The sequence below is a fragment of the Gossypium raimondii genome, chromosome 2 (assembly GCF_025698545.1).
Source record: "Gossypium raimondii isolate GPD5lz chromosome 2, ASM2569854v1, whole genome shotgun sequence".
Classification (NCBI taxonomy): Eukaryota; Viridiplantae; Streptophyta; class Magnoliopsida; order Malvales; family Malvaceae; genus Gossypium; species Gossypium raimondii.
In genome coordinates, this window is record NC_068566.1 from 3,271,258 (window position 1) to 3,343,346 (window position 72,089).

Sequence of the window (72,089 nt, forward strand, 5' to 3'; positions counted from 1 at the left end):
GAATTTATTGATACTTATGTACTTATGAACTTACCTCGGATAACGACAGATGAAATCGACTACTCGACTACTTTCAACTTCTCCCGATCTAATTCTGTTTTCTTTCATTCTTGATCTAAATAAATTCAAATTTAACTAATTTAATCACACATTCATTCAATTTAATCCACAAACACATAATTAGGCCTTTTTACAAATTATCCCTTATAATTTCACACATTTACATTTTAGTCCTTATTTTACAAAACACAAAATATTCAAAATTTAACCACACTATAGCTTGGCCGAATATTCCTATAATTCATCTAAGTCCACAGATTTTTTTATTTCACATTTTAGTCCCTCAAAATATTATTTTCACAATTTAGCGTAAAACAATCAAACTCCTCAAAAATTCAAAGATAAAACATTTTAATCTTTCACATATCTTTAATATTTCATCATCAAACAACAAAAACCACAAGCTATCATCAATGGAAAAACACAAAATAATCATCAAATTCAAAAATTAAAACATGGGCTTTATAGTACTCGAAGCAACGATCACAAAAACGTAGAAATTATTAAAAATCGAAACAAAAACATACCTTGATTGAGCTTAGCAATGATCGAATGCTTCAAAACTCTTAAACCCTTTTTATTTTCTAAGTTTTGGTGGTGGATGAACACAAATGACAATTAATTTGTCTTTATTTTAACTAATTTATCTTTTATTTGACAAATTACCACATTAGCCTTTTTATTTTCATTTAAAATCCACTATCTTAAGGCATTTTTGTCCACCCAATATTCACATGGTTAAATAACAATATAAGGACTCCATATAATAAAAGCCATAGCAACTAAATACCTTTACATATAGCATGCTAGTTTTGCATTTTACGTGATTAAATCCTTTTATCAAATAAGCATACAAACAGTAAAATTAAATCACGAAATTTTCACACATATTGATTCACAAATTATAAACACAAAAAATAATATTTAAATATGACTCAAATTTATGGTCCCAAAACCACTGTTCCGATTACGGTCGAAATCGAACTGTTACACCGATGGTCAATCTGAAAGGGTGATTTAGATACTGGAATATATGCTCCGGAGCTGTGTGATTGATTTTCGAGATAGTTGAAGGATTTTTTGTCATTAGCTTAGTTCGCCTACAACAATAGTTTCCAGTCTAGCATCTAGATGGCACCTTATGAAGCTTTGTATGGTTGTAAGTGTCATACTCTGCTATGTTGGACTGAGTTGGGTGAGCGACGGGTATTAGGTCCTGAGTTGGTTTTTGAGACTAAAAATAAGGTTAGACTGATTTGTGATCACCTGAAGGCGGCTTCTGATACACATAAGTCTTATACAAATATGAAAAGGAGAGATATCAATTACTTTGTGGGAGTCTTCGTTTTTTTTAAGGTATCTCCGTGAAAGAAAGTTCTGCAGTTCAATCGCAACGGCAAGTTGAGCCTTAGGTTCATTAGGCCGTATCGGATTCTAAAGAGTGTGGGACCATTTGCGTATCATTTAGAGCCTCTTCCGGAGGTAGACCGTATCCATGATGTGTTTCACGTCTCGATGTTGAGGCGATATCGGTCTGATCCATCTCACATTGTCTCTGTTGAGGAGATCGAGGTTAGATCGAACTTTACATTTGAAGAGGAGTCGATTCAGACTCTGGATTGAGATATTAAGGTTCTGATAAGGAAGTTCAAACCATTGGTAAAGATTTTGTGGCGGAATAATAGCATTGAGGAAGCCAAGTGGGAACCTGAGGACTTGATGCGTCAGCAGTATCCTCATCTGTTCGGATCAGGTAAATTTCGAGGCCGAAATTACTTTTAAAGGGGTAGAGTTGCAACTCCCCAATTAACTTATTTCTTTGTTTCTGTAAATCTTAACACAAGTGTGTATTTACTTCAATGGTTAAGTGATTTGAGGGTGTGTTTGAGGTCTTGGGTTCAAATCCCACTTTTAGCAATGTTGTTATTTTTTATCCTATTATTATCCCTACTGGGTAGGCTTATATAATATTCTTTGCAAACTCATATTAGAATGAGCTTGTTAGTTCGAGTGGTAAGGAGTTATGTAATACCCCGAAAATTACTACAGTAAGAAACAAAATAGTATCCTTTATATAGTAAAATAAAGAAATAAAGTAACAATAAGGAAATTTTGAGTTATGTCAACATTTGGAAATATATTATGATATATTAATTCAAGAAAGGACTAAATTGTAAAAGTGAGAAAAGTTTTGTTGCTCAAGAATAAATACTCAAAATTTAAGAGGTTAAAATGTAAATATGAAAAGTTGAAGGACTAATAGTGCAAATATTTTAAGGGTGGAATGATCTATAAATTAAGAAAAATGGATGAATTAAGACCAAATTGAATAGGTGAAGAATTATAAGGGATCAAATAGCAATTTTCCCAAATTAAGTGATGATTGAAGGATGGAATTTTAAAAGATCATAAAGGGCAAAATGGTCAATTAAAGAGAGAGAAATCTAGAAGATAATGATAATGTTAGAGATATTTTAGATTAATTAAATAAATATTAGTTTATTAATATTTTAATTTAATTTTAAATGATATTTTATTATTGTTATTATTATTATAAATTAAAGAAAGACAAGTGTATGGTGATAATAGTATACAAATCTAATAATATATATGTATACATTTGTAATAAAAATATTTATTTAAGTAATAGATATTTGCTAAAAAATGAATTATAATGTATAATTATAAATACGTAAATTAAGATAAAGGAAATGAAAAAAGAAAGAAACAAAACAAACACTACACCAAAAGAGGCCTTTAGCGGCGCATATAGCGGCGTTTTAAAGCAAAACGCCACAAAAAACCGAGCAATAGCGGCGAGTGTTAAAAAACGCCGTAATTAAAAGCAACAGCGGCGATTACCCAAAAGCGCCGCAAATGAGTTAGGTAAACGGTACCGTTTTCATGGTCAGATTCAAAGACATTAGTGGCGCTTTAAAGAAAACGCCGCAAAAGAGAAACATTAGCGGCGCTTTCTACAAAAGCGCCGCAAAAGTGATTAACAGACGACGCCGTATTGATTTACGTTTGATGACATTAGTGGCGTTTATAAGCAAACGCCGCAAAAGATCATGTATTCGCGGCGCGTTCACAAAAGCGACGCAGACCAGATTAACATACGACGACTTGTTTGATTTAGTTTGATGACATTAGTGGCGTTTTCGTGAAGCGTCACAAAGTTTTTCACCGAACGACACCGTTTTCTTGTTAAATTTTAGACAGAAATAGTGGCGTTTTAAATAAAGCGTCGCTGAAGCCAATCATTAGCGGCGTAAAAACGGAAGCGCCGAAAAATGTTTCAAGCATACGCCGTCTTAGAGACAATAGTAGCGGCGCTTTACTGGAACGCCACAAAAGATTTTACCGAACAAACGTCGTTTTCGTGTTGAGTTTTATACACTATGGTGGCCCTTTAAAAAAAATCGCCGCTGAAGTCAATCATTAGCGGCGCTTCCAGTTAAGCGCCGCAATAAGTTTTAAGCATACGCCGTCGTTTTCTGTTATGCTTAGGAACATTAGTGGCGGTTTGCTAAAAACGCCGCAAATGTCAAGCATTAGCGGTAATAGTTTTAGCCAAACGACAACGGTTTTTTTTCAGATTTTAGAGATATTAGTGGCGCTTAGCTGAAAACGCCGCAATGTTCCATAAATTTAATTAAAGCGATGTCGTTTTGTTGTATAGGTTTAGGTACATTAGCGGTGCAACTTTTAAAAACGCTGCATAAGTTAAGCATTAGCGGCGCTTTGTTGTAAGCGCCGCAAAAAGATTTAAGCAAACGGTGTCGTTTTCTGGTGGAGGTTTAGAGACATTAGTGGCGCGTTTTGGGGAAGCGCCGCAAATTGTTAAGCAAAACAATATTTTTTTGTTGAGCTTTCAATGATTTGGCGGTTTAGGGATTATGGATTTAGGCCTTACGGTTTATTGTTTATTGTTTAAGGGTTGAGGTTTAAGGTTTAGGGTTTATAGTTTATATATGTTTTATGATTTAGGGTTTAAGATTTAGGGTTTATATGTTCTATGATTCAGGGTTTAAGGAATATGGCTGAGTTAGGGGTTTAGGGATTATGGTGCAATGGTTGGGGTCTAAGGTTTAAGTGTTTAAGGTTAAAGGTTAGGGGTTAGGGGTTTATAGTTAATGTTTTATGATTGAAGGTTTAGGGGATATGGTTAAGGGTTATGTATTATGGTTTGTGGTTTATCATTTGAGGCTGCGGCTTAGGGTGTAGGTGTTAAAGGGTTAAGGGTCATGGTTTATGATTTATAGGTTTAAGATTTAGGGTTGAAGAGATAAGAGGGTCTAGGTCAATTTATGGTTAAGGGTTAAGGGTTTAGTGTTAAGGGTTAATGGTTTAGGGTTTAAGGTTTAAGGAATAGAGTTTACGGTTTAGGGTTTAGGGGATAGGGGTTGTGGTTTAGGGTCTAGTTTATTTAGTATTTTTGAAAATTACAACTTGACTTCACCGAATTTAATTTTTAAATTGATGTTTGAGAAAAATAGAAACACTATCTACGGATTAAGTTCCTACCTTAAATTTTAATAAAAAACCATCACTAAAAATCAAATTTCCCATTTAATAGAATTAAAAATAATATTGTCATATTGTTGTATGATATTTTATTTTTTTTAAAATTATTAAATATTTGGAAATTATTTACGCTAGTGGCGTTTCGGCCAGAAACGCCGCAAAAATGTGTTTAAAATTGCGTAAAACGGCTCCGTTTGGCTACAGGAATTTGAATTTTAGTGGCGTTTTTCATAAAAACGCGACTGAAGGTATGCTATAGTGGCGTTTTATATTGAAACTCCACAAATCCATAAATGTTTGTTTGTACGAAAACGGCGTTGTTTTCTTAAATGATTTGAACTCCTTACTGGCGTTTTTATTTAAAAGCATAAAGCTATGATCTTTAGCGTTCGTTATGGAAGCATACAAATGTGTATTACAAAATGTTCAGAATGTCACTGTTTCGTTACATGAATTTGAATTTTAGTGGCGTTTTTATGAAAAAAGCCACAGAAGGTATACAGTAGTGGCATTTTTATAGAAACGCCACAAATCCATATATGTTTTTGTGAACGAAAACGGCGTCGTTTTCTTAAATGATTTGAACTCGTTAGTGGCGTTTGTATTTAAAACGCTGCAACTGTAAGCTTTAGCGGTGTTTAGTATGAAAACGCCGCAAATGTGTATTACAAAATATTCAGAACGGCGTCGTTTCGGTTGAGGAACAGTTCTGTTATTCAGAACGTCGTCGTTCTGCTTGGCGTCACATATTTTTCCCCTTTTGAACCCTAAAACCAGTACCCAGCCCCTAAACTCAGCTTCCTTCCCCTTCCTCTTCCAAATCCCTAATTTCCTTTCGAAATCTCCTCCACTCCCCTAATTCCAGACATTGACGGAGTCGTTTAGTTTATTCGGTTCTTCATTTCGTCGGTATAGTGCGTTCAATTCTTCACAGCATTTAGAGGAAGACGAACAGTGGAATAGTTTTTGGGGTAAGCACGAACCAGATTGATTTCCCTCTTTTTTTTTCGGGTTTAGGGTTCAATATCGTTAACAATCCATTTCGTCCATGGATTTAGGGTTGCCAAACACATAAAACAGTGTCATTTTTTAGTACGGTGGAATCACATCCGGCCCGATTTACTTTCTCTCCGTCTTCGTTTAGGTATGAAATTCACTCTCTTAAATCTAGCTTTACTGGATTTATTTTGTTTAGGGTTTTAAGCGATGAATCGTCTTACATTTTGACAGAGGAATGGTATGCTTTCTAATGCCTAAGTAATTTTTGTATGTATATATTTTTTAATTTGTTTGTGGTTAAAGTTAATTGATTAATTAAAAACGATTTTGCAGCATATTGTAAACCTTGTTTTGTATTTCTAATTGTTTTTGTTTAAAGGAGTCAGGACGTTTGTGAAGTCTTTCTATTTAGGTTTAATCAAGATAAAATTTAAGAAAATTTTATATATAAAATACGCTATTATAATATTTTGATTTAGATAATTTGATGATTGATTTTTCACTTAAGTTCATGTAAATTTGTTTTAGTTATGAAGTTGAACAAGTTTAGTTTTTCCTTAGTTAATTTTTTCTTTCCTTTGGTTGCAGTATTTTAATTTTGGCAATCTAGTCTGCAAATTTGGTACCTCTCACTGGTTTGAAGCAATACATAGAAAGGGTAGATAACCAGAAGGTAAGTTGATCCTTTATTTTATTTGTTTTTTCGTTTTATAAATTGACATGTGATTTTGGACTGTTTTTATAATTGGTATATTTTTAGTTGGGACTGTTATAACTTGGTATTTGGTTAATGTGGCTGCAAGTTCTTTTTTGCTGGAAGTTCTGCTGAATGTTGCTGATTAATGTTAGGGATTAAAATCAATTCAGTTCTTTTTTTGCTGCACGTTGTGGTTAATGCTGCTGCTTATTGTATTTATTTCTGGTTATTGTTCTGGTCTTGAAGATGTTTTTTGCTCCATCTTTCTACTAAGTGTTTGAATTAATTTCTGTTATTGAACATAATTGCAACTATTATACAGTATTCCCATGGTTTGTAAAGATCCAAATTGAAATCAAATATAATTGCAATTGTGAACTGAATCGATTTAAAGTTTTTAGTTCATGTAAATTTGTTTCAGGTTCAGATTTGATTTGGGTTCGTTGTAATTATATATTTCAAATGATTAAATAATGCATAAGTTTACAAAACATTATTTAGGTTTTGTAATTTAAATGGTTTTGGATTTAGGATATAAAGGATTTTAATTGGCTTTTGCAGCTAATTAGATTGTACCTTCTCATCTGTTTTTGCTGCTAAGATGGTACATTTTATTGTTTTTTGCTGCTAAATCAACCATCTACGGATACCGAATTTAGACTTTGCTTAAATCTGAAATTGTACTACTTGTTGAGGTTCGGTTTTCTTTGCTGAAAATAGTTTCCTTTACTTGAATTTGAATCATGTACGCAACCTTTCGTGCAAAAAACGCAATCAATTTTGGACATAAATATTACTCATATATTATAAGACAAAATATTTTTAATATATAACATATATTAATATGGACATATAACCTATATTCCAATTTTATTAATAATAAAATTTATAATTTATCGAATAAATGTAAATTGGATATATAACCTATATTTCAAATTTATTAGTAAACAATTTTTAAGTTATATAACTTACATAAATTATATAACTTACATAACTTATAAATATTTATATACATTTTAATATATATTTTAAAATCTATATTTTTTCAAAATTTATCAATCATAGCACAACTTACATAACTCAAATTTATCAATCATATCATAACTTATATATAAACTCACATAATACATAACTTAAATAACATACTATACATAAACTTATATATAAACTTGCATAACTTATATAAATTACATAACTTACATAAATTAAATAACTTACATAACTTACATAACTTACATAAATTAAATAACTTACATAACTTACATAAATTAAATAGCTTACATAACTTACATAACTTAAATAACTTACATAACTTACATAACTTAAATAACACATAACACATAACTTAAATAACTTACATAATACATAACTTTCCTAACTTACATTATTTACATAATACATAACTAAGTACATAACTTACATAATTTTTCTAAATTGCTTACATAAATTAAATAACTTACATAACTTAAATAACTTACATAACTTACATATCTTACATAACTTACATAAATTAAATAACTTACATAACTTACATAAATTATATAACTTACATAACACATACCTTACATAAATTAAATAACTTACATAACTTACATAAATTAAATAACTTAAATAACTTACATAATACATAACCTTCCTAACTTAAATTATTTATTTACATAATACATAACTTACATAATTTTTCTAAATTGCTTACATAAATTATATAACTTACATATCTTACATAACTTACATAAATTAAATAACTTACATAACTTACATAACTTACATAACTTACATAAATTACATAACTTACATAATACATAACCTTCCTAACTTACATTATTGTTTAATACATAACTTAGTACATAACTTACATAACTCATTTATAGTTATAACTGGCGTTTCGACTAACCCGTACAAATTATTGTCAACGTCAGACTTCAAGAATTAAGAAATGGACCAGTCTTGGATGAATTCACACAGGACAACAACTGATAGATGAGCCATATGTATTCTCATCTCAAGTCAAACAAGTTTTTTACTCAAAAGATCCAACTGATGAGGGTTGGTACGTTGTACTCCGTAACATCCCTAGAGACTTGTTTGACATGGGCAGTGGAAGTAGAGATAACATCAACGACAGATCAGAAGCTTTGCCTTTTCCAGAACAAAAACTTAAATGATAATATCCCTAGTACTAGTGCACAATTTCAATGGGTTCGTCAGGATACGGATGAAGATATTTACGAATAATGATGTAGTAAGATTTTACGATTGTTTAATTATATGTAATATCATAATTTAAATCTTGGTCTTATTATACATTTCAACTATTTTATATGTGCTGTTATTGTTGTAATTAGTTATTAAGTTTACTTACATTTTATGTGTATTGCAGATAAAAAGCCTAGAAGAAAAATTCTAAGGGAAAGCATTGTTCAAAACGATCCAAACTCGACAGAAACAAATAGTACTGAACAACAGACAGCAATTGGATCTTTGAATGTTCCGATTACACCTGAGGATCCTACGGAAGTTCAAAGTAATTTTACATTTAATTTACATACGTGTTGACTTATAATTGATTTATTTTTCAAATTCTTATATTATAATACACCATTTTTAGCTGAAAATGGTGGGACGCGCAGAGGTCGAGGACGTACGCTACTTAGAGAGTTATACGAGTTAAATCCAGTCGAGCGTGTCAAGGTATGCAGAAATAGTTTTGGTCAGCCTGTTGGATCAGAAGCTCGACTTTTAGCAGGATACATGGGCATTTTAGCACGAAATGCGAATATGTTGCCTATCAACTACGAGTCATGGCGTCAAATGCCCGATAGCAATAAAAACCAAGCCCTCGATAATATTAAGGTAACAAAATGTTAATGTCATCTGTAATGCTTGAGAAATAGTTTCATTTATATTTACTTTATTAACTTGTGTTTTTTGTAGGCGAGGTTTACTTTACAGGTCTCGGATGCTTATGTAAAGAAGGCATTGGGAAAAAGATGGAGAGACAATAAAAGTACTTTGAAGAAAAATTATTATAAGACAAAAACAACCCTCGATGAGAAATTGCAAAATGTCCCGCCGGGTATGTTGAAGTACCAATGGGAAGATGCGGTTCGATTTTGGTATTCGAAGAAAGGCGATGTACGACGTACTTCCAAACTATTGTAATTATTTTGGTTTATAGTATTTACTATTTACGTACTAAAAATTTTATAATGTAGGATCGTGAACGAGTTGGAAAAAGTAGCCGTGACAACAAAATTCACTCACACAATTTGGGTCGAGAAGTTTTGCATGTGTAGGAGGCGGAGGTATTTTAATTTTTAATATTCTCAAATATGTATAACTTTCTATTAAATAATATTTTTACTACTATATTGTACAACGTTAAATCCGGTCAAAAATTTGGGCGCTTTCAACTTTTGAAATTACACATAAGAAAAAGATGGATCTGCTATGACTCAAAGTGGTGAAATTATGGTACATTTACTTAATCTGATTTGACTTGTTTTAGTTATTTACGATGTTTATTTTCTAATGGTTTAATTTATTGCTTGTAATGCGACTATTGTTATATTGCATTTGTTTTTTTTAATATATATTGCGTTCCTAACTATGTGATTTATTTATTAGGAAAAACTAAAGGATAAAAAGACGGAGTACGAAGCGATTGCTTCTAGTGATAGTTCTGTTCATCTTGAAGACATTGATAACCGGATTATTACTGAAGTTTTGGGTCCTGAAAGGTATGGTCGGGTTCGATTTCAAGGATCTTTTATCAGCCCAACCCAATATTTTGGATCCAGCTCGCACCAATACATGGCTTCGGGGAGTCATTCTCAAGCTGAAGTTCAGAGGTTAAAAGACCAGATGGCTCAGATGGAAGCGACCACATTTGAGGTTCAAAGGAAATATGAAGAACTTCAGCAACAACTTAAAACAGAGGCGGCAGCGAGGGAAGCAGAGGCTACAGCGAGAGAAGCAAAAGCCACAACGAGAGAAGCAGCGAGAGAAGCAGAGGTTCAAAAGAAATATGAACAACTACAGCTACGACTTCAAGCGGATCAGGCATCGAGAGAAGCGAGCGAGCAAAAATACGACGAACTTCAACAAAGACTTGATTATGATGAAGATGTTTCAAAGATCATAACTTCCGCCATCATAGTGTATATTGCATAAATATTTTATCATTTTAACTTTTAACATTTTGTAAAGAAAAGTATGAATTCACTTTTATTTATTGATATTAATATTATTTTAGTCATTTAATTTGAAATATTATATAAATTTATTGTTTTTGGTTAGTTTAGATTTGGTTGCTTTTGATTTGTTGTTGCGGAGGGTGAAAAAATAGAAAATTTTATTTTAAAAATCCCAAAATTAGTGGCGTTTTTTAAAAAGCTAAAAGTCATATCATATAGTGGCGTTTGTGAAATAAGCGCAGCGAAAGAACACTACTTTTCGCGGCGTTTGTAAATGAAGCGCCGCTAAAAAACATTACTTTTAGCGGCGTTTTTTACCAAGCGCCGCTATAGAACATTACTTTTAGCGGCGTTTTTTCCCAAGCACCGCTAAAGAACATGATCATTAGCGGCGTTTTTTTCCTAAGTGCTGCTAAAGAACATAACCTTTAGCGGCGTTTTTTTCTGTAAGCGCCACAAAAGTTAGCGACATTATCCTTAGCGGCGTTTTTTGTGGCGCTTCTCAAGCGCCGCAAATGCCTTTAGTGGCGTTAAAAAGTGCCGCTAAAGGCCTAAAAAAACGCCGCTAAAAACCTGTTCTGGTATAGTGAAAAAGAAACAGAGAGCAAATGAAAATAGGAAGGAAAGAAAAAAGAAAGAAGGATAAAGGGAACATTAGAGATTTCAATCTTGAAATTTAATTGGTAAGTTAAATTAAGTCGTTTTCTTGTAATTTTTGAGGTTTTTGAAATCCTAGAGATAAATACTACTTGATTTATGTTGAAATTTTGAAAGCTAGTAGATTATTAGATGTAAGATTTCAATATAATTTTTTAAGTTTGATATTATTGAAAAAGCATGAAAATGATATTATAGTAGAGTTTTCTTATATAAGGTTTTATTTTCTTGATATATTAGTGAAGAGAAATAAGAGAAAGTGATGGGAAATATTATAAAAAAGGGAATAAGGAGATATAAACTTGGTAATCAACATCTTGCACTAAAATAGTTTTTGAATTGCAGTAGTAGGTTAACTTTGAAAAATCACCTTAAATTGTGAAAATCGAATTAGATGATGAAAAAATGCAATTAAAGCTTATTGAGTCTAGTTTCTCATATAAGAAACAATGTAAGCTATGGAATTGTAAAATTATGAGATATAATAAATTTGGTGAGACAAGGTCAGAATGATTTTGTTTTAAATTGTATAAAAATATTTGGGGGTTTAAATTTGTATGCTTAAGTTATTAATGAGTCTATTTTCAAGAGAAATAAACGAGAACATCATCCGAATTTCGAACTAAGAGATAAATAATTTTTAGTAAGGAAATGTCGAAGTTGTCGAATAACAGAACGGGGATAAATTTGAAGATTTTACTGTACTTATTGGCTAAATTATAAATTATAAAATTTTTATGGTAGAAAGATATTTGAGTCTAGTTTCTAAAACATTAACCAGATATAATATATATCTTAAGTGACTATGACTCAAGTGAACAGCTTGTTATGAGTATACAAGTAAATAGTTGTATTATGTATATATCTTCAGGATGGGGAATGGAGTGGAGGGGGAGGAAAATATATGAGATTATTCAGCTAGTATGAGTTTATTTTAAAAATGGCTACTTTACATGTTTTAGGCTCAGGGACTGAATTGAATAAAAATAAAACTTTAGGGGTAATTTTGTAAAATATCAAAAACTATCAAATTGAATGAAATGAATTATTTTAATATTTAAATTGATAAATTGAATTAAATATTAATTTAGATCAATATCGGGTGGAAAATTGAGGGAAATAAAAAATTACCAAAATGCTCATGTATCTTGGTATTCTGCAATTTAGCCTGGTAAGTTCGTGTAACCTGAATTATATTCTTAAATGCTTGAAATGCATGTTATTGATGTGAATATGGTTTAAATTTTCATTGTATGAAAATTGATTAGACATTGATATATTTGATAAAAAGGGGAAGAAATCTCAGTTGAATGAAAGGAAAATTCGATGGATCTTTAAAAAGGAATTGATAGTAAAAAGGATCTACCCCAGACGGGTGATCCTATCCTGATATAGCCCTCCCTAAGAATATGTGTAAAATTGATTTAGCCCGGACAGGTAATCCGAATTAGGGTCTGAATTTAACCTGGACTGGTAATTCAGATCCAAGCTCATTAGAGTAAATTATCATTGCGAGATTTAGCTTTGGACCGTAATCCCGACAATACTCTATGAGTTTATATTACGAAAGATTTAGCTCGATGGAAATCCATTGTAAGGATGAGGTTCGCGGGAGTGTGCTCTCTGAAATGGAAATGTGTTCACATGAATATGAATTGACGGTCCCAAAAATGTATGCTAATAGTGTACCTCTGAAAATCTATCAAAATTCTAAAAAATTCAACAAGATAAATATGGGAAATAATAAGGGTAATAGAAAACATGGAATTGAATTATTATTGGAAATATATTATCGAATTTAATACTCAGTTTGGATTGAACGCGGAATTGAGTACAATCGTTCTGTGCCAAAGGATGAATTGATGGATAAGACCATAACTGGGTTATGGCACTATGAACGTAAGACCATGGTTGGACCATGATAGTGTTTATGTGTAAGACCATAGCTGGGCTATGGCATTCTAATGATAAGACCATAACTGGGTTATGGCACTACGAATGTAAAGGATGAGTTGACGGCAAATTACCCAAGTAAATCGAGGTTCAGCATTTGTTGCGGACTTTCGTGTTTACTATCTATTTAGCTCTCATGAGCTTCTGTTCAGCCTTTGGGCTTCTGAAAACGATGTACTCATATCCATAAGTCGTTCTTCGAAAGGTAAAATATCGAGAGCTGTCTTGAATGATATATATGAATATGAAGAAATTGTAAGAGAATGATATGTATTATGATATGTATTTAAATCAATATCTTGATATGTTGATATATGGAAATTATGTAAGTGGAGAAGAGTAAATAACTCAAGTGTGACATGTCAAGAAAATAAGTTTATCAAAGTTGAAATTATATGTAATATGTGCAAGTATGCTAACTACTGTTGTTGTTTGATGCTTAGGCAAGTGTCAAGCTATTGGTTGAATTCATAAGTATTTAAGTGAAAATATGCTAGTGCTCATGAAAAAGTGGTAAGGTTTAAATTAAGCAATTTCTTATGAAATGACTTATCATGTGATCAGTTCAGGAAAGGCTTTGGTTAAATGCACTAGCTTGTGACCATAGTTGAATGATATGTTTATGACTTGTGTGACATGCATATGGAATAAGCGTGGAAAGTAAATAAATGCAAATGAAAATAATAAAAAATTATGAAGAGTTAAAGTTATATAAAATCCTACTAAGCTTGGGATAATATGTTTAAGTGATACTATGGATTTATTCACTTTGTGAGTTGAAGACTATAGCTTCATGAGTATTGTGGTATCAATGTTGGGTTATCCTTGATATGTATAGATTTCATATTTTAAAATAACTAATATGATTAAAGACTACACGAGCTTACTAAGCATTTATTGCTTACGTATTTGTTTTTATTTACCTTATAGATTATCGGAAGCTCGATTGGATTAGAAGCTTGTCAGAGATATATCACACTATCTATTGGTTCTATCGGTAATTTTGAATGATTTGATTCTAGTTATAATGGCATGTATAAGTTAATTTGGCCAACATTGGCTCATTAATGTTTTAATTTTGATTTTGTTTCAAATATGAATGCTAGATGAAATGAAATGTCTAATAATAAATTTGTAAACTCCGGTAATGCTCCGTAACCTTGTTCCGGCGACGGATTCAGGTTAAGAGTGTTACAAGTTAGCTTGCTGAAGGTTCTGTGTTTGAATCCCTACGTGAGCGAAGGTGATAATTTTTGTTTCGGTTGGCTGAGAGAGTTTGCATGGACTTGAAATTCTGAGTTGGTTGGGTTGTTTGTGGATGTAGTGGATTATGTTCAAATTAATCAATTTTATTTTTATCTTATTTTTATTTTATTCTTCTCTCTCTTCTCCCAAATACTTTTTGACGTTTTTTCTCCAAACTCCTCTTCCAAAATTTTTCTTTTTATTTCTTCTTTCTTTGATTTCTATTCGCTATACTATTATTCAATCACTGTGTTTCGGGTTCCGTAATCCCTGCTCGGACTGTGGTAGGTAATTCTTAAAGTTTTGAGCAATTGGAAATCGTTTTCGGGTGTGTTATTGTGGCGAATTCTTGTGTAGGTGTTAGTCAAGGGGATCAAAATTCATCTTCTATCGTGCACTGTGCTTGGGCTATCGTACCTATTTTGGTAAGTGACCGAGCCTTTTGATTGAGTAAAATTTTCAAGTATGTCGAGTGGGGTTTTGATAGATTGGTGTTTCGATACTTGGAATTGATTGATTGAATCGTGTTCTTTAGGTTTGAAGGGATCGGGATAGCTTACGCGTCAAAATCAAACCAGGTGTGTACTCCTCACGCGAGGAAACGAGGTTCGACAAAAGTCAAAAACTGGGTCTATCGATGACACACGAGCTTGTGACCGATTCTGTGGCTGGCCGTGTGTGAGACACGGCCGTATGACTGTCGTAAGTGTGGCCGTTTGTGAGACACGATCATGTGACTGTCATAGGTATGGCCGTGCACGACACACGACCGTATGACGGTAAATGTGTGGCTGTGCTAGCCACACGGGCTAGGTTGGATTATGCGTTTGGGCCTACACAGGTGTGTGGGTTTTGGTCCAGGCTGTGCGGGCCACACGAGCAAGGCCAATTTGGGTGTGTGGGAGACACGGGCATGTGGGCCTAAAATTCTAAAATTTTTCCCTAGGGTAGCACGGGTCGTTCTGATCGATTGTGGACCTACCGTAGGGTCGATAAGGGCTAACCAAACCTTATTTGATTTGATTTGATATTCTGATAACCTAATCTAAGTATGATACTGATATGTATGTTTGACTTTACTACTTAAGTATGTATTTATCTGTATACAATCATGTTAAGTATGCTTATTCTGATACTTTTGCATCTGTATTCTGTATCTTTGTTTGGGGTAAGATTGTTATATGTGGAGAAAGTGATCTGTACGATGACTTTTCACCTATATTTTGGCAACTTAACTGCATATTATCTTATAAGTGTTGCATCGACACCATCTGGTGTGTAGGGATGGGTGGGTGTTTTTAACTCCACATAGTGTGATGGGATGGACGGAGATGGTGTGTAGTGGATTGGGTAGGATTTTGTATGTCTGATATGTTTACCTGATATCTATTTCTGTTAATGACTTTGGCCCGAATCTGTATTTGATTACATATGAAATCCGGTGTGTATGTGTGTGCATGACTGTCTCTGTTGGGTTACGCACTGAGTTTACAAAAACTCATATATGTTTGTCGTGAGATTGCACGGTGTTCTTATGTCGATAATCTCTGATTGAGATCGGCGGTTCACTTTGAGATTTTGGAAACAGTTGCAGGAATCCCTTGGTACGCGACTTAATTTTAGCACAGCTTTTCACCCGCAAACTGATGGACAATCTAAGTGTGTTATTCAGGTTTTGGAAGACATGATTCGTACTTGTGTTATTGATTTTGAATTGGAATTGGAGCGTTACTTACCTTTGGCCAAGTTTGTATATAATAATAGCTTTTAATCGAGTACTCAAATGGTTCCGTGTGAAGCCTTATACGATCGTAGGTGTTGAACACCTATTTGTTGGATGGAATTGAGTAAAAGAAGAATGATCGGGCGAAACTTAATTCAAGAACCGGATGATATGTTATGAAAATTCAAGATATATTGAAGACAGCTTTTGATAAATGAAAATCATACTCAGATTTGAAATTTTGAGATATTGAATATTCTGTTGACGGTAAAGTATTTCTTAAAGTTTCGCCTTGGAAGAAAATTTTGAGGTTTGGTTGAAAAAAAAAGTTGAGTCCTCGTTTTATTGAACCGTATGAGATCATAGAAAGAGTGGGACTAGTTGCGTATCGTTTAGCTCTGCCTGCAGAACTACAAAAAATTTGTGACTTTAATTTTTCACGTTTCAATGCTTAGAAGATATCGATCAGATCCATCTCACGTTATTTCGATGAAAGATATTGAGATTCAACATGATTTTGGCACATGAGGTGAAAGAGTTGCATAATAAGCGAGTTCCGTTAGTGAAAGTGCTATGGCGTAGTCATAATGTTGAGAAAGAGACTTGGGAACCAGAAGAGACAATGAGATCTTAGTACCCCCACCTCTTTTAAAGTAAATTTCGAGGACGAAATTTAATTAGGGGGAGAATTGTAACGATCTGATAGTCAGGGATGTCAAAAATTGCATTCCCAAGACTCCGTTCCTGTAAATCGGACTCGTAAATATTAATAAATATTTACGAAGCTAGTTGTGTAGTTAATTAGGTTTCGATTAAGTGAATTTACTTGAATTAGAAGTAATTAGGTATAAGGACTAAATTGCATATAGGGTGAAAGTTGAATTATAGATTAAAGAATAATTAAAGAGACTAAAGAAGTAATTTTACCATTGTTCTTTAAGTGGGACGGTTAGTGATATATATTATATGTAAATTTATTTTATATTTTATATTATAATATGAAATCTTAATTGTTAAGTATATATATTATATAATTATAATGAAACAAATAAGTAAAAGAAAAAGTAATAAAAGACTTACAAATTAGAAAGAAAGAAAGGGAGAAGGAAGAAACGCACAGCCAAGGGCTCTCAATTTTCAAAGTTTAATTGGTTAGTCAATTTAGTCCCTTTTTCTTGTAATTTGTATGTTTTTGGAATCCCGGTACCTAAGGTTAACTGACCCATGTTGAAATTTTAACATTGATTGAGTTTTTAAAGTTTGTTAATATTGATTAATTGTAGTATTAGGGGTTAAATTGATAGATTCTTAAGCTAAAAATGAAAAAGGATTAAATTGTAGAATAAATTATAATTTTTGAATAATAGGGACTAAATTGTGAAAATTCAAAATTTAAGGGTTTAAGTGAAAATCTAGAGTTAAATTTAGTTTAAAGTGGAATTTGTATGAAAATATAGAATAAAATCAAGAATAAAAATTAGTCTCGGTTTAGCGACTAAATTGAAATTTAGGCAAATATTGAGTAAAAATTTAAATATTCAAATGAAATTGAATTGTGTTGCATTAATGAATTTTAATTGTTTTAATTCCGTAGCTAACGTTGTACCGAAATCCTCGACTAAAAAGGGGAAAGATAAAATGACATGGAATAGCTCGGAATTCACGGTTTGTATTTCTATAATCCGAACCTAGTTACTAATTGTTGTATTTTGATTTAATGCATATGGTAAGTGGTTGAGGTGAGTATTTGGCACTTTAATATTGAATTGAATTAAAGTTGATTGAAATGGATTGAATTGGTATATATATTATGAATGTATTGATTATTTGAATTGAAATGAATATTCATGTGTATATGTGATTATATGAAATTTTTATATTGGATATTGGTTGTTTTTGAAATGTGAAATTAAACCCTATTAATTGTATCAGGCTGAGTCAAATATAGATGGCATGACATAGGATAGGAAGAGTCTAGGGAATTCTTCAACTTCGAGTTGATGAGGCACTAGATGCCAATTTACTTCGATTTAACCGATGAGACACTGGGTGTCAAATTTATATAGCGCTGGGCGCATATTACTTTGGATTATCAGATGAGGCACTGGGTGCCAAATTGGTGTGTTGGTTGGATCCGTGTATCCGTCTAAATTTGAGTCGTGTTAATAGGGGTAATTAAATAATACGGTACTATGATTGATATTGGATGATATTGTATGTGAATTGAAAATGGGATAGTTATTTGAAACATGAAAATGAGATACATGAGTTATGTACTCATGAATTGGATATGGAATGGATAAAGTTATTGTTTAAATTATATGTGGATCAAATTGTGAAAAGCTATTATATAGCAAGTGATGAGAATTGAGTATGGTATGAAATGATGTATTCATGAGTTGAGTGTTGAATGGCTAATGCCATTGTACAAACAAATGCGGTTTGATATGTGAATAACTATTTATATAACAATTGTGTGAATTGAGACATTGTTTAACAAATGAAATATGATAGTATATGATAGTCATGATACTAGACATTAATATGTGCTTATAATTTAATTGTGCATATGATATTATCTTGTCTTTAATATTCGGATTATAGAAATACCACTGAGTTTTACTCAGCGTACGGTTTTATTTTTCATGCGCAGGTTAGGTACTTAACTTTTGATCGCCGATTCAACATCCAACAACGATCTCGAACTCAAATGTTCTAATGTTTATCTTTTGTGTCGGCATATACGTGGGATGTCTAAATGATAATTATTTTGTGAATGGGTTGTAAATAAGGTTGTAAGTATAATGTTGGTTTGGTATATACATATACACATGTGTTTGTGTTTGAAGCCATATTATGGCATGGTAAGTTGAATCAAATCTAAATAGATGCATGTGAATTTAAGTTGATGTTTAAGTACTCATGAACTAGGCAAAATGGATTGAATTTGGTATGTTTATAATTTGGATTTGAGTGATGCTTTGATTATATGAATTGAGGATATAAATGTGGTACCAATGAAGGTACATTGGTTAGGCATCTAGGATGATTGTTTTGACATGTTTTGATAGTATCTGATCGTTTTTTGAACTAGTTAAACGGATGTTTTTTGAATTGTTTAATGTCCAAGCTTACAGGGAATGGTAAATTATTGTTTAAGGCACCTTTTAGGTCCACACGGCTAGACATACGGGCGTCTGACTTGGCCGTGTGAGACACACAGCTAGCACACGAGCCTGTGAGGCCATTTCAAAGGGTACACGGCCTGGCACACGGGCATATAGCTTGGCCGTGTGACTCAAGTCAGAGAGTTACACAGGATAGGACACGACCGTGTGTCCCTGATTCGAATGCCCACACTGCTACACACATGGGCGTGTGACTTGGCCGTGTGAACCTGTAACTAATATTTTTTCCAACTTTTTCTAAAAATTTTCAAATGTTCCCGATTTAGTCTAAAATAGTTTCTAAACTGTTTTCAAACCCTCAAAGACTTAATATGGGATTCTATGCATGTTAATGATGAATCATTTTATGATTTTTGAAATGTTTGAAATTAATGATTAGATTACGATTCGGTAATGTCCTGAAATCCTATTTTGACGACGGATACGGGTTGGGAGTGCTATAGTTCAAACCCCATAAAATATATCTTTAATGGGAGTAATAAAGTGTGTAAATCCCACAATATGTATATTTTTACTCTCTTTTTTTAAAATTAAAAAGATTAAAGTACCATCAAAAAATATAACTTATTTTATATACAAAAAATCATTTTTATAATTTCCTAATCGAATTAATACCTGATTAACTAATAACATTAACCTGCTGCTTTTTCTTATTTCTTTGTATTTCTATAATAATAATAACAATAATAAAGTTAACATCTCACATCTTATGTTAAATATTATAAAATCATTTTATCCAAATAAAATGGGTTAACAACTTAACATCTTTTGTGTCTGGGCTCTTTCTTAATATATACTTTTTGTTTATTTATTCTATATCTTAAACTCCTGATTTAATTTATACTACATGTTAATTGGACATTAATTTAGGTAAAAATTTTTATAAAAATATTATTTTTCTATTACGAAAAGAGTATTTTTGAGGTCTTTATACTCATTATGCCTAGCATTGAATATACCAGGTATTCACCCTATTAAAATTTCAAATCAATGATGGAGTTGATTCGGATCTTGCCTAAACGGCACCCAAATCGAACCGAACCATTTGTCAGGCTATTTTTCCTTCAAAGTTATAGAGTAAGACATCGATTTCTTAAAAAGATCAATTCTTTTGATTGCATGATAAACTTCCCTGAAAAACATTGGCACACGTGTAAACGAGATGCTCTACCAACTCAGCTATAACCCTTGTGTTTATGATACATATTTTATCATATTATGTAGATAATTTCTTGTCAGGATGAATATTACATGATCCAACATCATAATCATACCCTTTTGGTCGGTTTGATTGGTATAAAACAAGTTATATTATTTAAAGGTACTTTAGTCTTGTTATTTAAAAACAATAAAAATATTGTTACGATTGCATCAAGAAAACCTTTAAATTATCACTCAATCACAACTTTATTTTATTTTTATACATTTTAATTTTATTATGCAAACTTTATTACATCTATCAATTGTATATCTATACAATTATTTAAACTCACCTCTATGTTTTAAATATGTGGTTTCTGCATGCGTGATAAAATTTTAATATATATAAAGTAACTTTTAACTTAAATTTAAAAAGAAATCATTGCTAGTTTTGACAATTTTAATAAAATGAAAGCTTTAAATTTTAATATTTAAATTTCATTTGTGTGTTTTCGGTCTCACTTTCTGGTTTCTCTCCCGTTTATCTGACACGTATATTTTATTATACTGTTTTATAAGTCTCCATTGTATAAAAAAATAAAATTACTTTTACCAATTTTTAAGGTCAATGTATTATTATTGGTAATTAATCTTATGTTTGTAAGCTCAATGAGATTAAATCTCATTTGTAAAAATGAATAAGGTCAATATATTATTATTCCCACATATATTTGTATTTTTAATAAAATTTTGAATTTTTTAAATCAGTAACAATAAATAATAATATATGATAATTTTTATCTTATTTATTTAATTTTATACATGAAATTTTTAATCAATTCGGATGTGACCTCGTTAATTATCAATAAGACTAGTTTCCAATTATGATTTGAGAAAACTATAATCCTTTTAACTAAGAATTATATTTATAAAGAAAAGCAACCCATTTTTGTATTTCTCCTAAATTAGGAATATACATAAAACCAAATTATCCAAAAAAGAAAAAAGAAAAAAGCTAAACCCCCCAATATAGTAAACTACATATAGCCAAGGGGAAAATTGTACCACTAAAATGTAGGTCCAAAACATCATTGACCTACTAATTGGACACACCTTTGGTCCTTAAGCAATTCAACAACCTTTCTCATTGAAGGTCTATTAATAGGAAATGCTGATGTACACTTAAGTGCCACATTCAAAACCCTTTCAATTTCCTTCATTTCATATGTTGATGGCATCATCCTTGGATCAACAATCTCAGCTACTTTTTTGCCAAAATACCCTCCGCCGTCGTTCCCGCCTTGGGCAGATGCCGATGGTGGCAGTGATGATAGAACAACCTCGGTGACCCACTTCACTAAATCCTCGTTCTCGCCGAATGAAGAGTCGTTAGGACGTTTGCCGGTGATTAGTTCTAGCAAGACAACTCCGAAACTATATACGTCACTCTTTTCCGTCACCTTTAGTGTGTAACCATATTCTGCAAATGGATAGTAAACACGGTTAAGATAACGGTCCATCATATAACGCGGAACCGTTATCATTATTAGTTGTTGATAAAGTGATGAAATGGATTCTTTTTACTGTTACTTGATCATATTATTAACGACTACGTGGAATTCTAGACTAACTTTTAACTAATAATAAATGTTCTAACCTGGGGCAATATATCCATGGGTTCCGGCAATGCGAGACATGGCTCCGCCGTTAGAACCGTCATCCCCGGCTTCAATTTGCAACGTTTTAGCCAACCCAAAATCCGCCACTCGTGGCCGCATCTCCTCATCTAGCAATATGTTGTTACTCTTCACATCACGGTGAACTATAGGAGGCAGACAATCATGGTGCAAATAAGCCAGCCCCTGAGCGGCGCCGACCGCAATCGCGAACCGCTTCGGCCAATCTGCTAAACCACCCCACTTGTCGCCATGTAACACATCGCCTAAGCTACCGTTTTCCATGTACTCGTAAACTAAAACCCTGAACTCATCCCCACTACAACACATCAATAGTTTCACGATGTTGCCGTGTCGGATCCGACCTAACGTCTCGGTTTCAGACCTGAAAACCTCTTCTGCCTCACGTTTAACACCCCATAGCCTCTTAACCGCCACGGTTTGACCTGTTTTGAGTTTCACCTTATAAACCCGACCCGACCCGCCTGTTCCAATGATACAATCGTCTTTCATGAACGGGAATATTTCATCTTCGTTGAACTCAACCCGTTGAAACAAGGTGACTTTGTACGGCCGTCGGGTTTTGCTACCAAATTTGGATCGCGTTCTGAAAAACCAAATGACCGACCCGATAAGTAGTATAAGACAGACTGTTAAAATACCCACAACGTAGAAGGTACCAGGTTTGATTCTTGGGCATGGAGGAAGCGGGTTCAAATTCGGGCTACAAAGATCAGGATTACCTAATAGACCCGAAATGAAGAACTCATTATTGAAACCCGATGGTACTTTACCGTTCAACAAATTACCCGAAAGGTTAAACCGGTTCAACCTCAGCTTCGTTAAATCTTCTGGAATTTTACCGATCAGTAAATTACCGGACAAATCGAGGTAAATTAATGCCGGTAGGTTACCGAGGGTGGGTGGGATTTCGCCGGTGAATCGATTTCTGGCAAGGTTCAACTCAGTCAACTCAGTCCATGAACCCACTGAACCTGGTAGATTCCCTGTTAACTCATTATCTTCTAACTCAAGCGTTTGTAACTTCAAATCAGTGATACATAACGGCAGTCCACCGGAAAATCGATTTTGGCTAAGATTAATTTGTGTCAAATTATGTAATTTACACATACCTTCTGGAATGACGCCAGAGAAATTATTACCGGAAATTCGAAGAATTGTCAGCTTTTGAAGTGCTGAGATTGAAGGAGAAATTGAACCCTCGAAATGATTGTTTTGTAATTCAAAAAGCTGCATTAAAGGCAGACCCCAGAATTTTTCCGGCACGTTACCGGAAAATGCGTTATCACCCATTCGAATATAATTCAAGGACTCACATTCGCCGTAGGATTCCGGTATGCTCCCCGAGAACCGATTCGTAAAAATGACTACGCGCTGAAGCTTCCTTTTGTGACAAAGAAACGGCGGTAACTCGCCGGAGAAATTGTTAGTCGAAACATCGAAGTCTTCTAAAGGAGAAAACTTACCGAGGTCGGACGGTAACTTTCCGGTGAAGCTGTTGTTGAAGAGCTTTAGCTGTGAGAGATATTGATTCGAAGCTAAAACTTCAGGGATTTCACCGGTGAAAAAGTTGTCATTGAGATTCAAAGACTCGAGAGGCATTGCAGCGATTTTCTCCGGTAATTTTCCGGTGAGGCTGTTCTGTGAGACATCGAGTCGAAGTAGACTTGTCAACTCAGCTAAACTCTCAGGTAACTCACCGGTTAACTGGTTTTGATAAAGCTCGATTTGCTCCAGTTTCTTTAACTTCGATAAGCTTTCTGGGATTTTACCAATCAGGAAATTACATGTTAAATCCAGACTCTTTAACGAAATGAGATTCCCAATTGAAAACGGAATTTCGCCGACGAGATTCGCGTTCGTCAACCATAAATATTCGAGCTTCGACAAGTTTCCGATCTCGTCCGGCAATGGACTCGGTTTGAAAGGATTGTACCCGAGTGCGAAGTCAGTTAACTCAGTAAGATTACCCAGAAAAGAAGGTACCTTTCCGTTGAGTAGGTTCCCACCAAGTGAAAGAACTTTGAGAGATTTCATCCGTCCGAAACTCACTGGAATATCGCCGGTGAAATTATTGTTAGAAAGCTCAAGAACTTCCAAATGCTCCGACAAGAAATCCGGTAACTCGCCGACGAATATGTTACCCGAAAGATCAATCTCCCGTAGACGAAAACACGGAGAAATAGCCTGAGAAGACAGTGAACCGTTGAGGTTATTATCGGCGAGATAAAGAGTTCGAAGGGTCCGAATCCGACAAAACTCAAACGGAAACCCACCAGAGATTCCAAACCCAGAAAGATCAATCGAAGCAACAGTACGGTTACGAGATTCACACCTAACACCGGTCCAATTACACGGACTTTGATCAGGCGTCAAAATAACCCAATCGCGTAACCGTCCATTCGGATCATCAAGCTGAGAATCCTTGACGCGAATCAGTATTTGCGAATCTCCATTGAAAGAAACCACGAAAGTGAAAACACAAACAACCCAAAAAAGGAAACAAATCAAAGCTTTCAAATCTGGGTTTCTCATTTTCAATCCAAAAACAAGAACACCACTCGAAAAATCATGGCTTTTTTGCTTTTGTGGGGGTGGTTTTGTTTTTAAGTGAAAAAACAGTGACGGTTACTGCATGAAGACGATGAAGATTAAAGATTTAAACTTTGTTTTTTTTCAAGTTCACATGAAAATAGCGATTCAAAAATGGAAACTTCTACTACTTTTTTCCACAGTTTATTTTATAATTATGGGGTGTGTCGCCAAATGACATCGAATTGAAGCATTGGAATTGAAGTGAATTTGTGGTTTACAGTGGTGGGGGGGGGGGAGGTAACTTAGAAAACGTGATTTGGTGTTTCGTTTAGGCAGTTTATTAAGGAAAGAGGAAGTGACAAAAAGCAGATGCTTTTATTGGGTTTGCCAAAACAGAGAATTGATGCAAGATTAATGTGATTTATTATCATAATTTTCCTTTTCTTGGATTTTGATAACTGACTTTCAAATATGAAAATTTTGTTGTATTAGATTTAATTTGAGAGCAACGGGGGTGTTTGAAAATGAAAGTTAAAAAGGGAAAACTAGGAGTAAGATTATGTATTAGATTTAGGGTGGGTTTGGATGGATAATCGGGCGTGATGTTGTGCGTTTAGTTAATTTTTGTCTCACGTTACTGTATTATTACAATATCTAATCTCATCGCCACCACTGTTTTTATATTATCCACAGATAAACGCACCTCCATTCAAACTCATTCTTAATTAAAAAAAAGGAGTATGAAATTTCGTTTTAATTAGATAATTGGAGGTGCCAAATATCATAGGCAAATTGAAGAATAATTGAGGGAATTTGGAAGGGTTTGGTTTCAGTCAATTCATTCATGTGCATTGTAAGATAGCCTAAAATTGGTAAAAAGGGAGGGTTTTAATTAAAATAGTATAGTAGATTCTTTCCTCTAAAAAAATAAGATCATGCATTATCCATTTTATAAAATTTTATTACTTAAATAATTCTTCAACCAAAATGTTATATCAGTTTAAGGATATGTATTGAGTTAATTGATTTCCAAATCGATATAGATTTATTGAATCAAGTTAAAAATGGGTTGAATCGGTTTTCTCCTTTTTTAATAATAATTTATTGGTTTAATATTAATCTAATTATAAGTTTTTATCATATTTGTTTTTTTATACAATGCTTAACTATCTGTAACCCTTCCCCAACCCTTAAATAGGAAGATAATACGTTTTAACGCACTACAACCAATGTCCTCCTACATTTACAATAATGTTAATACCAATCAAACTATTTTAAAATCACGATACGACGGGAAAAAAGTTAATGTATTGGGAGGGACTAGGGAGAAATTTTTTTTTATTTTGCAGTGTTCCAATTTAGGGGCATTAAACACAATTAGAATGTGATTTGTGGTCAAATTGGACCTTGAAATGTGAGCTTTGAGGATGAAAATAAAGTAATTAAAAAGATGGGGTGGGAAGTGGCAGCATCCCCCGGGCTCTTCGTCGCCGTGATGACTCGGTTGTTTCGATACCCGAGGTCGAGACCCTGTCTTAATTACCCAAATTACCACAACATTATTCATTCGTGCCTATATTTATTATTATTTAATTCACATTTGAGTTTGGTTTAATCCTAGAAAATAATATGTTAATTATATATGAGTTAAATATTTATATTGTTGATATAAAATATGTCGATTAGGTTTTAATTTAATTGATATCTATATTATTATCAGTGTAGAAGAATATGAGTTTAAGTGTACTGAAGCGTATTATTTTATTATTTAAGAATTAAAGAGAGATTATAACGAGATTCATAGTAAAAAAAATTAATTTTATACTTATAATAAGTATAGATAATGTTTTTTTTTTTGAACTCTCACATACAAGAGTCACATTTTTCTCTCGTGACTCACACACACAAATACATATTTATAGATCCGAAGGCAAAAACTTGGTTGAGCTAACACATCTGGTTCTCAATTATAATAATCTATAAAGAAAAAGAAACAAAAGTTAATGATGCTGGTTATAAGTGCTTTAATCCATAGTAAGTAGAGATTATGTCAACATCGACTAGTGATTAACAGAGATATCTCCAGCTTTATTTAGATTTACTTTTATTAATTAATTATTAGTTAACAAATTCAAAACTCACTTTGGGTGTCAACCTACCATAAGACTTGAGAATTCCAAAAAAAAAACAAAATTAGAATCTAACAGCTTGGATTTTCGATATTCATGAGTTGAGTTGAACTAAATTAAAATCTAAATTTAAAAATATTTTTAAGCAAAAGCCGATTTTTAGGGTTGACGTTTTTAGGTAAGCTCGATTTGCTCAAAAATTTTATTTTACTACTTAAAAAATAATAAATTATGGTTTTAATTGATATTTTATATAATTTTATAGTTAATTTTAAATTGAATTTAGGACCAGACGAAACCGATATGAGAAAATTTTTATTCAAAATTGACCTTAGTTGAATCAAATTTACCGAATTGAGTCAAGTACCCTACGTTTGAACAGTTCTATTAGCAAGAGTAAGTCAAAAAGTCTATGGGTCTAGTGGGGTATTTCTTTTATGCATCTTTTTCAACATTCCATTGGCTGTAATGGCAGCCTCTGTTGACTGCTTTAGAAGAACTGTAGGGTTACCTGAACCCCCAAAATTCTAGAACACTGGGTAGACACAATTGAAAGATTATTGGACTGGTAGATTTATTTTGGGTTAAATCAAGTTTTACGATTTTTTAATATTTTTATTTATATAATTTGAGATTATTTTAGGTTTGATCAATTCAAGCTCATATTTGTTCGAATCATTTCGAATTAAAATAGATTAAATTGTAAAGAGCTCAAGTTTGAATAAGAATTAACTCGAAAATTAAGTACCCAAGCCTTTAAATAAATCTATTTAGCCATTGGTCCTGGTGGGTGCTGTTCTAACTTGCTTGGGGGGATAGATAAAAGTAATGTCAATTGGGGTTTCTAAGTTTGGATTATTGATAGTTGCTTCACTTAGAAGATGATGAATGAGGAAGCCAATCCTTTACTAAGTAACTGGGCAAATATTAAACTTGAACTTCAAGCTAAGCTTATATATATATATATGATCTTTTCCATATTTTAAGGCAGTGCATCTTCCACTTTGATAATATGAATGCCATTTTTTCAAGTGATGAACATAAAGCCAAAACAGGTCACAATCCTTCACAGTCTAATATATTAGAGAATTTTCTTCATTTTTTTCAATACAACGAATAAAAATGCAATTTATCATACTCTTAATTTCGATGACAAGGACTCAAATTTTGGAAATTATTTCTTTTTAAAAATTTTTAGATGTTATTTATTTTTACCATATGATTGAATTAGTGTCGTGAGTTAACTTGATATTAATTTAGTTGAGAAATGATTAAAATAATAAAGATGTAATGATAAATTAACTCCTAAAGTTTATTCCTTTTATTACTTTGGTCTTAATTCTTCCTTTTTATGGTAGGGGGACTACACTAGTATTCCTTAACGTTCAAATTTTGGTCAAATTATTTTTGTTTTTGAATTGTTAAAATTTTAACAGCATTGATGTGTATGTGTACTTCATTCTTGATGTGGATTTTTTAAAGAAAAATTAAATATTTTTATGTATTTTTAATTTTATAAAGTACACATAAATCACTATGTGAATTGTCATGTCGATTCTGTTAAAATTTTAACAAATCAAGTCACTTTTCCTTAAATTACTTTAAACTTAATGATTAAGGACTAAAATGATAACAAAACTAACCATTAAAATTAAATTACCAATAATAAATATTACTATAAAATAGTTTTATTTTTATTAAATATTTTATATAAAATTTATAAAGATCAATTTTATCATTCCAATCAAAACTTTATTTTTCTTTTACATAAAAAATGTCATCCAAATAAATCATAATGTAGTGTATAATAAAGACATTGATGTTAGATTGTAATTATATTAGCATAGTAACTTGGTTTTTGGGGAAATATTATAAAGTACTTCAAAAGTTTCACATGCCTAAAATTCTTTTTGGTCTTGTTTATGTGTATTTTGGAAGCAAATTAGGTTTCATAATATAATTATTATTATTTTTTAAATAATTTTATTATAGGTTCTGATCATATTTGTTTTTTTTAACATAATACCTAAAATTATCTATAGCCCATCCTTAACCGATAAATAGGAGGATAATGCATTTCAGCGCACTCAAACCACGTCCTTCTGTCACGGGCCGCAGTTCAAAGCCCGTGACCAGCACACCAAATGCATCCAATGGAGGTCTGTTCTCAGATGGGGATCATTTGGCCCACAAGAATTAGTCCGATTCAAAGAGATATTGGACAAGCCTGTCAAATTGAAGCCTGGTTGGCTCGATAATGAAGAGATGACAACTTAGGCTAATATGGTAACTGATCTTAGAAGATAGAGGGAATCTTATCTTGTAAAGATTAGATTAGATTTGATAAGGCTTATCTTGTAAATCCCTAAAATTAAGGGATATGGTTAAATCTCATCCGTCGATGTAAATGTATCTTGACCGTCGGTTTTGGGGGAGCTCAACTATAAATAGAGAGCCTCCCTCTCATTTGTACTCACTCCTAAATTGTTTCATTATTCTTTGTGAATAAGAATTGAGAGCATTTACTCAAACACTTTGCGAGCGCTCTTTCTGTTGTTCTTTTGTAGCTTCTTTTGGCACAATCGCTTCCGCTATACAAATTGGTGCCTTAGAGGAGTTCTAAGAAATCCTTATTTTTGGGCGTAAAGGCTGACTTAGGTGAGTTTGGAGCAAACGGATCACCTAAGGCCGCACGGTTTGCGAGACGAAAGGTCTAGCCCCGTGACAAGTGGTATCAGAGCCAAGTTTTGAGCCAAGTGTTATTCGAGTTGGTTCAAAGGCACCGTTGGGATGTCAAAAGAAGAGTTCGAACAAAGGTGGGCGAGGAAGTCTTTGAGGGAGACATTATCAGTAGTAGAGGAACGTGTGGGAAAACTCGAGGGATCCGTGGAGGATGTAAAGGAGGCACTCGATGGGGTCGAGGATCGCATAGCAAACTGGAAGGAGCAGTCCAGAGACTATGTAAAGATGTCTCTTGGTTCCACCATGGATAAGGTAAACGAGTTGTTTAATTCACATAAGGATAAGCTGTCGGACAGGAATGATGCTCTCGAGGCCATGATGATGGCTTTGAAGGAGGAAACAATGGCCACGACGAGGGCTTTGAGCACAAGAATAGAGGAGCTCGAGGGAGAGCTGGCCTTGTGTCAAGCAGCCGTGGGGAAAGAAGTGGCAAATGCAGCACTCAGTAACGAGGATGTCCCAAAGCCGAAAGAGTTTGTGGGGACAAGGTCTGCATGTGATGTGGACAATTTCTTGTGGAGGATGGAAAACTACTTCCGTGCCAAAGGCATCATGGAGGATGCGGTTAAGGTAAACACTGCTTCAATGTTTCTTACTGACATTGCGCTTTTATGGTGGCGAGGTAGGACCACAGATAAAAGGCAATGTGAGATTGGGACGTGGCAAGAGTTCCAATGAGAGTTGAAGGGACAGTTTTACCCAGAGTATGCCGAGGAAGAAGCTCGGGCAAAGTTGCAAGGGATAATGCAACGGGGCACAGTGGGGGAGTATGTTCAAGAGTTCAAGGAACTCATGCTCTAAGTTTCATATGTGACCGATGAAGAAGCATTGCTTGCTTTTCAAAAGGGATTGAAGCCGTGGGTCAGACAGGAGGTGGAACAAAGAGGTGTCCAAAAGCTGTCGGAAGCCGTGACGGTAGTTGAGTCCATGGTCAAGCTTGGTCTAGGGAAAGACAAGCTTGGGTCTTCCAAGTCCGAGGAAAGGGGCGTAGGTGAAATGGATCACAAGGAAGATAGTGTTAATGGCAATGACAACGGCGACAATGGTGGTAATGGGAAACCACGAGTTAGGAAGAAGAAACCCAATAGGAAAAGGGACAAGCTGAAATGCTTTCTTTGCGATGGTCCACACGTGTTAAAGAAATGTCCGAAGAAATCCGCGCTTAAGGAGAAGCCGTTGGGTAAGGCCTTGGTACTTGGTTCGAGCGCAAGGGGTGTCGAAGCCAAGGAGGCCGGAAGCGAGAAGAAGCCAGTGGAGTGCTTCTTGTGTCATGGTCCGTATAGGTTACGGAAGTGTCCGAGAAAGTCTGTCATCGAGGGGAACGATGGAGCAGACAAGGAGCCCAAGAAGCTTGGTTTGAGTAAGGGAAAAGTCGAAGCCAAGAGGAGCAAAAAGAAGCGAGTAAAGTGCTTCTTGTACCGTGGTCCGCATGAGTTGCGGAGCTGTCCAAAGCAAGCCGGAGTCAAAAGAAAGGCAACGTCTGAGCTTGGTGAGTAATCGGAGGGGCTTCCACCCAAGGAAGAGGTGAGTTTGTCATCGAACTTAGAGGAAAGAGTTGCGATGAAAACAGTGAAGCTGAGACCAATGAGGCTCAAGTTGAGTGAAGCGTCGGAGTTGGCCGAGTCATCGACAAGGCTTCCACCTATGGGAGAGGTGGGTGGTGCATCAGACTTCAAAGGAAAAGAAGCGATGCATGTGGGACAGTTGACCAGAGTAAATGCGACGAGTAGGACAGCTCGAGTTAAGAAGCGATGGAAGCCGAGGCAAAAATCCCAAAGAAAGGGAAAAGCTAAGGCGACGAGACAAGATCGAGGTGAATCAAGTCAGTGCCATTCAGAAGTCGCAACGAGGGCGTTGCGAGAATGGGTGGGGGAGAATGTCACGGGCCGCAGTTCAAAACCCGTGACCAGCACACCAAATGCATCCAATGGAGGTCTGTTGCTCAGATGGGGATCATTTGGCCCACAAGAACTGGCCCGATTCAAAGAGATATTGGACAAGCCTGTCAGATTGAAGCCTGGTTGGCCCGATAATGAAGAGATGACAACTTAGGCTAATATGGTAACTAGGGGTGAGCAAAATTCGATTCGATTCGAAAAAATCGAAAAAAATTCGAATTTCGAATTATTCGAATCGAGTTAATCGAATCAATTCGAATTTTTTTTTGAATTTCGAGTTCGAATCGAGTTGAATTTTCGAATTCGAATAACTCGAATAATTCGAATATAAACTATATTTTTTATTTTTAAAATATACCACATATTTTTTTTATTTTTTAAAAAACAGTAAAACACTACATTTAAAAATCAAAAGTTAAAACAAAATCCCTAACTAAAGCCCGTGCCCTCCCTAGTCCCTCCGCCCTTTTTTCCCCAATTCGAAACTTCACCTCCGGTCCACCCTCCGGCCTCCTCCACCGATCCACCTCTGGTCCTCCACGGCTGACGGCTCCACCCAATTCCAAAATCAGAGGTATGTTACAACTTACAAGAATCATTAAGCCTTTGTATCTTCTAAAAAACCCTTCTTTCGTGTAAGGTTTTTCTTTAGAAATTTTCTCTTCGCAGTTCGCAGAGAGTAATTCTTTCCTTCTTCTTTTTTTCTCTCTTTATTTTCCCATTTTCAATCTGGGGTTTTTTCCCAAAATGAGTTAAAAATCCAATCTTTACACTAGATGTGAACCCTAATCCCATTTACTTTATCTGGGTTTTGAATAAAATCTGCACTTATTGTATACTTATGAAATAAAGGAACCATTTTTAATGCTTTGTTTCTTAACAAGAGTGCAGAAATAAAAAGCTTGTTTTTTTGCTTCTTTTAAAACAAAGAAACCAAGGATTAAGCAGTGGCCAGACAACCGTAGCGAACTAGCGATGGTATCCACATATGAAGGGCTAATTTCATTTTTAATCCCTTTTTTGTCTACTTATTGTCTGATTCCATCTCACGTTTCGTTTTTTTTTTATTTGTAGGGTTCATCACTTTTGAATTGATTGAAAAAGCTTTAATCATAGTTGAAACTTAGGTGAAAAAATGGGTTTTTTTATATGATTTTACCATTTTCAATGCTTTTTTTTTATGTTTTTTCAATTTGTAAAATCAAATGAGAAACAATCTCAAAAAAAAAAACACGACATGAATGGTGAGAATTTTATTAATCTATATTTTATCATCATGTGCAATTGTTTGCTGATGGCTGATGTGTTGCTGCTAGTGTCATGATTGAGTTTATTAAATTTCTTAGAATGGTGATAATTTTATTTGTGCACTGCAATGTGTTTTTCCTTTTATTCATTTGAAATGAATACACTGGATTCTGGAATAGGTATTTTTGTATTTTACATTACTCATGTACTGCATAAAATGTACTGCATAAAAATTCTGGTTTCTGTCATTAAAATAAGCTTTTTCTGGTTTTCCTTATTTTGTCTTGTTTAACAATTCAACCATTTTTTATAAATGTAGTTTAACATACTTTTTTTTGTTTAATTTGTGCTGCTGTATATTTATATTAGTACCATAATTTTTGTTTAATTTATAAAATAAGCTTTTGTATTCTTTATATTAGTACCATAATTTAACTAACACTTTTGTTTTTAAATTTGTTAGACTTATCCAAAATACCGAAGATCAAGAAGGTAACATACTTAGCATTAGTTTATAAAGATAAATGTTTATTTAATTTATTTTTGCAAAAAAAAAATATTATTTAACTAACTCATTCAATACTTTTACTAGATGTTTCAAGATTATCAACGATGTTCGAAGCACAAGAAAAAACTTAAACGTTTCTATAATGGTTTTTGAACTGATGTGTTATTGTTATTAGTTTGGTTTGGTTGGTCTGGTTAGTTATTGTTGTTGGTTAATTGGACCTTTGTTGTGTTCTTTTGGTGTAGGTTTCTATTGTATTTTGGACTTTTGCTTATATTTTGTTTTTTTATTATAATGTTGTTTATTTCGACTCATGCTATATACTTGGACTTTTACTTATGTTTTTTATTATAATCTTTTGTATTATTTTGTTGTTTATTTAAAATCATGTTGTTTATTTGGGTTGATGTTGTGTTACTTTTATTTATTCACTTATTTACTTCAATTTTTTGTTGTATGGTTATGTTTAAAAACTCTAAAGAAAATTATTTTTTTAAAATTACATAAAAATAAACAACAATAATTTTATTTTATTTTAAACTTAACTCAAACAAATAATTCGATTCGATTCGATTCGATTTTTATCTCACTCGATTCGATTCGATAAAATTTCAAATAAAGTTAGGATGATAAAATGAGATTCGAAAACTTGATTAACTTGAAAATTTTCGATTCGATTCGATCGAATGCTCACCCCTAATGGTAACTAGATGTGCTCATGGGCCGGGCCGGTAAAAAATTTCGGCCCGGCCCGAAATATGGGCCTAGAATTTTGCCCATGCTCGGCCCGGGAAAAATTCATAAGCCCGGGCCCGGCCCGGCCCGGCCCGTTTTTTAAATAAATACCAAAAATTTATTTTAAAAATTAAAACAAAAATTTTAAAAATATTTTAAAAAATATTTTAAAATTAAAAAAAATTAAAAATGTATTTTAAAAAATTTAAAATTTAAAAAATTTAAAAAAAGTATTTTAAAAGTATTTTAAAATTAAAAAAATAAAAAATAATAAAAATATTTATTATATTCGGGCCGGGCCCGGGCCAAAAAAGTTGTGCCCGAGGCTAGACCCGTTTTTTAATCGGGCCTCGTTTTTTTGCCCAAGCCCATATTTCGGGCCTATATTTTTACCCAAACCCTCCCATATTTCGGGCGGACCGTCGGGCCGGGCGGCCTGGCCCGGCCCATGAGCACCTCTAATGGTAACTAATCTTAGAAGATAGAGGGAATCTTATCTTGTAAAGATTAGATTAGATTTGATAAGGCTTATCTTGTAAATCCCTAAAATTAAGGGATATGGTTAAATCTCATCCGTCGATGTAAATGTATCTTGACCGTCGGTTTTGGGGGAGCTCAACTATAAATAGAGAGCCTCCCCCTCATTTGTACTCACTCCTGAATTGTTTCATTATTCTTTGTGAATAAGAATTGAGAGCATTTACTCAAACACTTTGCGAGCACTCTTTCTGTTGTTCTTTTGTAGCTTCTTTTGGCACAATCGCTTCCGGTATACAAATTGGTGCCTTGGAGGAGTTCTAAGGAATCCTCATTTTTGGGCGTAAAGGCTGACTTAGGCGAGTTTGGAGCAAACGGATCGCCTAAGGCCGCACGGTTTGTGAGACGAAAAGTCTAGCCCCGTGACACTTCTACATTGACAACAATATTTATACCAGTCGAGCTATAACTCAATCGGCATAAGTTAATTATCTTGGTGCTAAAGGAGACATACTATAAAACATGTCCATAGAACATAGGCAACATCCAAGGGAAGCACAAAAATTTTGAATAGATACTTCATTTTGTTTAAAATTATCTTAATGTTAAATGGAACAATTTAATCCATATATTATTATAAAATTAAATAAATTGAAATGGAGTTAGCATTTCTTCGTTAAAAATATCATTTATTATTTAACGAAGATAATATTTTTAAAGTTTTTATGGTTCTATAAATAAAATGTTTTGTTTGGAATTTAACCGCAATTGAAAAAAAAATAAGTTTCAAGATATTTTTATACGGTAAATGTTAAGTTTTTACAATTTAGACTTATTTGATTCTTTTTATAATATAAGGATTAAATCAATCGATTTGATAATAAATGGACTAATTTGATGTGATCCCTATAATACAGGGACCTCCTAGGTGCTTTAACCATTTGGATAGTCAAGGAAGGCTTGGCATAGTTAGCAAAGGCAAGGTCTTGGATCTTGAGTATCTAAGTTTAAGACTCACCATGCGCAATTAAATCCGTGGGTCTTTGAGTTTCACCATGAGTAATTGTTATGTGTGAGTTTTAATCCGATTAGTTTGTAATAGTTTGATTATACGTTTGGTGGTTACTTGGACATATATTTATACTTATACGATACTTGTGGATGAATATTTGAATATATATATTATACAAAATTTACTTCTATCCTTAACCCTCCCTACTTTTAAATTGAAGGAAAAGACGCACTTAAGTGTGTTTGAATTCATATTCTCCTTAATTGTTATAATTGTAATTGTGTCAATTGAATTAAGACTCGATCGAGAAGTGAGATGCCATCGTTTGCTATTCTCTAAAAATGGTGTTATATTTGATATTTGTTTAAATGTGGCTATTACCCTATACTTGTTAAAAGCTATAAATTAAATCTTTGTATTTTTATTTAGTCATTTTAATCTTTGTATTTTTAAAATTTAAAATTTTAGTCTTCATCAAAGTGTAATTGTTAAATCAAAAGATAAATCGAGAGATAAAAGTAAATGAATAAGCTAATAGCTTTGAAGTGAAAAATTTTATCCTTGTATCTTAAGGGAACTCTTACCTTTGCATACTTTAAAAATAATTTATTGCCATAACAAAGACTATAATTAATTAGTAGCTTAGATTATTAAAGCGAAGGCAAAACTAAAAAAACCCTATAAAAATGTATGTGGATGTTGCGACTACTTTGAATCCTGGAGATTTAGTCATGGGAGGTGTATGTCGAGATAATGTTGGATCTTGGCTATTTGGCTTTACTGGGAAGTTAGGATATGGGCACAGCACCAAAGTTGAGTTTTATGCTATATATAATGGTCTTCGTCTGGCATGGGAATATAGCATAAGAAATCTTGTTATCGAGTCAGACTAACTTGTGGCTGTTAACAATATTTTGACCCCTTTGCAACAACATGATCCTCTCTCCTTAGTGATCCATATTTGCGAGCTGCTTCAATGCAATTGGACTTGTAGTCTTGATCATATTTATCGTGAAGCTAATATGTGTGTGGATTTTTTTGGCGAGCCGGGCATTCCAAGGGCCTTTGGTGTAATTAAGCTGGTTCACCCTCCAAGAATCTTACCAAGGATATCCAAGAGGACATTATTGGTGTAACTAAGTCTAAAGCCATTATTACTTAAAAGAGGTCTTGGACCACTCCTATGTACAAAAAAAAAAACATATAAAAATTAGAACCAATTAATTTCCCTTTGACTTGTCAAAAATAATTGTTTTTTTCAACATTAATTAACTGTAAATTAAAAAGTATTGAAAATTATGAGAAGGCTTTTAGATGTACCATAATTTATAGTTTTAACATTTTTTAACGAACATTTATACTTTATTATTCAATTAAAATCTTATTTAATATTTATATTAAATTTTTAAAATTTATATTAGATAATTATGAATATACCATAATCTAATATATATTTTTAACTTAAATTTGGAATTTAGTTACTGTAGTTTTACTTTTAGAAATTTAATCTTTTTACTTTTCAGATTTTAAAATTCAAATCCAACTGTTAACTAGAGGTGCTCATGGGCCGAGTTAGGTTGTGCCGAAGCATGATATTAACATACTTTATGTTTGCTTAAGCCCATCCCAACTCAAAATATATGGGATTAAACTTTGTCCAAATCCGTTCATATTTGTAAAAAAACTAAGTCAAGTCCATTTTAGGTCCACCCATATTATTTAAAAAAAATATTTATTTAATTTAATTTTAATATTTAATAATTTTATTCATTTTTTATTTATTGAAAATTTTTATATAGTCATCTTAACATTATTTTAATGTTTACATTAGAGTAGTATTATATATTTAATATAAGTTTCTTTTTTTAATGTGTTCTAAATTACATAATCTATAAAAATAACATAATATAAAGTATTATAAACTTAAAAATGGGTCGGTTCGGGCTGAGCTTGGGCCTTGAATGTTTAAGCCCGTCCCATATTTTAAACGGGCCTAGTTTTTTTACCCAGATCCATTTTTCGAGCCTAATATTTTTGTCTAAATCCTCCTAAATTTCGGGTGAGCCTTTGAGCCTGGATGGGTAACTCAGCCCATGAATAGGTCTACTGTTAATACAATTATAATTAATTTGTTAAATTCAAGTTCATTCCAACTTCATATTTTTAGTTACATTAATACCAAGTGATTTTTTTTATCAAAATAACACACTAACAAATTTAATAACAAAATTATATAAATCTAATTATAATTAATCTAATGAAATTATAACTAATAATCTAATTTCTAATTTTCTATTATAAAAAATTAAAATATCCCAACATTAAGACACTGATATTGCAATCAGAAAACGACGTGTCTTTCTAGAAACCCTTTTCATTCTTCTTCTGTGACTGTTAAAGCTTGGGACCAGAACGCCGACGTTTCGTCTATGTTGATTGTATAGGCGGGAAAAAGGCAACAGTGTTGTTGATGTATTACCAATGACCAAATTATTTATAAGGACATCAAATATCATACCGATATTCAAATTACTTTTTTAAGAAATGCTAAGAGGAAGAAGGTGGATTATTTATTAGAATTTGCTTTTGTTGATCCACTTTGAGATGATAAGATTGGGTTTGGTTGATTAGAATTTCAGTGAGGTAGATGTGTCGGAATTTGTGTTTTAAGATGTTTTTTTGATATTTAAATCCACGAAATTTTGAAAATAAGGGTCTGTTTGATTGCCAGTAAAATATTTTCCGTAAAATAATTTCTAGAAAATATTTTACTTTTCTGTAAAATGATTTACTGAAAAATATTTTCTGGTGTTTGATTGAATCATGTAAAATATTTTCTGCTGCTTGGCGATTTTTTGAAAATATTTTTCGAAAAGTTGTTTTACATATATTAATATATATTAATAAATTTTATATTTTAAATTATTTTTACATATATTGCAATAATTTATTTATAATAATACTCAATTATTAAGCTACAATATTAATCGTTATAAATTGAAAAAACTAATATCAAATAAATTATTTGTAATTGTGTTAAAAAACAAGTATTGAATAATTAAAAAACAAGTTCTTGGAAAATCGATAAACAAAAGTCGTTTTCTACGGAAATGAAGGAATGAATGAAGGAGGCGATAGAGAGGAGAGCACGGAAATGTCTTACGGAAATTGAAAGGGTAAGACATTTTCCTAAATGTAACCCATTTTCCCTTGTTTTGGAGTTCATTTTCCAAATGGAAAATGTTTTCCGCCAATCAAACGCTGGAAAAGTTAGAAATGATTTTCCGGAAAATCAATTCCGTCAATCAAACAGACCCTAAGCGAGAGTTGTAGGTGTAAAAACTTGGAGGTTTATGGAGAGAAAGAGATGTATATCTAAAGTATCTATCTCTACTATTTGTTGTTTAAGTGTATGACTGGGTTGATATCATAAGTTAATTCGACACCAATTCGATTAATAAAATTATTAAAATATTATTTCATATTTTAAATAAGGCGTATTATTATTAAGGAAAAAACCTAATAAAAATTGCAAATATTAATATTTGAACTCGTACTTTTAACATCTATAAAATCTTAATTTTATGGTATTCAAACTTTACAAAAATTTTACCATGTACTATTTTTTCAGTTTACTTTATTTTTAATTTTTACTTTTAAAAGTTATTCAACAACGTTCTATTTATTCATTTTAAATTTAGCTATATAAGATTTGATGTGTCATTTATCGGTTAATTTAACAATTTTAATAGCGAAAGGATCTAGTTGATATAATATCAATAGTTTGAGAATGTAATGAGAACATATTGAAGTTTAGGGACTAATTTAAAACAAGAGTCATTGTCTAGGAATGTCTGGTGTAATTAACTTCAAATAATATTTTAGAAAAATTGAGCTATCTTAACTTATATGAAGCAGTAACTAAAACTCTCATCAACCTCTTAAATGGTATGAGTTTAACTTATATCACAAAAGTTCTTACAACCAGATCCATAGTTAAATCAATTAAATTATCGGTTCATCGATCTAAATAATTTAATTAAATAGGTTATTAAAAAATTAAAAAAGAAAAAAAATAAAACCCGATTTAATCCAATTAAATTAATTTTTTTAATTATTGATCCGATGGATTGATTGGATTTAGATAACCAAGACCCCTTCCACCGCTATCAAAAAGAAGAAATTTGAGCCTGAAGCCCTAAAGGGTTTTCTTGGGCTTCGAGAAGTACATGCATTCCTTGTCTAAATCGGGCCTAACGAGTTCATAAGAAATAAATCGGTGGATGATTTGAGATTTGACATAAGAAGAGATTCGTAGAAGTGGGAAAAGTTCTAACAGAATTCCCACTGCTTCCAAACCCAAAATTTTTAATTTTTTTCTGGGAATGTGCAGTTCAAGATAAGATAGCTTTACACGTTTCCCAATTCAGCAATCCATTTCTGCAACCAAAAACACAAAACACTCCATCAATTTATAAAGTCGAAGCAATTTGAAGAAATCCCATCACTCATTTCACCTCCAATCCTTTTAAAAACAGGGCATTCAATATGCAGGAGACCAATAATTCTCGAGTCAACCAACGAATTGCAACAATCTCGGCTCATCTCAACCCACCCAGTTTTTCCCACATGGAGGGTAGTTCGGGTTTGGGTCGAGCTGACTGCCGAGCCAAAGGTGGGTCAACTGGTTTCAAGGTGGCGATTTTGGGAGCGGCAGGTGGGATAGGGCAACCGTTATCATTGTTGATGAAGATGAACCCTTTGGTTTCTGTTCTTCATCTTTATGATGTGGTTAACACTCCTGGTGTTACTGCTGATATTAGCCACATGGATACTGGAGCTGTGGTATGCTAGTGTTTTTCAAGTTCCCTTTTACGTAAGAATTTCTTTATTGATTGAAAATTGAAATACATATATAAGTTCTAATTAGTGGTGGAAATGGAATTGGTAGACTTAAGAGTATTTCTGGGTTGTTCTTGCTTGTTGAGTTGAATTTCATGTTGTTGAATGGGAATCAAGATAGAATTATGATCAAGCTGTAGTTAAGATAACATAGCATCAAAATTCAACCTTGAAACCAATAGGCAATGAAGCTGACAACTTTACCCCACAAGTTTTATGCTTGATTAATATAATCCATATATAAGAATTATGGTTTTTCTTAGTAATTTTGTTGAATTTTTTAGGTACGTGGATTTCTGGGGCAACAGCAATTGGAGGAGGCTCTAACAGGAATGGACCTTGTAATTATTCCAGCTGGAGTTCCTAGGAAACCTGGAATGACAAGGGATGATCTTTTCAACATCAATGCTGGAATTGTTAAGACACTGTGTGAGGGAATAGCTAAGTGCTGTCCCAATGCTATTGTCAATTTGATTAGTAATCCTGTTAATTCCACCGTTCCGATCGCCGCAGAAGTTTTCAAGAAAGCTGGCACCTTTGATCCAAACCGACTTCTGGGAGTCACAATGCTTGATGCTGTGAGAGCCAATACGTTTGTGGTAACTACAAAACTTGCCATTGGTTTATCATTCTTTGTTGTTAATTAGCCAACTCTGGATTTTCCCACACAACGTTGAATAGGTTTCCTTTGTATGGTAATCATAATGCTTGCCTTTAATGTATTTTCTTCTTCACTGGTAATGAACCAAATCTGGATTCTGATAGACATTGATGGATCTGTTTTTTTCCAAAATAGTATATGTATCGTATATGCCTATAATGGAAACTGTATAATCTATGGTGGGATAAACTGTTACTAATGTTCATTTCTGATGTTCTCTTGTAATTTTTGCCCTCATTAGTTTGGTTTCTTTATAGGCAGAAGTCATGGGTCTTGATCCGCGGGAGGTTGATGTTCCGGTTATTGGGGGACATGCAGGGGTTACTATTTTACCTCTTCTATCTCAGGTTGAAAAGTACTTGTTTTCAATTCAAACAATTTTGTATTAAAAAGAACATTCTATGTAAGAGCTCACTGTTCCCTTTATACAGGTTAAGCCTCCATGCTCTTTCACCCAAAAAGAAATCGATTATCTGACAAACCGCATTCAGAATGGTGGTACAGAAGTCGTTGAGGTAAAGCATTTATGTTTTGATTTCTAGACTGAAAACTCCGATAGCTGGAAACCTTATGGTGAACTAAAAGTAATCAAATCTATGGGACTTATGTTAGTTCAAGACAAAATGTTGAGCAAATCACAATTTTGCACCTGTAGAGCACATCTGGCTAATATACCTCAAAAGTACACTATGATCCATGGGACTCATGTTAGTTAAGTTTAATAAATAATCAAGCTGACTATGCTACACGGTTCCCTTAGTTTTACCAACATATTCACTTGTTGTTCATGTTAGAATGCACCATCATTCCTTGGTTCTTGAAAACTTATTTGATATGTTCTTGCATATTGTTACCGTCATGGTGTTTACATGCTGGACGGCTGGTGAGTAATCATAATTTGTAACTTCTTGCAGGCAAAGGCTGGTGCTGGGTCTGCAACATTATCGATGGTTAGTTACTTCTCTCTCTCTCTCTCCACCACTAAGTACTGATTTTGTTTGTTCCTATGTAAGACCTGGTTTTAGGCTATAAGCTGGTTCTGAATGCATATTGAAACACATAAACAAAAGTGCAGGCATATGCTGCGGTTCAATTTGCCGATGCATGTCTTCGGGGCTTAAGAGGAGATGCTGACATTGTTCGATGTGCATTTGTGGCTTCTCATGTATGTTATCTGTGTCTTTACAGTAAAAGCTCTCCCTGTTGCGCCGTCCCCCTTCCTTATTCTTTCTTTTAAGCTTATAGTAACGACTAATACACTTCCTTCTAGGTGACTGAATTGCCCTTCTTCGCATCCAAGGTAAGACTCGGTCGTTGCGGAGTTGAGGAAATATACCCTCTTGGCCCACTAAATGAGTATGAGAGGTATGCGTTTCGAACTAACATGCAATATATATAATTTGTCCCTATCTAAATTTAACATAAAATTCCCATATGATAATCAACAGGGTTGGCTTGGAGAAGGCAAAGAAAGAACTAGAAACTAGCATTGGGAAGGGGGTTGCCTTTGTCAAGAAATGAATAGGTACTCCAATACCCCCAAATCTACCTTTTCTCTGATAACCAAAGTTTGTAAGAATAAGGGGTAACTCTCCTCTTTTGTTCTACATAAACCCTTAGTCATGGGGTTCCTAGATGTGACCCAACATGGCAAATATGGACCATGGTAAAAGATTCATGTAATAAATAGAAGAAATGGTTTGTAAACTTTTCATTTATTTCATTTCTTATTCTAATATAATCAAACAGAATAAGTTAAATCGAGCAAAGCGTCCCTTACACTCGGAGCACGGAATGTTAGTTGGTTGAGTCTCTCCTGAAATACTCAAACCTATTCCGTGTTACTCAATTGATAGTTATGCTCTCATCAAATCAAGGGGTGCTTAAATCCTTTGGTTCTAAATGTAAACAGCCTGTCTGCTTGGATTATTCTTCAGCAGTAAACTCCAGCCATTACTGCCCTTTCACCTTGGTGAAAAATCTTGGTCCTTTACTGCTCTACATAGCCAAGCCAAGAAGTAACTGGGGTGAGTCAACATCCTATATGCTTTGGCCTGAAATTTCTAAAACATAAATGAACCAATCAAATGGGGGTATTCTGTCCAATTTTTGGCACATTTTCTGGCCCATATGTAAACTAAGAGTTTACTTGCATGTTTCATTTTTTACTTTCTTTTAATCCTTTTTTTAATTAAAAAGCTTAGAAAGATTCTAAATTTACAAGCTTAACCAAACATAAATGATTACCTCTTTTGCAAAACAAATGTAAAAAGCCCCTTTTCTTCAGTTCTTTATCTAAGAAAAGAAGACAAAAGAAAAAAAGAGAATAAGGGCTACGTGTGTGCCAGAAATTGCTCTGCCTTTCCTAGTAGGGTGCCATATAAAAGCTCACATGATAGCCATTTGCATTTAGTGCTACTTTATTTATTTTTGAAGCTTTGATTCTAATGGTTTCTACGAATATATTATTAATATAAATTTCTTTCCTCAATTTTCATAGTGAATTCTTAAGATTGTCATGTCTCTATTTAGTATGATTGTAATAGTTTGATACCATTTTAACAAGATAATGTTTCTAATTATATAGTAAGAACCAAAGATTAAGTTGAAGTAATTAATAGGAATCTATAAAGATGGCCCCATGAAACATTACATTGTTCTTTTTATTTTTAATTTGTTTCATCAAGTTTATTCCTTTTCAAATTCACTGCCAAAAGGTATTCTTTTTCTACCCACAAGTTTTTCCATGAAAATATCTGTTACATTATCTGTTAATGTATATATTTTTTATGAAATTTACTTTTTCGATCTTTTTACTGAAAAGTATGAGGGAGCAGGTTTGAAATACTATATATAAATTAACTAGTGGAGTGGACTTAAGGTTTAAAAGTTGCTTTAATGGAATATCATCTATGTAATATATGAACTATATTGAAGATAAAGTATTTCCCCTGCCCCACATCCTTTTTAGATACACTAAGTTATTCTTTATATGATATTGTCCATAAATTATCACATTATTTAATTTTCCATAATCTTATATTAATCTTATTTCTAATTCCTAAACACATGCATATGCTTCTTAATATTGCACTATAGTCCAAACTTTGTTTTCTAGATATGCTAGACAGGTTTGAGCTAGAGTCCACTTAATGCAATTTTCTTTCTTTCCTTTTTCATTCTCCTTTTACAGTCTATTTTGTTCACTAGGGTTCCACTTTTCTCTTTGTTGATTTTTCAAAAGTTATGAACGTGAAAGGTCTTGTCATGTCTATCCTTTTGTTTTTCTTTTCTTTTCTTTTATGTGTGTGTGTGTGATTTGCAGTGAAACAGTGTCTTAATTATTGGATGGAAAGTGGGAGTAGTTATTTTTAGGGGAGGCCAGCAATCAATCTATCCATGCATATGTGTGTTTCTTTAATAAGTACAAGTAAATTAGTGCATTTTGAATAATTATCAGTAAAACTAATCACTATAATGCACTGTTGAGAATTTACTACTTGAACATAGATATCAATCTTGTAGGTAAGTTAAAGTACTTGTACATTACAAATTCATGGAGAGAATATTGTTATAAAAAGTAGTAATATATAATTTGGTACTTGTGTTTTTCTTTTTAATCTATTATTTGTATTTGATAAATATTTTGGTACCTAAAGATAATGGTGTTAACTTATTAGTGTTCAATTTAGGTTTTAGGGTTGATTTGATAAAAGGTAATTAGTATTATTATTAGGTTTGAATTTTTCAAGATTTTGTTAATAGAATAAGTTTAATATTAATTGTGAATGTGCATATGATTTATCTCAATTTTAGGGTTGATGTGATAAATGCTAATTGCTAATATTATTAGCTAATTTTAAATTTTCATCAAATCACTATGAAACTCGAATTAAACACAAAATTAATGTTGTTACTTTCGGTATCAAATGTATAACTTTTGTCAAATGTGGGTACCACATTAGAAAAAGATATCAAACTTCAGTACCAATTCATGTATTAATATCAATTATGATCTTTATTTAACGATTTCAAACTTTCAAAGATCTCGTTCAAATTTAAACATACTAAATTTAAGCTCAAATAAAACTTTTATTTATGTTGTTTAAGATATATTAAAATATAGGTGAGAATATGAATAAGCACAATAAATTAGCATGAAGGAATGGTATATTCATGGTACCTAAAAAGTTGGGGAAGTAACCAACAGAACCACAAATGATGAAAGAACAAAATAATAGCAATAAATGAAGGCATGTGGGCATTGGCCTAGAATGGTACCCCAAATTAATTGATGAAAAAAGAATTAAATGAAATTTTATATCATAAATTCTTAAATGAAGCTAAAGATGTCAGAAAACCCTAACTTCAATGTCACAAAAATTAAAGCAGATGCTGAAAAAAAAAAATGGGTTCCCACAAACATCTATGTTTGTTGTATTAATCAAGTCCTTTACCTACATGGTGGACTTTAGCTTTTTCTTCCCCTAATTTCAGCTTTTATTGCAGTTTGTACCAATTTTTTCATTCCAAAACCAATATAGCTCTTTGCCTCTGAATTCTCTAGCCCCTAACATGGACTGCATACATATATATACATAAACCCTAGTTGCTCTCATTTTTAATTTGTTTGTCTCTCAATTATTTTTATAAAAACCTAACAAGTATTTACTGATGATGTATGTTAATATGGTTGAATTTGGTATTGAGAGGGCTGAAATAAGATTATGAATTTTGAGGGAGGAAGCTCAAAGTTTTATTTTAAATTGAATTATTAATAATTGGGAGGATCAAAACTGCTATTATTTCATTTAATCAAGGGGTTGAGGCTTTTATCTGTCCCTGGCTAAGCTCTTGTTGATAGTATATAAATTTATTCATTACCTAAGTATCAAATACAAACCCTTTCTTACGTTTATTCATTAAACTTTAAAAGTTACAACTTTAAAAACATAACCCTAAATTTTTTGTTCTCTAAATAAAAAAAATGATGAGTTAAAAAAAGAAAAAGAGAGAAATAACCTAATAATTATTTGGATAAGATAGGGGCAAATCAAAATAAACATTGGATCCCCATAATTGAAGAATGGCATATATTAGTGGGAAATTATGGTGTCCCAATTCATTTTTAATCTGATGAGTGCTCACCATTGCTAAAGATAGTATTGGAAGGCAAAAAAGAAAAGGAAGATGGAGACAACACACATGGATTTTTTCACAGCTGCTTTCATCTTACATCATTTAGTCTTAAAATATCACAACAAAATAATTATTTTTTCTAATTCTTTTTTTTTATCATGATTTGAATTTTAATCTATGATCTATAGTCTTAGAAGGAGGCAGTACTGGATCCCAATGTAAGAAAATAAAGACAAGATCGAAGTTGCTAAGAAAAAAACCAGTCCTTTTGCTGGGTTGGGTGCCCCCACCCCTGTCGGATGCATGCACATGAAAATTATTTCGACTTAATTTACGTTACGAGAAAGAAAATGGGTTACAGATATCAATCCTTATGAGCAAAATTAAAGGAATTGTATTAAGGAGTCAAAGTGCAATTTTACTTATGTCTTTATTAATGTTCAAGTATTTGAGTTATCGAATATTATTTTTGAAATTTATATTTATTTAATGCAATTCATTATTGATAGTATGCAATTAAAATCCCTATTCACAAGAATCCTGAAACACATGCATCCCATATTATTCCACCTTATCATATTTACCTCATTTTTCTGCTCTCCATTCCTAATATTTTGTCCTTTCTATTTGTTTTTTTTCTTTTTTCATTTAATATTTTCTCACTTCCTCATCAATCATTGAGCAATAATAATAAAATCTATTTTCTTTTGAAATTTTCTTCTTTGTTAAGGTTTCTACTATTCGACCGCAATCATTGAACATTCCCTTCACAAGAAAAAGAAATAAATTTTATAAAAAAATATTTATGTAGTTAATAATCTCTTTATATATATATACACATATACATTTCAATTCTCTTGAATAAATATGTGCGGGTCTATTCAGTTTTGTTTTGGTTTAGGCGTGGATATATATTTCGATTATCAATTTTTTTATTTATGCATTGTAGGCTCGTTCTTGATATTTTTGGAGCTCTAGGTAAAACAATAAAATGAAAGGTATGTTAATTGTGAATGTAGATAAAAGAATGAAAAATGGAAGGTGAAAATAATGTTGGTTTAAAGTGACATGTTGAGTAGGTTGTATTAGGTTTTGAACATTGATGTCCACTCATTAAGTTGCCAATTATTTAGTGGTTAACCCTACATTCAATGTGCTAAATTGCCTAATTCAAACCCAAACCGACAGTATAAGATCCTTGAATAGATATCTAAGGACCCCCCAAAAAAATTCCAACTTTGTACCTTTAACATATAAGAAGATCTATGGAAGGACCGATTAGTGATATAATTTATTATTTGAAGGCTTTTCTTTTTTGTCCTTCTTGTTGTATTTTCCCTTCACCTGTCAAGAACCCTAAATGAGAAGGGACCATATGCTCACATTTATGCAACATCAGAAGGGGAAACAAGAGAAATTTTGAATCACAAAATTGACAAAACATGCAAAAGCACATGTATGAAAGGAAGTGGGAGATGAATTTCGAGTTTATTTTTTGATATTTCGTGCAATCACTTTTAAAAGAAAATATCTAATAGGCCTAAAATTCGAGTTTAAGCATATATGATAACCCTGTCTCCTTATTTGCGTAGTAAATGGTCAAATTATGATTTTGGTTCTTTTATTATGCTCAAATTTAGTTTATCATTAATTAATCCAAGTAGTTAAATCATGTTTAGCTATTTCAATTAAAATGTTGATTTGAATAGATTATATAGCAAAATCCCACCAACTTTGCCACAAATGGTGAAGGCTTTATTAAATGTTAGCTTTCCTCTTTGAATGGGGCATATGAGGTAGTGTCATGTCCCTACTATGAAATTAAAATTGAAGTCCTTCAACTTCAAGTCATTGGGTGGGTCTCCAATGTTACAAAAATAGGGTCATCCTGCCCTTTGGATTTTGGACAATATTATAGGTATATAGCTTAATATTATTATGTTGGAGTGGACATTCATTAATAATAACAAACAAAACATAAACAATAATATGCATAGTTTTCACATTTTTTTATATTTCATAAAAATTTTAATGATAGTTTCAATTTTCATTTTTTATTAACTAAATATATATTTTATTATTAGTTTTAGTGCAGGTTTGGATAAACGGTATAGTGTGTTTAATTTATTTTTTGTCTCAAATTACAATATTTAATCTCACAATCACCGTTGTTTTTATATTAACTACAAGTAAATACACCGCGTATCCAAACTCATCCTTAACTTTACTATTCCGATCACAACTTCCCTCGTAGAAAGGAAAGGAAAAGGAAATTAAAAAAGAAATATGAATGATGAAAGCTGTCGAAACCATCTTTTTGAAAAATAAAAGTTTTTGGTTGTCGACTTCAAAAAATGAAAATTGGGAGTCACTACCAATCTTTTATTGAGGTGTGATTGGATGACCTAAAAAAACGGCTTTGGTCTACGAGTTTTAGAAAAACGGATCCGGGAGTCGGTTACGTACGAGGAAGGATTAGCACCCTCGTAACGCCTAAAATTGGTACCTAGTTAATTAATTAGTGTCTTAAGGTCGAGAATTTGAAAAAACGTAATCCTTAGCAAAACTTAAAAGGCTACGTATTAAGTCCCTTATTATTTCAGAAAAAGAAGAGACCACACGCAATGCGTTAGGGCACAGCATTCTAATTTTCCCCAAAATGAATTGGGCCAAAATACTTGTACAATAAAACTTTTAAAAGAACATCCACTTATCCAAGATTTAAGAAATCACACCCAATACGTTAGGGCACGATTCCTTTAGAATCCCAAACTCGGAATATTTCCTTTACTTTAAAAGAACATCCACTTATCCAATATTTAAGAAATCACACCCAATACGTTAGGGCACAATTCCTTTAAAATCCCAAACTCGGAATATTTCCTTTATTATTTTTTAAAAAATCTTCATTTCGAAAAATCAATGCGTTACATCCAATACGTTAGGACACAACGTGTTGAATTCCCAATAATGAGTTTTTATTTTTTAATCAAAGAATAATTCTCGATTGTTAGATTTAACGAAGAAAATCGGAATCCAATACGTTAGGGCTCAATTTTCTTGAAAATCTTAAATACGAGTATTATCTCTATTTTGAAAAGTTCCATTTTTAAATTTGAGTAAAAAGATGATGTAATGTTGTATTGAATGTATGAATAAATATTTACGAATATATATATACAAGTACAATAAGCAAATTTGCAAACATGTGTACATATATATTTAACACATATATACAATGATACATATAAAGATGGAATGGAACGTATCAATCAAAAACTAATAAAATGCGGTATGTATTTGAAAATCGTGAAAATAAAATAAAAAGTATGTATATGTGTATATATTTAAAAAAATAAAAATGTATAAGTGTATTGGTAAATCATGAAAATTTGCATTCGTATATATTTAAATACGTATATATGTACAATATGTGTATAAAATAATAGAATGTGTAAATAATAAAATATTTATAATGATTTAAAAAACATGTACATAAAAATAAAAAACGTATGTGTATTTTAAATTATAAAATGCGGAAAGTGTATATGTTATAAAACGATATGTATATAGATAAAATATAAAGTATATAAAAATTAGGAAAATAAAATAAAATAAATAAAAAATATGTATGTATAAAATATATGCATATTTATAAAAGCTCAAAAAATATATATATATTTACGTTAAAAGTATGAATATATTATATATAAAATATGCGTATGTACATGTATAGAAAGTACAATAGTAATAATGATAGTAAATAATGTAACAATAATAATAATAATGGTATAATGATAATATCATAAAAAATAATAAAAAATAACTAAAAATGGACTAAATTGAATTAAAACGAAAAAAGTGGGACGAATTTGAAATAAATTTGAAGACAGGACTAAATTGAATGCGCGCACAACAGTGGAGGACCAAAAGGGAAATTATCCCTGCCTTCCAAAACGCTGCGCAGCGATGGGCCAAATCGAAACAAAAAATTAAGTATGCGGTTCAATTAAAAAAAACAAAACAGGTTTGATTGAAGCGCGTTGCAAAAGGAGGACCATTCATAAATTTCCCTTCAACCACAACGCGGATCCTCCCCTCCTGTCGGGTCATCACATGGTCATGGCCACCTAAACGGCGCCGTTTCACTACTATTATTTAAAACAGTTTTCTTCCTAAAAAACCATTTTTGCAGCAGGAAAAGAAAAAAATAAAAAGAAAGCAGAACACCCTCTGCTAGGGTTTCATCATTCGCCCTAAATCGCCGCTTGCCTGCCGTTCAAAGGCGCTTTGGGTCTCAGCCCTTCGCCAGGCTCCCGATTTGAGCGAAGCAAGTGTGGGCTTCAACTGCGAAGCTTCAAAGGTAAAACTCCTCCCTCCTTTTCTAATTTTATTTGTAAAACACAATCAAAAGTAAAGAAACAGAGAATATATCAAAAAAAATGACGCGATTCACCTTCCAATTCCTCTGTATTTTCAGTATTTCTTTTATCTCCTTCTATTTTTTGTTTAATGCACAAAAGAAACCAAGAATCAAAGAAATCAAACGGGAAAAACAACGAAGGAAATCACCTTTTTTTAAAAAAAAACTCTTTGCTTCAATTTTTTTGTTTTTATTCAATCTCTGAAAAAAAGAACATCCCCCCCCCCACGATTACAGTATTTCAATGGCTATTTTATAGCCGAAATAATAAAAATAAAAAAGAAATAAATCTGCTGGATCTGTTTGATTTGATTTCGGAATCCTTGATTTTCTTTCCTATCTTTGCTGACTATTTCTTTCCTTGTTGTTTTGTTTCCTTGCAGGTGAAGATCACGGAGATCCGGAGGCATGGTTGCGGCGTGAGACTCATCCCAGAAACCCTAGGGTTTCTGATTTCATGTTGGGCCATTGCTTTTGGGCCTTTGTTCATTTTGGGTTTTGGGTCACATAAGCCCATTGTAATTTGGACTGTAAAAATGTTGGACATTATTTTTTATTATTTAAAAGGCCGGGCAAAATTTAGGTATTACAGCTGCCCCTCTTTGCTCGTTATCGTGTAACAGGAACAGAGCAAAGACTTTAAAAGATGCCCAATTTTGCCCGGTCATGCTGAACCTTGGCGCTCTTCTTCTTCAACCTCATTCTGACCTTCTGCGTCTTCAGAGGTATGAGCTTTGGTGCTTCAATCCATTCCACTGCAACTGCAGGGAGATAAGACTTACAATCTTCAATCTATTCCACTGTTGGCCAGGGAAGTAGAATTACTGGCTTCAATGTACTCCACTATAACCACAGGGAGGTAAAATCCGTCATCTTCGATCTGCTCCACTACTGCTTAGGGAGATAAGATCTGAAATCTTCAGTCTGCCTCACTACAACTTCAGGAGGATAAGACTTGCTTATTTAGTCTGCTCCATTGCAACTTCAGGGAGATAAGACTAGATGCAATCTGCTCTCTGCAACTTCAAAGAGATAAGATCTGAGGTTTTAATCCGCTCCACTGCAACTTCAGGGAGATAGGATTATCGACTTTAATCTGCTCCTCTGTAACTTCAGGGAGATAAGACTTGCCATCTTCAGTCTGCCTCACTGCAACTTTAGGAGGATAAGACTTGCTTACTTAGTCTGCTCCACTGCAACTTCAGGGAGATAAGACTAGATGCGATCTGCTCTCTGCAACTTCAGAGAGATAATATCTGAGGTTTTAATCCGCTCCAATGCAACTTCAGGGAGATAGGATTATCGGCTTTAATCTGCTCCTCTGTAACTTCAGGGAGATAAGACTTGTCATCTTCAGTTTGCCCCACTGCAACTTCAGGAGGATAAGACTTGCTTACTTAGTCTGCTCCACTGCAACTTCAGAGAGATAAGGCTAGATGCGATCTGCTCTCTGCAAATTTAGAGAGATAAGATCTGAGGTTTTAATCCGCTCCAATGCAACTTCAGGGAGATAGGATTATCGACTTTAATCTACTCCACTGCAACTTCAGGAGGATAAGACTTGCCATCTTCGATTTGCTCCGCTCGATGCAGGAAGACAAGATTTGCTATTTTCACTGATCTGTTCTCTGGGGAACATGACCTGTATAATGAACCTAATTATGCCTAATGATTAGGATGGCATGATCAAAATGCATCAAATGCTCCTAACTAGACATGCATGAATGCAAAATTTATTTTTCCGAGAATGATCCCGCTTAGGTTGTTATTACTCGAAGTTTATTAAGGCTCTGTGACTGACGTGCTACAACGCCTTCTTGCTTGGCTGGCTTTTCTGAAGAAACATTTAGCCAGACTGCCCCCCACTGTGAACCTCCAAGTTTAATCCATTGGGGCGCAGAAATTCATTATATGGCTTTTCTTCAATCTTCTCCTATCACAATTCAAGGATACAGGATCTAAATCTTTCTAGTCTCTTACACCATTCCCAGGGTGTTGTACCAAAGGCTCATGCGCAAATGAAGGCTCTCTTCCCCGAGGTAACCTCTTTCTATTGCCTGGTGATCCCTTCTTGCTTGTTGATTTAGGCTTTGTCATCACCACGACATCCAATGTTTTTGACAACAAAATCCAAAGAGAAAGTCCTAGTTTAGACTCATCCTTTTCAGATTTTCAACCCTTAAACATGGTGTGTTCTAAACAATAGTCCTGTTTCAGGTTCCTGCCTTATTTAGAAACTTCTAGAGTAATATGCAAAACATCTCTTGTGAAAGTTTTATTAGTCCATTAATCATTATTCCAATGCAACATGCTTGCAAAAAGGTCATAACAATGAAAAAGAATAAAGTTAGTTTTGAGCATAGCTCGAAAGGAATGAATTATCAAAAATAGTAAAGAAGGATAACAAAGAAATTGATTAGGAATATGTATATTGGAAAAGAATCAAGTATTCCAAGAATAACAAATTCAACATAAATAGTATGAAAATTGGGTGCCCCAGATATCGTAGCTTGAACTTCTCTGCACAAACTTTCTGAAGACCATTCTGAGTTTGACATGTGCTTAGGAGATCTACAGTACTCTGTTGATGCCCCAAGATGTCGCATACCCTTTCTTGTTGATTCAGGTATAGCAAGACCACTATTTTGATCAGTAATTTGAGCTACTCTGATTACCTCATGCCCCATTCTAATCAATATTTGAGCCGCCCTTTTCGGGTTTTCAACTCAAATCCACCTTTGGTCTAAGGCGCCCTTTGCGGGTTTTCACCTTAGCCTCTCCATTTTATTTTCTTTTTCTTTTTCTTTTTCTTTTTATCACTTTCATTTTTTTTTGCCATCTTTTCTTTGGGCAATATGGCATTAATCGTGAACAGACTGCAAACTTTTGATATTGTGCTGTTGTTCAATCTTAGTACATTGTCAGATATGATCCTTTTGGCGTTCCATATGATTCTTCAAGAATTGACGTACGAAGCAGCTTCCACGCATTTAGTAAAACTTGACGATCACAAAGATGAATTGATGACCGTCAAACTCTTTTGGCGAGATCGACCAAATGACCTCCATGTCCCACATAAGGAGAAGTCATGTATCCTGATAATTCTTTGTAGGGTGAGATCCATTTTCTGACTTGTTCTACCATCCTTAACAGGTCCAGAAATAGGCTACGATCTATGAATCTTCAAAGTTATGAGATCCCTCTAAACACATGTCTCGCTCGGAAGGAGATTCTGAGTCAGTAGCATCGTCACTCATGTCATTGATATCTGAGGACCCATAGTAATTGCAAAAGAATATACAAAAGAATGTATGAATTTACGAATGATTATTTGTACAATATAATTATGTGGAAGAAAATCCAAAAGAATGAAAGAATAATTACTCGCAAAGAATGAAAGAATATTGGCTCAAATGCAAAGATGTATTTTATTAGAATAATGATGTTCAGACATGAGCCTATTTCACAAAGGAATTCCTATCGTTTTTAGGCTAAAAGCAACAAAAATGTTCTGAACATTACTCTAAACAAGCTCTAAAAACTACAGAGATTTTTTCGCAGTCCAATTATTTAGGAACCTCCAAGTTGATAAGGTCGAATATCTAATAAGGACTCTTCTCAGTTGTCTTCATGCACGGCATTGACGTGAACGTTTCTTAACCCTTCTTCATACATTGCATTCACCTCATCATCGATATGATTGGGTAGCAAATTTTCTGCATTGGATGAACCATCAAACTCGACAACGCCTATATTGATGAGTCTTTCAACTAGCTTTTTGAAGGCAATGCAATTCTCTACTGAGTGCCCCATAATTCCAGCATGATAATCACATTGCGTGTTTGTATCATACCATTTAAGATACGGAGGTTGTAGGGGTTTTAAGTAGAAATGTGCAACAATGTGCGCATCGAATAAACTTTGATATAGCTCCTTGTACGACACTGGAATTGGCTTGAACTGGAGTTTTTCAGTACTTGGACTGTAAAAATGCTGGACATTATTTTTTTATTATTTAAAAGGCCGGGAAAAATTTAGGTATTACAAAAGAAAAAAAATAAAAGAAAGAAAGAAGGGTACTTCCTAATTAAAAAACAATATAATGTCAAATTATTTTCTTTGAAAAATTGTCAATCAGAATGTCCGACAACATATTGACATGCTTTGGATTTAAAATTTCAAACAATAATGCATGGTCGAAAATAAAATAAATTATTTTACGTGAAAAAATTGTTTTAAAATTTTAAAATACATTACATTGTTTTTTAAATATAATTTTGTGAAACTTTTAAGTAAATTTATTGATTGTGCATTATACCAATTGATTATTTTAATATAGTTCAAATAAATGTTTAATTCCGTTCAAAATTTTTCTACTTCGCACTTTTGAAATTTAGTCCATTTACTTTTAATCCTCGAGAATTTAGTGTTTTTCTCTTTTGATTTAATAATTGAGATCAAATTGAAAATCGATAATGCCATTAAAGGAATCATTTGAATTAGATTATTTGGCATTTTCAAAATGAAAAAATTACTCACGTGGTCGATATTACACGCATGGAAAGTTAATAAGCAAATAAAAGGTTAAATCTAGGGTTATAGGATTTTGTTTCAAAATTTGAGGTTATAAAATTCTTTAGTAATGTTTCTAAGAAGCATAGTGAAAGTCGATACTTTTGTTTTTATTTTAAAAATACCACAAAACTTATTAATTGTGTTATTATTTGAACTTCAGCTATTGAATAATAAATGAACTATTTTTTAGAGTTAAAATAGAGATTCAATTTTATTTAAAAAAACACGGGTTGCAAAATTCAACCATAAATAAATATTGAATTTATATTAGAGTAAATTACATGTCACTAAACTATTAGTAAGTTCTATTAATAAGTTGAAGTGTTAAAAGGAATAACTATTAGTAAGTTACGTTTTCGTAACTAAACTTCAAAAGTTACAAAATGATCACTAAACTATTCGAAAATTTTCATTTAAGTTACCGGACTGTTAAATTCATCGTTCTATGGTTTTCTCTAGTTTAGTTTTTTTAATAAAATAACTTTGAATGTCATAAATTTACAAATCAAAATTCAAATATCTTTCTTCTTCGATCTTCAACATTCACCATCATACCAACTTAAATCTAAAATATATTATTCTACTCATTTACTGCTACTAATCCATCATTCCTACTGTTGAATTTGGAAAATGCCATTGCGAAAATTTGGGTTAAGAATGCTTAATTGAAAGAAGATAAAACCCATCAATCAAAATCTTTTGAGATTCCAAAAAACGAAAAATGCCATTCTAATCCAATCTTCTCCATGTTTATTACCTAGATTTCACCTTCCATGCGACTAATATATACATAAAATACAATCAACAACTATACAATAATTTTATTAAAAAACCTATGTAATTAATTAATTAATCACAAGTTTTCGCAATGTTAGATCCGAACAGTAAGATTTTGAATGTTTAAATTGAATTTTATTATACATATTTATGTATGTACGAATTTTAATTTAAATTTTATTATGAATTAAATTTCATCATGTGTGAAATATATATACGGATAATTTAATTATTATTAAACTGTTAATTGAATATGCAATAAAAGAATAAAAGAATTATGAGTTCAAACTTATTTAAATGTATATTTTCCTCCTATTTAAAAATTAAGGTTACCAAGTATAATAATTTTTCAAATATCCATTTTAAGAAAATCAATAGCAAACAATAGTTAGAAAGTCCAATTATTGTGAGATAACATCAATTTTCTTCATTAATTGAAGTCATTTAAAACAAAAGGGTTAATTGCCCCAAACATCTTTCAATTATGACACTTATTCTAAATTGGCTCTTAAATTTCAAATCATTCTAATTATATTCTTAAACTGTTGAGATTAGATCGATTAGGTTCTTTTGTTATGAAAATCAATTAATTTAATGTTAAATGATACGTTAAAACTTAAGAAAAAATTAGAGGTTTTCAAAACTTTCACGAAGCTTTACCATTCACTCTTTTTTTCCCCACTTTTACTTTTAAATTTTATGCAACAAGGTTCTAGTTTTCTTTGAATTATTCATTTTAACTTTAGCTATATGAGATTTGAAGTGTCATTTAACAATTAGATTAATGATTTTAATAACGAAAGGACTTAATTAATATAATATTGATAGTTTAAGGATGTAATTAAAATATTTTAAAATTTAAAGATCAATTAAAGTGAAAGTCATAGTTTAAAGATGCCTGGTGCAATTAACTCAGAACAAAAAGATGAATGTTATGAAGGCAATGGGTTGAGTTGGTTTCGGGTCAAGTTAATTCGGCTTAGGTTAAATTGGATTTTAATTTGGATTGTCTCAAATTTAAGTCACTCAAGATTTTCAGTCAACTTTTTTCGGGTTTTTTTTTATTTGTTTTGGTCATTTCGGTTTTAAGTAATTTCTAGTTCTAATTATCTATTGTTTTGAATTGAAAATTTGAATTATTAATTTCTTATGATAAAATCAAATTAGTTTTGGAAATGAATTAATTAAGTTTAGCTTTCAAATCCGAATCAAAATTAACTAAATTAGCTTCACTCTTTTAATTTTAGGTATGTGGCAATTCGATTAATGATCCGATTAATTAGAGTCTAAGAGATATTGGTTAAGGATTTAACATAAGATTTATATTTGATGTCTCGATAATGTATAATTTTATGTATTATCAATCAATTAGATGATGGCGCATTATCAAAAATTAAATTAAATTCACTTAATTTTATTTTTAATTTCTTTCTTACCATTAATTTTATTAATATAACATTTTATATTATTTTAAATAATTTTAAATAAAAATTAAATATGATAATTTGTTTTTAAAAGCGATAATATATTTTAAATATATATTTTAAATAATATCAACTTAACAATTTTAACGATAAGTGAAAATTAATTATATACTTAATTATCTTGTTCAGTATTTTTTTTTCAAAAAAATATATAAAATAAAAATATAATGTCATTATCCAATATATTTAAAAATCATTTGTGCAGCAAACAACAAAAACGACAATACAGCAAAATAGGTTACAAACTAAAAATAAAGATAAAACAAAGCATTTGCATGCGATTTAGAAGGTGCATGACATATGCCATGTGTGATGTGTGAATACCCAACTACAAAAAAATAGACAGTTTTGTGGTACTATTTACAGAACAAAATTATTTTTAACGTAAATTCTTATTTGACCGCATTTAAAAAAAAATCAAAATTTGTCGATTGAGTCTTTAGCTCGATTGACATAGGCATTGTTGCTAATATAGTAGGACATGGATTCGAGTATACTGAAGCGCATTATTCTCCTATTTACGGGTTGAGAAGGACTATAGATAGTTTTAGGTTAAAAAACAGCTAGATATTATCAGAACCTCTAAAGAGATTGTTCAAGAAAAAAATCAAATTGTTTTTTTAGACAGAAATGCTAACTAAAATATTAATATTTTAATAATGTTAACGTAGTAGCCCACGTGTATTTTATGCTGGCATGACACTATTTACCTTATATGTTATGTCAACAAATAATTTAAAAATCATAAAAAAATATTATGAAGTATATGTGGAACACATGTTGCCATGTTTAAAAATTTAAAGTTTTTATCAGTATTTCCGTTAAAAAAAATAATTTGATTCTTTTTAAAAAGTTCATGGTCAAAATAGAATATGGGCTAAATTGACAAAAAATATAAATGTTGAGGACCAAATTTTACATTATATCTAACATAACCCTTTAAATAAAAGCCATTAATATTTCACTTTAGTTTTCGATAAACCCCAAAAAATTCCAACTGGGTCTCGTCTCAATATTTTCACACTGCTGCTTCCAAAAATTCCTTAAAACCATTGGCACATTTCCCTGGATATTTTACAGGGGAGCTTGAATTTTTTTTTATAGAGCTTTTAACATTTAAAACAGCTGTTTCATAAACTGATAAAACAGAAGGGAAAAAAAAAGCAGCAGCAGAGCATTTGCAGACCGCAGTACAGCATGATGAAAGAAAAATAGCTTTTTTTATAAAACAAAATACCTGCCCACCAATCCTACTGTACAAAACAAAACAAAAAAGCATCAAACATTTAAACACCTTAAAGTTAGAGCAAAAGAACAGAAAGTAGTAATAAAACTACAACCCAACCTTAAATGCTAAGAAGATCAGGTGGTGTTGATTTAGGTGCTGGGGGCTGTTGTTGCTGGTCTTTTGGGTCCTTTGTGATTGTTGTTGTAGGTGAGTCTAGAGTTGTGTCTGGTGATGGTGATGTTGGGGGCTCATTGATTGTGGTGTCTCCCTCTTTCGAGTTTGGTGGTTTTGGGAGTTCGGTTAGGATTTGAACCACTTCCCTCATCGTCGGTCGCTCTACGGCTTGTTCTTCGACACAAAGCATGGCGACGTAGAATACGTGCATCACTTCCTGGAGAGGAACTGATGGGAGTCTGGGATCAAGGACTTTGAGGACACTTTCTTTGCTTGAGTCTGTCATTTTTCGAACCCATTGAACGATATCGACTCCGTCACCGAACTCCCCTACCGGTTTTCTGCCACAGACTAGTTCTAACAGGACTACACCAAAGCTATACACGTCACTCTTCTCGTCTACCTTCAGTGTGTAGGCGTATTCTGCAAAAAAAATACAGGGGAATTACATGAAATTCTAAGGGAAATTACTACTGGACAGTTGGAACTACCAAAATCCGGTTGGTCAAACTATAACTAAATTGATGTACTTCGAAAGCTGCATATATTGATTGAAATGATGAAAATATGAACTTCAATAGCACCAAATCATGGTAAAACAAAGTCAAAACCAAAGTCCAGAGGAAATTATTGGTAGGTATTAATGCTTCATGCATGATCCAATCGCAAATGATTAAGTCAAATGAAACATCAAGTTCTTTGAACCCTTTTGTTAAAAAGAAGGTATATACCTGGAGCTATGTAACCGTATGAACCAGCTACGGCGGACATGCATTCGGAAGTGCCAGAATCTTGCAAGAATTTAGCAAGGCCAAAATCAGCAACATGGGCTTCAAACTCTGAGTCGAGGAGGATATTGTTCGATTTCACATCCCGGTGGACTATCAAAGGGGAACAATCATGATGAAGGTAGCATAGTCCCTTAGCCGCCTCGACCGCGATCTTGTATCTGGTATCCCAGTGCAAATGACCCCCTTTCTTCCCATGAAGAACCTCTCCTAAACTCCCATTAGGCATATATTCATAAACCAAGAGATTGGTTTCATGATTTGAGCAAAAACCCAACAGTCTCACAATATGCCTGTGCCTAATCCTCCCCAGAGTTTGTATCTCAGCATTGAATCCATGATCATGGGAAGACCCTCGGCTCATAGCCGGTAACCTTTTAACGGCGACCTGGTCACCACTAGCCATGGATCCCTTGTACACAATCCCAGCACCTCCTTTGCCTATAATGTTATCCTCTTTCAAACAATCCAAAACATCATCACAAGTGAAATCCAAGCGCTGGAACACGGTTAACTTCCAAGCCCGAGCATCGCTCGCTTTCTTCAAGGACCGTGCTTTGATTATAGCTGCGACTGCGAACAAGATGGAGAAGACAAGCAGGCCTATTACAAGCAAAAGCTTCAAAGATGCAGAGAGTCCACCTTTAACATGAGTTTCATGAGTTCCTTTAGCAACCCCATCTTTGCAAGGCCCCAAATAATGACCACACAGCTCAGGGTTCCCCAAAAATGAGGTGTAGTTGAAGTAACTAAACTGACCACTGCCAGGAACCAAACCGGAGAGATTGTTATACGAGAAATCGACGGAAGTTAAGCTTTGCATAGTGGATATTGAAGAAGGGATACTACCCAGGAGATGATTTCTCGACAGATTCAGGTAGTTTAATATCCTCATACTTGTGATCTCAGTCGGAATTTGACCGGAAAGCTCGTTTCGACTAAGATCAACAAAGGTTAACAGCTTGCATTTGCAAATTTCTGGTGGGATCAATCCTGAAAACTTGTTATGACTGAAATCAATCTTTGAAAGTTGCTGCAACTTTCCAATCTCAGCTGGGATTGGACCCGAAAACTTGTTGCCATCGAGAAGAAGCTTTTGAACACCGGAAAAGTTACCGACGCTAGCCGGTAAAGCCCCAGAAAGTTGGTTGTTGGATAAGCTGATTTGGCCGAGATTCACGGAAATGGAAGAATCAGTGACCGGGAACTCCCCTGTTAGATAGTTATCCTGTAACTCAACTTGTGTAAGCTGTGGTAATCCCAAAAGGCCTTTAGGGATGGACCCGTTGAGATAATTTTCACCCATACGAATCCGACTGAGTGACTCACATTTCCCCAGCGATTCTGGGATTGGACCAAGCAAGAAGTTACCCAAAGTAATCAACGTTTGCAACGTGTTGCCTGAGCACATGTCCGGCGGCAAAGTCCCCGTTAACTTGTTCGACGAAAGATCTAGAACTTGAAGCTTTTTGTTACTGCCCAACTTCTGAGGAATGCTTCCGGTGAAGTTATTTTCCCACAGCTGTAAGACCTCCAACTCAGGCAACTCACCAATGAAGTCAGGAATCTGTCCGTGGAGCTTGTTTCTGAAAAGATTGAGAAGAGTCAAGTTTTTGAGCTGAGCGAAACTCGCCGGAATCTCACCGGTAAACATATTGTTCGATAAATCCATGGATTTCAAGCTGTTTAAGGTTCCCAGCTCGGGAGTTAAGGAGCCAGACAGTGCATTCACCTGGAGGAACAACGTGTGGAGCCTCTGCAACTTACCGACCTCCGGGGGTATTTCACCGGATAACATGCAGTTAGCGGCGTCAAAAAGAACGAGTTCCGACAAGTTCCCGATCTCCGGCGGCAAACCACCTTCGAAACTATTGAAGTAACCAATGTACAACTGCTTCAGCTTCGTTAAGTTTCCAATTTCGGGTGGGATTTTACCGCTGAGTTCGTTACCCGAAACGGCTAAATATTCAAGATGCTCCCAACGGCCGTAACTTGACGGGATCTGACCGCTGAAATAGTTCCCTCCCAAATGCAAGTGACGCAAATTGGGAAGCTCCGTGACGGAAACCGGCAACTCCCCCGTCATGTTATTGTTGTATAAATCGAGTATCTGAAGATTTTTCAGCTGGGAAAGCTGGGTAGGAAAGGAACCATTGAAAACATTGTTGGAAAGGTTTAGGTAACGGAGATTGGATAGGACGGCGAGCTCCGTCGGGATAGGACCGGAGAGATCGTTGGCGGCGACGGAGAGGTTTTGGAGGAAACGGAGGTGGGCAAGCGAGGGGGAAAGAGTTCCGGACAGAGTGAAGTTAGTTAAATCGATGGATGTCACGTGACGACCGGTTAAATCGCACGCGACTCCGGCGAATGAACAAAGGGGAGTGTTTGCATTCCAGTTTGAGAGGTAAGATTGAGGGTCGTCGGTAATGGAGGATTTAACAGCGATAAGTGCGCTAAGCTCCGTAACGGCTCTTGCGGCGGCGCCGGCGGCATAGGAGTGGGAAATGTGAAGAAGGAGGAAGAGGAGGAGGAGGAGTAACCTCATTTTCGCTGTGATGGAAATTGGGAGGGAAGGGAAAGTGTAAACGGAAATGGAAAAGAAAGTGAATAAAAAGAGTGAAGCAAGTAAGCAGAGATGTCATTTTATTATGTTTTTTTAAAAAAAGTATTATCTTTATTTATAATTATAATTTAATGGTATATCTGTATTTTTTAACAATCATTGGACAAATTTCATTATTCCAAAAAGATTTAATTTATAAAATGTTAAAAATTTTAAAAATAATTAAATTAAATTACTAGACATAAAAGTAAAAGGACTGAATTCTAAATATACGAAGAATACGTGGAGTTGAAGCATATTTTAACCTTTATAATTAGACCCTTTTTTTGTTCCATTTAGAAGAAGAGTGAAGATGGCAAATGTGAAAAGGTAAAGCATGATTGAAGGAGAATTTTGGTTTGATGGTACTAAATCTAAGCAAAGCTAAAATTTCCAAACTTGTTGAAATTATTCCAATTATTTGACCCAAAATAGAATCAAAAAAATTATTAATAGCACTCTTTTTACTATTTTAGTCAGCCAGCCAGCTATCAAAGTTCAAATCATTAAACACAAGAAAAAAAGGAGAGCAAATATTAGAACAATGAGGCTTAAGCCAAAGTTGGTAAAAGGAAATTAGGTACAAGTTTGAATATACAATTTATTTAATAAAATAAATAAATTGGTGACCAAAACTTGAGAAATTAAAGGTAGAGGGGTGGGATTTTATAAGGGTTTATAAATCAACTTAAATTTGAAAAAGTTTATTTGGTCACCCATTTATTATTTTATTATTATTGATGTGATTGAGTAGTTTATATGGTTATAAATAGTGTTTCACACCAATAAATGAATTATATTTTGGTTGGAAAAATTGAATCGATTGAATTTTGATTTAATTGTTGTGAAGATGCAGTAATAATTACTAAAATGTTGTAAGTAATAATTAATAAATGATTCGATTTTTATGTGTCAAAACAATTGATTCTTAGTTCAATTGGTTCAATATCAAAAATTGTTGATGTTTTATAAAGACTTAATTGTACTAACCATCCCTAAATCATTATTCTTATTCTAAATTTATCCTTAAACTTTAAACCATTCGATTCTCGATATTATATCAATAAGGTCCTTCGCTATTAAAATCGTTAATTTAACCGTTAAATGAGATGTTAAATCTTATGTGAAACATGAATATTGAAAAAGTTTTCAAAGTTTTTACGAAATTATCATTCACTCTATTTTTCAATTTTACTTTATTTTTAGTTTTTAATTAAAAGTTATACGATAACATTTTACCTTTCTTTAAAACTTTCATTTTCAAATATGTCACATAAGCTTTCACATGTCATTTAAAGTTAAATTAATAGTTTCAATAATGGAAGGACCTAATAACATTGATAGTTCAGGATATAATTAGAACATTTTGAAGTTTGGGGATTAATTTAGAACGAATGTCATAGTTTGGGGATGTTTAGTGCAATTAATCATGAGATGAGGTGTGGTGATTGCTTACCTAATTCCTTAACTATGAAGTCGGGAGTTCGATCTTTGTCTATGAGAATAGAACACATTTCATGGCCAATCATTTAACTCTTCAAAAACCACCCATGACGAGGGGATCAATCACTTCTACCAACTATAAATACCCTGATTTCGAAAAATTTTATGAAAAATAGAATTATGATTAGGGGTGTTCATTCGGTTAACCGACCGGTTAACCGACCCGAAATTACTATAACCGAATTAACCGACCTTCCAAAAATTTTAACCGTTAACCGAACCGATTTTTTTTAAAAAAATTTAACCGAACCGAAATTTTTTCGGTTAATAAGGTCGGTTAACCAAATTAACCGAAAATTATGTATTTTTTATTTTTGGTTAAAAATTACCCGAATTACCCGAATTACCCGAATTACCCGAATTAACCGAATTAACCGAATTACCATAAAATACCCGAATTACCCGAATTTTTTTATTTTTTATTTTTAAAATTTAAAAAAGTTATAAATTATTAAAGTAAATTGGGTTTTAGACTTTAGTAAATTGGGTTGTCTTTTAGTTTTAGTTTTATTGGATTGGGTAATTGGGTAAACTTTAGTTTTAGTTTTATTGGGTTGGGTAATTGAGTTTGGGTTGGGTTGGATAATTTTATTTATTAATTTTTCGGTTAACCGAAAATTTTCGGTTAACCGACCGGTTTCAAACCGAATTAACCGTTAACCGAAAAATCATAAAAAAATTAACCGACCCCCGACCGAAAAAATTCGGTTAACCGACCGATTAACCGAATTCGGTCGGTTAACCGAATTTTTTCGGTTTTACCCGAATTATGCACACCTCTAATTATGATGGTAGCAGCATTGATGGTAAGGAAGATGTTGGCAATTATGGGAAGACTGATTTTTGTATTTTCTTTGGAAAAGGCAGAAATATATGTAGAGCAGTTGTGGAGGTTGACCCTTTTACAATTATTAGGGCATTTATGGTTCTATTAATTTCATAAACCAAAGTAAACTTTCTTTTATTCTCACATGTCATCACATATTAAATATTATCTCATTCTTTTATTTTTTTAAACATAAAATATCTAATTATTAACTTCTAATTTCAAGATTAATACAAAATGCATGAAATTAGTGTTATTAAAATTAAACCAATTGGTTGAATGAAACTCAATTGGAAAATTAACAAAATCCCATTGAAATAAATAGAAATACAAAAAATCAAATCGATTATAATGTTTTGGATTTATTCTATTTTTCATACAAAATCTTTGAATTTTAACCACGGCTCTAACCAATTCTTGACTTTCTTTTAATTTAATGATACATTGAAATTGAACTCATTTTATGTTAATATTTTTTCCAGATTTTTCCTAATTTTTAATAATATTTCCCATTTTTTAAATTTAGCATATTTAAAAACAACAATAAAAATTTAGAGTTGTGAGCATAACAAAAATCATACTATCTAAAAATCAAATTTTGGTGATTGTGGTCTCAATGACTTGGGTTTTATTGGAAGGTGGTTCACTTGGGAAAGAGGTAGATTTGCTGCTACGATCATTCGTGAACGTCTGGATCGGGGAGTTGCTACGTTGGGTTGGGTTAGTATTTTCCCATATTACCAACTTGAACACTTGTGTCACTCCTTTTCAGACCATTGCCCTATTCTTCTTGACACTATAAGAGCGAGGTGGGAAGTCCGGAGGAGAAGTAACGAAGCTAAGCCCTTTTGATTTGAAGCTAAGTGGTGCTTGGATAGTTCTTTTGAGGGAAGGGTTCGAAGATGGTGGGAGGATACATCTAGTTGTGTCCCGAATAAGTTGGAGAGAATTGGCCTCCAAATGCAAAAGTGGAGTAAGTTAAAGGATAGAGAAGAGAAGAAGACTCGTGTGGATTTAGAAGAAAAACTGAACAGTCTTTATCATCGGGAAGTTTCTTACGAGACCCTTGAGGAAATTATGGAGGTTCAGCTAGGGCTTAATTTGGAAGCGGACAAAGACGAAATATATTGGGAGCAAAGAGCCAGTGTCAACTGGTTGAAGAATGGTGACCGAAATACCAAGTACTTCCATTCGGTTGCGGTACAATGCCACCTCCGTGGTAGAATTTCTGCATTAGAAGACGAGAATGGCAGCCGAGCTTATTCTACTTCTGAGTTTATCGAGATAGCTTCAGACTTTTTTGGTAAGCTGTTTTCTGCATCAGAAATGGGACCGGATGAGCATCTTTTTGGACTAGTACAGAAGCGGGTTACCGATAGCATGAATGCTAGATTGTTACAACAATTCACTGAGTCGGATGTTGCTAATGTCATTCAGTCAATGCTCCGTTGAAAGCCCTTGGGGTTGATGGGTTTCCAGTTATCTTTTTTCAACGATACTGGCATATTATTGGTAAAGAGATTTCAAAGTATTGTTTATCTATATTGCATGGTCAGACTGAAATTGGTGATATTAATAAAATGCGTATTATATTGATTCCCAAAGTGGATAAGCCTATGAATATGTCTCAATTTAGGCCTATAAGCCTTTGTACCGTTATCTACAAAATTGTGGCGAAGGTCTTGGTGGTTCGGATGAGCGATACTTTGGGGAACTGTATCAATAAAGCTCAATGAGCTTTCATTCCTGGAAGACTTATATCGGATAACGTGTTGATCGCGTATGAAATCCTTCATTCATTCAAAATGAAGAGAAGAGGTAAGAAGGGGAACTTTGCACTTAAGCTTGATATGAGTAAAGCCTACGATCGTGTTGAATGGGATTTTTTGGCTGGAATGATGAAGCACCTAGGCTTTCATGTTGATTGGATTGTGCTTGTTATGAGGTGTGTTTGTTCTGTCTCTTACTCAGTTAGTCTCAATGGAGTAAACAGTGACTGGTTTTTCCCCTCAAGAGGGCTACGACAGGGTGACCCTCTTAGTCCATACCTTTTTCTGATTTGTGCCGAGGGATTTTCCACGCTTTTACAGGAAGCGAAATGAATGGGTCGAATGATGGGTGCATCTGTTGGTAGGGAGCTGTTGACCCTCAATCATCTGTTTTTTACAGATGACTGCATCCTCTTTGGAGATGCCTCGTATAGTGGGACAAGAGTGGTTCGGGATATAATAAAGGAGTATGAAGTGGTTTCAGGACAGTGAGTAAACCTTGATAAGTCTCTTATTTATTTTTGGGCAAATGTAAACTCTGATGTAAGGATGGCTATTGTTAACCAGTTAGGAGTTCGGGAGGCTGAGAATCCGGAGAAGTATTTGGGCTTGCCTATGATGGTAGGCCGAAAGAAAATGTGGGCTTTTGCTAATTTAGAGGATTGACTCAGAAAACGTGTAGAAGGTTGGAGGTTATGCTATTTGTCTATGGGAGAGAAAGAGGTGTTCATTAAACCGGTACTTCAAGCTACCCCAATTTATGCTATGCAATGCTTCTTATTGCCCAAATCGTTGTGCCGTAAGCTTGAAGGAATTATGAACAGATTTTGGTGGACAAATAATAAGTCATCGAAAGGTATACACTGGAGCAGTTGGGAGATGCTTTGCAAACCGAAGTGCTTTGGGGGGTTAGGTTTGAAAAATTTGTTCTTGTTTAATAAAGCCCTATTAGCTAAACAGGTTTGGCGTATTTTTGATCAACCTCACTGTTTGTTAGCCAAAGTTTTTAAAGCCTGGTATTTCCCTTCTTCTGATATTTTTCAGCGAAAATTGGATCTTACCCCTCGTTTACCTGGAGAAGTCTCTGTAATGTTCGTGAGGTAGTCAGGGAAGGGGTGCTGTGGCGGGTTGGAAAGGGTGATTGCATCAATATCTTGAATGATCCCTGGTTACCTGGAAGAGAGAACAATCGAATTTCAATGCAGATGATCAGGCCTAATTGGACTACTGTTAATCAGCTAATCAACAATGATACCAATACCTGGGATAGAGAGCTGGTTTATGATCTGGTGGATGAGAGTACAGCGGAACGTATCTTCACTATCCCCATCTCTGGATGCGGTCAGGAGGATCGGTTGGTTTGGAAAAATGAGGGGCCTGGGGAATACTCTGTTAAGAGTGGATATCAGGCTCTTAATTCTGACTACTTACGTGATCCTAAGTACAAATCGTCTTGTGGTGAGGAATACAAAGTATTTTACACTGCATTATGGTCTTTAAACATCCCAGGGAAAATTAAAATACATATTTGGAGGTTGGTGAATAATTTGGTGCCTCATTTTAGTAACTTAGCAATGAGGTCCTTGTGTGCAGTAGCTTTGTGCCCGCTGTGTAAGGAAGAGCCGGAGAACTCTGATCACTTGTTGTGGTCTCTCCGTTTTGTCAAAATGTTTTCTGTAGCTGAGAAACAACAAAAACAATTAATTGCGATTTCCATTTGGAGTCTTTGGTTCTATAGAAACAAACTTATCCATGAAGGGGTTATTTTTTGTTGCAAGAGGCTTTAGGGTTTATTCAGGGATATGTGCACAACAATCGGATTTCTTTGATATCTCTCTGTTCCTATCCTAGATCACTGACTAAGGAGATATGGAGACCACCAGAACTGGGTGTTACTAAGTTAAACTTCGATGCGTCTTATCTAAATAAGGAAATGCTTGCTGTTACAGCTGTCCTAGCCAGAAATTCTCAGGGTGAGATTATAGGGGCAAAAACTTATCTCTTCTCTAATGTTGCTGATGCGTTTGTGGCTGAAGCAAGGGCTTGCGAAAAGGAGTTAATCTTCGTGAAGAGGATGCTTTTCCGATGACTGATTGTGGAAGGTGATTTGCGGACAATTATCATTAATGTTCAAAGGAAGGAGAAGGATAAATCGGTGCTCAGACCGATTACACATCATATATACATGTTGGGTATGGCTTTTGAGGAGGTTTCTTACCTTGCAGTGCCTCGATCGATTAATGAAGCAGCTCATTTATTGGCACTGGAGGGTCGAAGACGAAAGTTCTTTGGAGATTGGCTCACCGGAGTGCCTGATTCTGTCCGTTTTGCGGCTTTACAAGATCGCGTGGCTTGGGACCGACGGAACTGAGTTCATCTTGTTGTGCTTTGAAAATGGAGGAGGATCTTTTTTAGGGCTCGTTCTCTTTTCTTTCTTGTTCCAGATGCTGATGGTGAGGAGAGCTATGGCTAATATTGAGGGTAGGTCAGTGGTTTCTTGGCTTAAGCGTTGGCTTCTGATGGGTTGGTTCGATAGTTCCTAGGCATTTTGTTTCTTTATTTCTGCACTGTTTCTTTATTTCTTTGTTGGTGCTTGCCAACTGTCCCGTTTGTCGATTCTGTTTTCTTTTCTTTTGACGTTTCAGAAGTAGTTGTCTTGAGCTATTCTTTTATATAATATCAGTCTATTTTATTCAAAAAAAATAAAATTTTGGTAAAAAAAAACTTTTGATTTAAAAAATATATATTATGCGTGAGAGGCTCAATGCAACTTGATCTATTGTCAAGGTTCTGCATCAATGGTAATAGAAAATCAGATTAAATTATCAAATAAAGCTATTTTTTTAAATTACGAAAATATGTCGAATTTTTGAAAAATTACTGGAATGGGTCGTTTTTGATAAAACGCTTCTAGTTGGAGTCGTTTTCAAGGAAAACTCAAACAAACACTTCTAGGTGGAAAATATTAATAAAAAATAGAATTCGAGAAATTTAAGAGAGAAATGTGAGAAATTGGCAAGTGTGGGGTTTATAGCTTGTTTTTACCCTGGGGGGGCAACGACTTTTTAAATAGTCATTGGAAGTGACCGTCGGGGGGAAACGCGTTGAGCTAGACGCGTTTTTCATTAACACTTCCAGCTGGAAGCGTTTTACTGGTTAGAGGGGAAAAGTGCTTTCAGCTAGAAGTGTTTTATAAAAAACAACTCATTCCCGTAATTTTTAAAAAATCAACCTATTTCAGTAATTTTAAAAAATAATTTTATTTAATAATTTAGTCTAAAAATCATATGGATTAATGATATAACTAATGGAAGGAAACGATAACATTATTTACTTATATTATATTTGGACCGTATCTATATGAACCTTATATAGAAATATAATAATGATTATAACACATCATAAATCATCATTTATTGTAACACCCCTTACCCGTATTCCTTAACGAAACAGAGTATGATGTATTACTATTTTTTTTTTAAAAATTTCGATACCATTTCTGCTTGTTTTTACATACAACCCCCTGTAAGTTTTCAATCACACTTTCAAACAGATCCAATAATCCAATCAAAAACAATTGTATGATCAAACACAATTTATTTAATAATGAATACCAACATTTTAAACCGAAACATATATATATTAGTTTACGCCACGATACATAAAGTCGTCTATACATGCCATGTTTCTAAAATATGAGTTGCAAAATACCCAAGCGTTGATGATAGTGTGGATTATTATCTGACTCCGCCGTTGATTGATGTCACTATAATCAAGGGGAAAATAAAAACGAGTAAGCATATAGCTTAGTAAGTAAACATATGACAGAGAAATAAATTTTTCACATGATTACACCATAGTATAATTTTAATCACAAATAAATTTCATAATTTGTTCAATTTCCAGCAAGCTGTTTTTTTTTCTGCATCATAGTCACTAATTTATTTTTATCTAGAGCTACAGGGCTCCAAATTGAACTCTGTAAATTTTCCCCGAAACTAGATTCATATAAATTTCCACCATAAAATTTTCAGAATTTTTGGTTTGGCCAATCAGTACAGTTTATTCTTTAAACTTCCCCTGTTTCACTGCCCGATAGTCCTGACCTCTCCTTACTAAAATTCACTTAACTCCCTGTACAAAATTCAAATAATGTTCTCGTTTGTTTCTATTAGAAATAGACTCATTAAGGAATCCAAGCATATAAATTTCAAACCATAATTATTTTTTTAAAATTTTTTGGTGATTTTCCAAAGTTGGAACAGGGGATTTCGAAATCAATCTAGCATTGTCTCAAATAAATTCAAATATCCCAAAATATACAACTCTTTTGCTTGCTCTGTTTCTTTCATATGAAAATAGACTCACTCAGATTTAATTTCATATTTTATTCAACCTCCAATTCATTTTCCACCATTTATGGTGATTTGTCAAAGTTGCCCAACTGCCGTTGTTCAAAATAGTTTTATATTTAATTTGCTCTTTTGTAGTTTTTGATACTTCCTCTTACCTTATACATGGGTTGACTATGTATCAAACCCAATATTCCTCCCATAAATTTGTCCACCATACATAAATATTCACCTTTCCAATTTCCTCGTTGAACACTCGGAATGTCAACCGTTATCGGTGGATTCAGCACTTAGCAACCCCTTTCACATTCAAAGATATGGTGGAATCAGCACTTAGCAACCACCAATCATTCGGGGAAATCAGCACTTAGCAACCCCTTGGGGGCTTAGCAACCCCCTTCACATTTAAAGATATGGTGGAATCAGCACTTAGCAACCACTAATGAATCGGGGAATCAGCACTTAGCAACCCCTTGGGGGAATCAGCACTTAGCAACCCCCTTTATATTTAAAGATACGATGGGATCAGCACTTAGCAACCACCAAAGAGTCAGGGAATCAGCACTTAGCAACCCCTTCATATTCAATGTACTCTGGCTTATTCCGAGTGTTCAACCGAAACCCATATTTTCAACACTTTACCGCATTCCCCAATTTAACCACATTTTTAGGATCTTGCCAAATATTTATTCTATGTTCTATTAAATACTAAAATATATTGAATAATATCAAAATAATGCATTAAATCACATGTTTACTTGCCTCGGTGCAAAATATCGAAATTTTGCAATTTACTCCACTACCTTCTCTTTTCCCCGTTTGAGGTAGTCTTCTCGTCTTTATTGATCTATAATGGCAAATTTAACTCATTTAATGTCCACATTTATTAAAATAATCCACCACCCAACTTTTTGAAAAATTACAATATTGCCCTCAAACTTTTGCATAATTACACTTTTGTCCCCAAGCTCGGAAATTAAACTTCATCACTTATTCTTATGTTTTATGACATGCTGAACATTTTTCCCTTCTATGGCAACATCAAATTCTCACTCTAACACATACTTTTGAACATTAAATATTTTTACCGATTATGTTAATTTATCCGTTTTCGTTTAAAATCGCTTAGCAAAAGTTGTTTAACATAATTTCTAGCTTCATATTCCACCATAAAACAGCAAAATAAACACTTTTCACCTATGGGTATTTTTCCAAATATAAACCCTAACATGAATTAACAGTAAAATAAGCTAAACCGAAGCTACGAGGATTTCAAAATGCAAAGAACATTAAAACGGGCTAGGATGCACTTACTATGAGCTTGAGAAAGCAAAGAAACCCTAGCTATGGTGTCTTCCAAATTTTGGCAGCAACTTAATGAAGATGGACATCATTTTTCCATCTTTTTCCCATTTTAATTCTATTTATTTACTAATGACCAAAATGCCCCCATTTAAAAAATCTATTTCACCCATTTCTTATGTCTATTTTTGTCCATCAATTAACTAATGGTCTAATTA

At 33.4% G+C, this 72,089-nt stretch overlaps 3 protein-coding genes across 5 annotated transcripts; 1 reads left to right on the forward strand and 2 right to left on the reverse strand.

The window, feature by feature from the left end:
- Positions 1–21,305: 21,305 nt before the first annotated feature.
- Positions 21,306–24,906, reverse strand: LOC105787720 (LRR receptor-like serine/threonine-protein kinase HSL2). 2 transcript variants are annotated; one of them, XM_052624889.1, is made up of 3 exons: positions 24,359–24,507; positions 22,043–24,269; positions 21,306–21,865 (listed from the first exon to the last, which is right to left on the reverse strand). In XM_052624889.1, the coding sequence occupies exons 2-3, from the start codon at positions 24,117–24,119 to the stop codon at positions 21,474–21,476; spliced, it is 2,469 nt and encodes an 822-aa protein (XP_052480849.1). In that variant the 5' UTR covers positions 24,120–24,269; positions 24,359–24,507; the 3' UTR covers positions 21,306–21,473. The 2 variants fall into 2 exon arrangements, with proteins under 2 accessions (XP_052480849.1, XP_012469705.1); XM_012614251.2 differs by having other exon boundaries at positions 22,043–24,906.
- A 14,758-nt stretch (positions 24,907–39,664) lies between these two features.
- Positions 39,665–42,698, forward strand: LOC105787721 (malate dehydrogenase, glyoxysomal). Its single transcript, XM_012614252.2, has 8 exons — positions 39,665–40,211; positions 40,553–40,867; positions 41,187–41,276; positions 41,361–41,444; positions 41,844–41,879; positions 42,005–42,094; positions 42,200–42,294; positions 42,378–42,698. Exons 1-8 carry the CDS (start codon positions 39,915–39,917, stop codon positions 42,448–42,450), a joined length of 1,080 nt encoding a protein of 359 aa, XP_012469706.1. The 5' UTR covers positions 39,665–39,914; the 3' UTR covers positions 42,451–42,698.
- A 15,736-nt stretch (positions 42,699–58,434) lies between these two features.
- On the reverse strand, positions 58,435–62,126 carry LOC105787718 (leucine-rich repeat receptor-like serine/threonine-protein kinase BAM1). Of its 2 annotated transcripts, XM_052624891.1 has the most exons (3): positions 59,461–62,126; positions 58,673–59,152; positions 58,435–58,580 (listed from the first exon to the last, which is right to left on the reverse strand). In XM_052624891.1, exons 1-2 carry the CDS (start codon positions 62,060–62,062, stop codon positions 58,674–58,676), a joined length of 3,081 nt encoding a protein of 1,026 aa, XP_052480851.1. In that variant the 5' UTR covers positions 62,063–62,126; the 3' UTR covers positions 58,435–58,580; position 58,673. The 2 variants fall into 2 exon arrangements, with proteins under 2 accessions (XP_052480851.1, XP_012469702.1); XM_012614248.2 differs by having other exon boundaries at positions 58,435–59,152.
- Positions 62,127–72,089: the final 9,963 nt, after the last annotated feature.

What these genes read in the sequence shown, in the direction of transcription:
- LOC105787720 (XM_012614251.2), bottom strand. Translation starts at nt 24,617, where the DNA reads ATGAGAAACCCAGATTTGAAAGCTTTGATTTGTTTCCTTTTTTGGGTT. An exon ending in CCATGGATATATTGCCCCAG is followed by an intron (nt 21,866 to 22,042) that starts GTTAGAACATTT and finishes ATCCATTTGCAG; the next exon opens with AATATGGTTACACACTAAAG.
- LOC105787721 (XM_012614252.2), top strand. Translation starts at nt 39,915, where the DNA reads ATGCAGGAGACCAATAATTCTCGAGTCAACCAACGAATTGCAACAATC. An exon ending in TGAGAGCCAATACGTTTGTG is followed by an intron (nt 40,868 to 41,186) that starts GTAACTACAAAA and finishes GTTTCTTTATAG; the next exon opens with GCAGAAGTCATGGGTCTTGA. An exon ending in GGTCTGCAACATTATCGATG is followed by an intron (nt 41,880 to 42,004) that starts GTTAGTTACTTC and finishes ACAAAAGTGCAG; the next exon opens with GCATATGCTGCGGTTCAATT.
- LOC105787718 (XM_052624891.1), bottom strand. Translation starts at nt 62,062, where the DNA reads ATGAGGTTACTCCTCCTCCTCCTCTTCCTCCTTCTTCACATTTCCCAC. An exon ending in ATACGGTTACATAGCTCCAG is followed by an intron (nt 59,153 to 59,460) that starts GTATATACCTTC and finishes TTTTTTTTGCAG; the next exon opens with AATACGCCTACACACTGAAG.